This window comes from Hippopotamus amphibius, chromosome 5, assembly GCF_030028045.1.
Source record: "Hippopotamus amphibius kiboko isolate mHipAmp2 chromosome 5, mHipAmp2.hap2, whole genome shotgun sequence".
NCBI classification, from domain to species: Eukaryota; Metazoa; Chordata; class Mammalia; order Artiodactyla; family Hippopotamidae; genus Hippopotamus; species Hippopotamus amphibius.
Genome location: NC_080190.1, coordinates 38853051 through 38918117, shown reverse-complemented (window position 1 = coordinate 38918117; position 65067 = coordinate 38853051). Strand labels below are relative to the sequence as shown.

At 42.2% G+C, this 65067-nt stretch overlaps 3 protein-coding genes across 5 annotated transcripts; all 3 read left to right on the top strand.

The window, feature by feature from the left end:
* Window positions 1-8867: 8867 nt before the first annotated feature.
* IFIT2 (interferon induced protein with tetratricopeptide repeats 2) lies at window positions 8868-17869 on the top strand. Its single transcript, XM_057735616.1, has 2 exons — window positions 8868-9015; window positions 14526-17869. Exons 1-2 carry the CDS (start codon window positions 9011-9013, stop codon window positions 15910-15912), a joined length of 1392 nt encoding a protein of 463 aa, XP_057591599.1. The 5' UTR covers window positions 8868-9010; the 3' UTR covers window positions 15913-17869.
* A 5031-nt stretch (window positions 17870-22900) lies between these two features.
* On the top strand, window positions 22901-37824 carry IFIT3 (interferon induced protein with tetratricopeptide repeats 3). Of its 2 annotated transcripts, XM_057737228.1 has the most exons (3): window positions 22901-23185; window positions 31925-31983; window positions 35846-37824. In XM_057737228.1, the coding sequence occupies exons 1-3, from the start codon at window positions 22901-22903 to the stop codon at window positions 37302-37304; spliced, it is 1803 nt and encodes a 600-aa protein (XP_057593211.1). In that variant the 3' UTR covers window positions 37305-37824. The 2 variants fall into 2 exon arrangements, with proteins under 2 accessions (XP_057593211.1, XP_057593212.1); XM_057737229.1 differs by lacking the exon at window positions 31925-31983 and having other exon boundaries at window positions 23052-23185.
* Window positions 23103-64586, top strand: LOC130854431 (interferon-induced protein with tetratricopeptide repeats 1-like). Of its 2 annotated transcripts, none has more exons than XM_057737232.1 (2): window positions 23103-23185; window positions 62879-64586. In XM_057737232.1, the coding sequence occupies exons 1-2, from the start codon at window positions 23181-23183 to the stop codon at window positions 64314-64316; spliced, it is 1443 nt and encodes a 480-aa protein (XP_057593215.1). In that variant the 5' UTR covers window positions 23103-23180; the 3' UTR covers window positions 64317-64586. The 2 variants fall into 2 exon arrangements, with proteins under 2 accessions (XP_057593215.1, XP_057593214.1); XM_057737231.1 differs by lacking the exon at window positions 23103-23185 and adding an exon at window positions 57451-57612.
* Window positions 64587-65067: the final 481 nt, after the last annotated feature.

Sequence of the window (65067 nt, the reverse complement as noted above, 5' to 3'; positions counted from 1 at the left end):
TAACTGTGGGCTTCAGGAGAGGAAAGTTTTGCAGGGTAGAAGACCCAGAAGTAAATACTCGAGGGTACCACTTCCTCTCTCTGAGCTTTTGTTGTGTCTCTCTTTGGCCAAACCCACTGGGAAGCCAGAGATTGTGGAGCTCCCAGCCTGATGGGGACAAGTCTGGTGGAGAAGGATGCAGAGTGGATCTGAAGCGGCAAGTGGAAACTCTTGAGTCCTGATTCCATGGACTCCTGATACATACATTACTCAGTTTTCAGAAATGCATGCTCAAAAAGCAAAAACTTAGAGGTGGAGGAGAAAGGAACACAGAGACGTAAATAAAGATGAAAAGTATTGCTAACATTTTGGTGTATATCTTCCTTAAGAAGAAAACTTAGAGAATCACCCTTAGGTGTCACTACCGAATCTTCTGCCTGCCTAAATCTATGCCTTCAGCCTGCTTTCCCTCCCATAATTTGGATGAATTATCCCTCGTGTTTAAAAAAATAAAGTCGAGCATCATAATTTTGTTCTAGTTCACATCCCACTTCACCTACTTAAAGACTTCTCTCCAGCAATTATCAGCTCTTTGGTATCACAGTTTTTCCATCCCTACTGTGTCACTCTCATCAGCACATAAACATTCATTAGCATCACTCAGTTTCAAAAATAATCTCCCCTCCGCCATCGCCAGTGATAGCCACCCAAATTTCTGCTTTTACAGTGAAACTTCTCAGAAGAACTGTCTCCTCACTTCTCGTTTTCTCCTCAGCTCACTCCAACGAGCCTTTGCTTCCTCACTCCTGACTCGCATGTTTACACACAGAGTTGCCAGTGATCAACATGCTGCCCAATCCGACAGTCACATTTCTGTCCTCCTCATAGTTCTTTCTCAAGCACTAACTCCACCACTTCCTCTTTGGAACTTTTAAATGTTGTGTTCTGATTCTTAGGGCAGCATCACCGAAGAATCAGCATCACCGGCTACTCCCCAGCCTCTTCTGCAGTTTTTCAGCCTCTATCCAGTCTCTGACTGGTCGCTGTGCTCCAGACTGCTATACAGGCATTTAGAAAGATCAATGGAAAGAACTAACAATCCCATCAAATCTAGGGATGAATCAAATGACTTCTTGCACACAGATTGGTCTGGGCAGGGCTGCTGAGCTCATTTTTAGCCATTGTGGTTTGGGTTGAGTGCTAGCTTCCCAGTTAGTACAACAAGAATTTATCCAGGGCTTTCCTGGTGGTGCAATGGTTAAAAATTCACCTCCCAATGCAGGGGACACGGGTTCAAGCCCTGGGCCGGGAACATCCCACATGCTGCGGAGCAACTAAGCCCGTGTGCCGCAACAACTGAGCCTGCGCTCTAGAGCCTGTGAGCCCACGTGCCACAACTACTGAAGCCCATGTGCCTAGAGCCTGTGCTCTACAACAAGAGAAGCCACCGCAATGAGAAGCCCATGCACCACAAAGAAGAGTAGCCCCCACTCACCGCAACCAGAGAAAGCTGGCACACAGCAACGAAGACCCAATGCAGCCAATAAATAAATATTTTTGTTAAAAAAGAATTTATCCTTCTCTCATGTCTGGTCTATCAGGTGACATCTTTACACTATCTCCTCTGAGACAAGTTGAAACAGCCTGCAATAGAGCCTGCAAGGCTCGTGGCTTAACTTTCTGCTATGTGAAGAGAGCTAAAGGACTGTAAATTGATGTAAACTGATCTTCTGCATATTTAACCTCTTCTCGGAAGTGATCGGATGCCTGTGCCCTAAACTTGCTCCTTTGTACGTCTGCTCATTCACATCCCCAAACGTTCACTGTTCTTCCCTTACAGTGAAATCACCACACATTCCTTGGAAAGTATCTTACCACAAATGCCATTTTACCTGGAATGTATATGGTGAAGAAAGCTCCTTAGGTGATTTAGAAGACAGAGTAAATGATCAGATAGAATTCTAATCACAGAATTCAAGTTCAATCAGATTCACAGATTGAATCACGTACAATCTGTCTGCCTATGTTAAACACCTCAGAAGCCAGAACCAGGTGGCTCTGAAACGTAGAGCAAGCAGGGGAGTGTATCATACACAGGCAAGACCACCAAGGGAAAATCAGATGTCAGTTTACCTGGGGAAACTATGCCTTGGTCTACTATCACCTGGGCAGGCTTCTAGAAGCACAGGCTTACATCCACAAGATGGGAAATCTTTGCAAGTGCACCAGCGCCTGTAGAACTGAATGCCTTGAGGTTGACTGTGAAGAGGGAGAGGTGCTTCTAAAATGGGGAGAAAAGTACTATAAACTGGTGGAGGAGTGTTTTGAGAAGGCTCTGGAAAAGAAATCCACCAACCCAGAGTTCTCCCTGGGCTGCCCATCACATTCTATCATCTGGCTACAAAGCACCGACAGAGAACACCAGTCACCTTCTGAGGCAGGCCACCCAGCTGGGTCCTGATAACCAGTACATTAACATTCCCCTGGCTCTGACTCTTCAAACGATCAAGACAGAAGCAGAAGGAGACAAGCTAGTGGAAAAAAATACTATGTCCAACAGACATACTCTGCAGTGCAGCCGAATATTACCAAAATAAAGACGCTCGGGACATAACTATAGAATTACTTTAAAAGGCTTTAGAATCAATGTCAAACAACATTGGCCAACATGCCCAGAATGGATGCTGCTATCGAGCAAAAATCAGACATACACAGAAATCAAAAAAGTGCTCAACTAATGAGCATGAAGAACGACAGGAAGTGATGAAAAACGCTGTGAATCATTTTAAGAAAGTTGTTGAGTGGAATATTGACTCCCCCGTGCCTGCTCAGACCGTGCCTGCCCCTCCACCATAACAGGTCAGTCCGATAAGGCAGAGTATTACTTCTAGAAAGAATTCAGGAAGGACCTCCCTCCAGCGAGAGACAAGTGCTCACCTGTGCTATGGCAACTCTCAGCAGGACCAGCAGATGAGCAATGACACCGCCATCTGCCGTTACCTGCAAGGCTGGACCATAACGGCATGTTGACTGAGAAGGAAAAACTGATCCTAAACCTAACAAGAATTGCCAAGAAAGGACTCTGAAAACCCAGATGCTGTGGGTTAGTGAGTCTCTAAATTCATTCATGAACTGATTAGAAAAGGGCGCCCAGGAGCTGACGGTTCGGAAAGAAGCCTGGGATGCCTGTTGGACTATCCAGCCTGCAACCCTGGCAGATTCATCCCCTCCTCATCTCTGGCCGAGAAGGGCAATAAGGAAATGGTAGGGGTGCAGGTGGGGCCCACCACCTAGGAAAGCAGAAGGCCCTAGAGAGGCCATCACCAAGCTTCTGGGCTTCAGACAGAGAAGAGGGAGAGCAAGAGGGGCCTGGTTTGGTGGTCACGAAGGGGAAGGAGGTAAACGGGGAGATGGAGAATGTGAAATTCACAGGAGCAAGGCTGAATGAAGGGGATTTTCATTTTGCTCTCTCTCTTTCCAGATTCTGAAAATTCTCTCATCTAAAACTGGAAGTTCAGAATCACTTTTCTGCCATATAGATATTTTGAGCAAAAGCTCCTTTGAGGGAAAGCACTTGCTTTGGGACTACGTGATTCTGGTTTATTCTCAGTTAGCATCATCTGGATTTCCCAACTCTCACCCTCCCAGTGCCTTACACATGGCCTGACACACAACACACACTCAATATTCGCTGAGTGAATGAGTGAACAGAACGCCACTCATGGCTGGTCCTCTTTCCTCATTCTTTAAACGCCAAAATAAATTCCATGTACATCAAAGTTTTAAATGTTTAAGAAACAGAAATCAAAATCACTACAAAAATTCTTGAGATTTTTTAAATCGTGGGCTCTAAAAGTTTTAAGTAGGAAAAAAACACAAAAGGTCATAAAATATTAGTGAATGTAACTACCTTAAAAACATACTTCATAGAAGAGATACCTTCAGAAAGTCAAAAGATAGATGACAAACTTAAGAATACTATTTCAACACATTACTAAGTGAAGGAATTTCAACACATTACTAAGTAACGAATTAATTTCCTTAACACTGAAATAGTTTCTGTTAATAAGGAAAAAGAAACTCACTAGAAAAAATGGACAAAGGTCAGGAACAGACAGGAAATGAAGACGCTTTTTAAACATATGAAATGACTGTCAGTGTCCCTCCTGTCAGCGTCATTCCTGTTAAGGGCAAAGCACACCAACACTACAAGGGAGACTATCTCAAAGAAAACACCTTTCCTAAGTGTGTACTAATAAGCACGTGGGTAAACAGGCTCTATCATGCATCGCCACTGAGATTATAAATTGCGTAGATGGAGGGAATTTGTTGCTGGCTCTTAAGTGTGTGTGGATCTTTCCCCAGCAATTTCACCCACTAATTTACTCTGCATTTGCATATGTGTGCAAAGACATGTACCTGGATAGTCGTGAAGCTTTGTTTACAATAACAAAGGACTGAAAACAACTCAAACATCCATCATTAGGGGCCTCACTTATTCAATATCAACATTTCATACATGGAATAGCATGCCTGTATTGTAAAAAAAAAAAAAAAAGAGTCCTAAATGTAAAAATATAGAACACTATCTCTTAGATATATTAAAAAATTTAAAAATGAAAGTTCAGAAGAGTGTGTACAGAATGCTAACTTTGTTCAAAGGAAGGAAGAAAGGGCAGGAGGGAGAAAGAAAAAAGAAAAAACATATCACAAGTATGCACAGAATATTGGAGAAGGATATATTCTCTCTGGAATAGTTTCTTTTGTTTGATTTTTTTAATTTTTATTGGAGTATAGTCGATTTACAACGTTGTGTTAGTTTCAGGTGTACAACAAAGTGAATCTGTTATACATATACATATATCCACTCTTTTTTAGATTATTTTCCCATATAGGCCATTACAGAGTAGAGGTCCCTCTGTACAATAGGTACCCATATACAGAGTTCCCTGCATACAGTAGGTCCTTATTAATTATCTATTTTATATATAGGAGTATATATGTGTCAATCCCAATCTTCCAATTTATCCCTCCCCATACCCACCTCCGTCACGCCCCTGGAATAGTTTCTAGAGAAGGAAATTTGGGAGTTCAAATAGAAGGGAGACATCTCAAACTGTATATTTTTCTTGAATTTTGAATTTGATACCCAAAGCAAATATTACATAGTCATCTAAAGTAACTAACAAAACATACTCAAAACAAAGCTGATCAGACCAGAATGCTGTGACTATTTCATCGGTGTTCATTCTACAAAGGGTTTCAACTGTGTGCAGGCCACACAAGTCAAAGTGTTTGAAAATCTCTGCACGTAAATGACGAGTTTTCATTTCCAGGTCTTTTCCCAGTTCTTAATCTCTGCTACCACCACTCCCCACTCCCCCAAACACATACAAAATGCCCTGTCTTTTTGCCAACCCATAATTATATCTACCAAAACTCATGTTAAAAAATTTAATCACCTCCTGGGAAGTTTGCTCTAACCACTCTCCTCTCTCTGTCCCACTCTGCTCTTTTTTGCCATCAATATTAGGAAGTTTACTTTTTGTGCAACAAACCTGTCTTGGTACCCAATGGGTAGCAAGTAACATGGTAAATGAAGGGGTACCAAAATGAAAAGCACGCATTTTTAACAGTTCACACTACAATACTATGCTTCTGTTGATAACACACACACCCTTCAGCTGTCTCATTTCCCAATATAAGCTTTGTCTATTCCACATGCTTTTCAGTTTTGAAGGGCTTACGTCTCTGTCATCAGGTGTGTGAAAGTTTAATCTTGAAATCACATTGTAAACTCTGGAAAGGTAGGGACCAGGGTTTTTATTTCATTGTGATACTTACCTTCCCTGACTTTGAGGGGCAATTTTAGCCAGTGTTGCCTGGCCTTGCATGAGTCTGGGGGTCTCTGCCTGCAGCGCTGTAGTTGGTAGAAAAGGAGTTTAAGGCAGATGCAAAGACTGGTTGGAAACTGTGAAGTACCCTAGAAGCTTTGCCAGAGACCTGAGGAGGCAACTGATGAGAGAGCTGAAAATGTTCTTACTGCTAATTTCAAAAATTTTTTTCAGGAATTCATATCCATGCAGAGAACACTTAGTTTGCACATTTCCTCTGACTACTCTTGCTGTCTTTTATACCTTCAGGTGGCTTTTTTCATCTCTCTTTTACTTACCAATGCTTCCATGATAATCTACTTTTCATACTCTTTTTATTCTCAGAACGGAACATTGACAAATATTTGAGGCATTCTTTGAGGGTATTCATGTTTTGAATAAGTGCTCTCCTTAGGGATGCTATCAACAAAGTTTCTATGTGAGTATAGGAGTCCCTGGGACCAACAAGGTGGAAACTGAACCCCTAGCCTGGGCAGAAGAGGTGAAAATAAGAGAGTAAATGTCAAAGAGAACACCCAGAGCTTGGAGTCCGGGATATGGAGAACAATGGCAAAAGAGTTCCCATCAGAGAGCAGAATCAAGGTCTCACTAAGAAACTTCCACCATTGCCAGAACAGAGGATCTTCAAAACGCTTATCTAGCAGAATTTCATCATTGCTACGGACTTGTGACTTCTGAGATGCCTCCATGCTTCCTTTTTTTCAACTGAGAGTGTTTCTTACAGTGATCACGTCCCACCATTGCATGTGGTACCCAGGAGTCATCTAGTCATAACTAGCCTTTTAGTTTTGTAATCACCAGACCACAAGCAGTCACACGCAGATCACTGGGGAGCACAGTGGGTCACCCAGACGTCCCTGACCGTGAGCTGGGTGCAATGACTGCCTTGATTCCCAACAGTTGGCTCTCTTGGGAAGGTCTGAGTATGTTCTGTGTTTGGAAAGAGGGGTACGGTGTGGGTATTTAGGGCCAAAGTAGGGTACTCATGGCCCACCCAAATTAGCGCTCCCACGTCCATAGTATGACATTGTCATTGGCAAGAGGGCTTCCCGGTTTGGCACTACATTTCCCAACCTTCCCTTACAGCTAACTGGTCCACAAATTGCTTGGCCTCGCCCCTAGAATTTCTGATTCACGCGGTCTAGAATGGAGCCTGAGAGTTTGCACTTAAAGCAGGCCCCCAGGTGATGCTGATACTGCTGGTGATGACAGCGTGATAACTAAGGCATGATACCACTTTGTGGCTGATGCAGTCCCTCAAGGGAACGTTCCTCATGCTTGGGAACAGCAAATGAGGACTTTCCCTTAGTCTTGACTGAGACTGGGGCAGCCCTAGACCTATACTTTAGGACACAGACACCTAAATATTGGCAACAAGCTGAGTAATCAGAACTCTGACTGTTTTATTTTTCTCAAAACAGAAACACTGCTAGGAATGAGTTGATTTTCCTTTCCAGTTTCTATTCTGCAATCACACCATGTATTCTCAAACTAACCCAGCGGCCAGATCAGCTGATGCATTCCTACACAGGCATTGGCCACACAGATTTCTGAAGAGTAAATCATTACCTCTATGTACTTCTAAACACAGCGGCCAGGTGCCTTCTCTGTGCTTCTCTCCAGCCGGGACCTGTATTAACAAGATTTAAACATTTCTATCCAATAGTTTTCTTGAAAGAAAATTCCAGAAACCAAAACAAAAGCCACAGTGTTCTAGTTTCCTATTTCAGCATTTCTTGTACATCTAACCCGCATTTCTATAAATACATCATAGAACTTGCAAATAGAACTAGAACTTGTAACTCTTGATTGAGACCTACGAGTAAGGGTTACCAACTAGGATAGGCTCAGCTGTGTATCCTAATAAAAGGGTGGGGAATTTTCAAGAAGCATAGCTTCTGCTTCCACCCTGCCCCAGGCAGAAAAATCCACAATAAATAATGCTTTCCCCAAAACCGAATAACCTGCCTCGGCAACCTCAGTTTTACTGGGAATGTTTCACCTACACTCTGTGCAATTTCCTGACCTCAAAGCACCTGGTGTTACCTTTTCCCTCTTGGGTCTATGTACATTGTAATCCCTTTACGATTAAGGATATGAATAAGGATAAAGCACGTTTCCTCTATCATAACAAACCACTCTGGTTGCAAACTGTGGTGCGCAGATGCTAAATACTAAGATGACTCACAGGTATTCAAAAGGTAGAGCTCAGGGAAGCCAAGAATGTGTGGAGATGTTAGGAATTGATTAGCTTAAGTTAGCAATCATGATGGATTGTGGAATATCAGCTAAACCTCGGGAAAAGGCAAACATCAGAAGTTTCCCTTCTGGTCTCTTTGGTTAATAATTTTAGTTATTAATTATAATAAAAATTGACATTTATTTATTATGTTCCAGGTATTAATCTGGAACATATACATTTCATATATTAAGCCATTTGATCCTTACAACAAACACCTCAGGGTAGTGGTAGTATCCCCATTTCACAGGAGAAGAAGCTAAAGAACTCTAATTTCCAGTGTTACAGCATACAAGTAAAGCCTGGTTTCAAACCCAGGTAGGCTGACATCACAGCTCACAGTTCTAATCACGTATTCACTCATTCAACTACTACTGTTTGAATGCCTGCCATGTGCCAGGTATTACTGCAGGAACTGCCGATTCAGCAGAAAGTGAACCAGAAGAAACCCCCCTGCCCTGGACACCGCTGCTCCTTACAGGGGCCGGCAGGTCACCTTGGTGATAAGGGTGGACAGAGTGAAGATGGGTTAACATTCCAATATGAGGCAGAGTGCTTAGTAAATGTATCCTTCCTGGAGCTGGGCTCCCTTGACAGCAGCTGATATAAGACATCAAAACAATTCACAAAGAAGTTCTGACTCACTGCAGGGGTGGGGGAGGAGGGTACCCCATGGGCTTGGCTCTTACTCAACACTCAAGATTTATTTCCTCTTAGAGCCAATTTCACTTTCCAGTTTCAATTTCTCCTTCTTAAAGTCTATTTTGGCAAAGGAAACCAGCGATTCTTCCATATATAGGTCCCTAACATTCAGTTGAAGCAGAGGAGGAAGATTTCTGAAGAGCACAGCACCCTGAACGGGCAGCCTTTCAGAACAGCTGAGACGTGATCAACACTCATGAGGTAAAGACTCTCTCTGCTCTGTGTTGAAAACATCTACTCAATCTTGCTGTGGAAAGCAAATCTTAAATAGCCATGCCCTTAAAAGGCATGTTTCTGAATTGTTTTGCTTTAGTGTTTATTTATAGCCTTACTACTCATCTATCTCTGTACGTCGTATATTTGTCTTTTGGATGCTGGCTTGTTTACTCCTAAGTTATTTCTGCATCACACGGTTAAGCTTCCTACAGGCATCTCTCACGGGGAAGCTGAGAACTAGGCTTGGAGAAGAGTGAAGCAGGTAGTTAGGGGGCAGAGAGAGAGAGAAGGAGATGAAATTAGGCAGGTGCTTCACTGCAAGATGGATCTGGGGGAATTGCTCCTGTAAACTGTCCTATGTTTCTTATTTGAAAGGAATAAGTGAAGGACTTTAATAAGATTCTTATGTAACAAAAGCTCTCTTTTTAGCAGATACTGTTAAAAATGTACTCAGGGTAGCAATCCCACTTCATGCTAAGGTGGATTTTACTTCTAGGGTGCTCATTCATCTCCGATGTGCATTAGGGCTGTCAAAATAACAGTAATATTTTTCACCTCAAAATTCTACTGATTGGTGAGCACCCCCTACCTGAAACATGCATTTCGGAGGTGGACTGCTTGCAGAAGATAGTCCCCACCTCTACAGTCCTCTCATACCCCAGAAACACCAGCTTTCCCTGGGGAGAAAGTGTTAGCTCATTGAATAGGAAAGGAGCTTTCTATTCTATTTCCTCCAGTTTGTGGCTGGGGTAGTCAACCTGGATGCCTATGCCTCAGTCGTGGGAGCTCCAGAATCCAGGGATACCAGCCCCAGTACCTGCTTCCTAGAGGAAGTATGATAATTCTTCTGCTAGTCTGCACGACTGCCTGACAGGAAAAAAATAATAATTTGAGATATTTCTAGATGTCTGTTTCTATAGTAACTCAGAATCTTTAGAAACCTTATTCCTGTTTCTTAGGATTTTAGCATGGTCTTCTTTTCGTATCAGACCCATCAATCTTTTTTCTCATTTCCTTTGATTCTTAGCTGTAGGGATTGTCATCAGGCGTCACGCCCATGGTCTAAGACAGTGGTTCTCAAGATCCACAGAGAGCCTGTTAAAGACTGAGACCTGAGCTCAAGTTCTCCACCCCAAGCCCCGAGACTCTGATTTGATAGGTCTGGTTTGGGATCCAAGGAATGTGCATTTCTAATAGGCTCCCCCAACTCCAGTAGTGTTGGTACTGCTCTAAGGTGATGTGGTGGCAGCACTGGCTCCAAGCCTGGTAGACAGTGTGATTATGGCTTTTATCCGGATAAGAAGCAAGTGAAGACACTGTGTGCTGTATCATTTGGAATTTCTAGGGACATCAGGAGCACAAATCTCACAAGTCTGAGACCAGGAAGCGAGAATCTGGGACCAGCTTCTGCTTTGCCAATAGAAATCAAAACCACAGGGTGAAATTGGATGCCTTTTGAATGACTACTCAAAAGAATTTTACAGACATGCATATATTAAATGTCTCTATCTTACACATGCAGAATTGACTACATGTTTCTTATGTTAGAGATAATCTCAACTGTATTCACTCTCTCTGTTCCTTGTATACAATGAGAAAGGCACTCGAGAGCTCATGTGCTAAGGGAATCGTCCTGTAACCTCATAGAGAAGGAAAAGAGACCAGATTAGACATGAATTTTTCAAGGGGAGGCTGCTGTCATTACAATGTCAGATGCCAAGTAAGACACTATCCTGGACCACATCTGCCATGTCACATCAAGAGGCTCAGACAACCGGGCTCTTCACTAAGACCTCGTGGGGCTCTGAAAGGACAGAGTTTTTCCCTGAGCAGAAAAACTCCTACCCATTTCCCTCCTATTTTTTGCTTACTCTACTTGGGGTAATTACATCTCCATTTGTTACAAGCAACAGAAGTGAGCAGGAGCTGGCTTAACGTCCCTAGAATGGCTCACAGGATCCACGCACAGGACAATAAGGACACCAGGGGGACTAGAACAGGACACTGGGAGCTTAGGGGGCCCATTCACTGAGTCTTCTCCATGTGCATCCGGGTCACTGTCTCTGCAGCATATGATACAGAATATGGCCATCATCAGACCCCAGCGTGCACAGCATTCTTCTTAACATATGAAGACTCCCTCCCTCCCTCTCAGTCCCATTTCCAGCTTCCACTTGATAGGGGGTAGGAAGAAAATGAGGGGATACAGTCTTCCAGTTAGACAAGTATTTCAAAAGTGATCCTTGCCACATCACAAGACATCCCAGATTTCTATTGGTTGTCTATGTCAGAATCCATAATATATAGAATATCAGCTCCTGATAAGACAGCTGATTAAAACATACCATGAAAAACATTTTAAGTGAGGAAAAAACAACATTTCAGGGACTCTAATACACAGGCAATGTTGGAAAACTGTCTTGGGCAATGAATCATTTTTAACCTACTCATTTCCAAATTTATTCAAGGTAGGGGTTTTATTTGTTTGCTGTTTCTATTGGTTGGATTTTGCTTTTTTGTTTATTTATGTATTTATTTAGTGGACCAACACAAAAGAATGAAAAAGCTCTCCAGAAGAGTTGCAGAGACACCTCAAGGAAAAAGAGCACTTCCCATAAAGAAAATGCTAGCTGCCTTGCGAGCCTCCTTTTCCAGCCAAACTTCTTCCCCCTTTCATGAAAGTGTAGGGGAGGAAAATTTTTTCCTGTACCCTTCTGGGTTCTTCAGTTGGTCCAATAATCAAATTAACATAAAACAGATTAGCAGGAGAAAAACAAATTTAATTACGGATATATGGGGATCCCATAAGAATATGAGACCCACAGGCAGTCAGGCCATTGAGACTTATATGCCATTCTGAGCTAAGGAGAAGGGGGTAAGGCTCTGGAACTGCAAAGGGGAGGAAAACAACTCACAGGAAGGTGGGAAGAGCAAATATCTGGCAAACAGATATCTTCATGCCGTCGAAGATGATGGGACACAGTGAGGAACTTGATCGCCAGGCTCAGCCCAGGTCTCCCCAGCTCAGCACACCTAGCCCATATTCTTCACAGTTATCTCTGGTAACAGTTCTCCTCCTGGACGAGGCCCTCTATCCAAATTATTTGGGGCAATTAAGGGATAAGTCATAGTTTTTCTTGAATCTACTGGGTCTTGATTCCTTCCTGCTCAAAACAGTCCGCTTGCCAAAGTGGCACATTTTGGGAAGACCTGTTCTGAACACTTTCAGAAGCAAACGATAGGAAGGTAAAAGTTAAATTTCAAAGGAAAATTAAAACAAGTATAAAATTATTAATAGATCAACTCAGCGAGACACGTTAAGAACAGAAATTGCCAAAGAAGTAAGACATTGCATTGCTTTTCGTTTCTGTTCTTCCTTCTTACCTAGCATTTATGAGGGTGAGTCAAAAATTATCCACATTCTGGCTGTAGAATTTACAGAAGTTTTAATATAACCAGAGTATGTATAACTCTTGACTCACCCTTATATTTTTCTATTTTGAAATTTCAGCTTTATAATTTTCTAGTCTTTTATTGGTTTGCCATCCTGATTTTAATCTCCTCGTTGTCCTTCTGAACTTCAACTCCATTTTATCTTCTATGTTTTAAATTCCTTAGTTCTCATTTTTTGTATAAATTTGTTTGTTTATTTATTTATTTATTTATTTATTTATTTAATTGGCTATGTTGGGTCTTTTTTGCTGTACCCTGGCTTTCTTTTAGTTGCTGTGAGTAGGGACTACTCTTCATTGTGGTGCGCAGGCTCATTGCCGTGGCTTCTCTTGTTGCGGAGCACGGGATCTAGGCGCGTGGCCATCAGTAGTTGCAGCACATGGGCTCAATAGTTGTGGCTCACAGGCTCTAAAGCACAGGCTCAATAGTTGTGGCTCACGGGCTTAGTTGCTCCGCAGCATGTGGGATCTTCCTGGGGCAGGGATCGAACCGCGTGTCCCCTGCACTGGCAGGCAGATTCTTAACCACTGCACCACCCAGGGAGCCCCATTCTCATATCTTTTTAATCTTTTTTACTTCCTATTTCCTGTCTAATTATTTGAGCTTGTCATAAATCTGTAATTGATTATCTTTGTCTATCCAAACTTTTGGAGCTTTTATCAAATTGGTTTTGTTTGGTCCTTTTGTTATGTTGACACTCTATATTCTCATTTTTTTTCTGAACTTTTTAACCATTATTTCTTTAAAACTACATAAGATGAAACCTCCCCTGAAACCAGTTCCCATGGATTTGGCTACCCGTACAGAGGCTGTCACAAGTAGAAAGCCACGGGCCAGCATCCCTAACAAAACTGCCTTATTCACGGAAACTGAGCCTCCGGCTCAGAGACCTGCCCACTGGCCTCTCCCTAATTCTTCTGCTGCCCACAGTCACTTAACTTCTGCCTCCCCATGTATTTAACACATGGGAAATGGAATATTTCCTACCATATTAGTAAACAAAGGATGTCACAGTCATCAGCAAATGCAGCCCTCCAACATGAGCCGGTGGGCCCTGAGGAAACTCAGGAAAGAAAGAGAACCTGCTATCTAGCAGTCATCAGACTGCACCCAGTACCTAGGGTGAGCCCTGAGGAACCTCAGGATGTGAAAACCAGGATACTGGCCCCAGATAGCTGAGGCGCATGCCAAAGGAGCGATTTCAGTGAGTCCAGACTCTTGCATCTTTCCATACCTAGAAAAGCTTACAACATGCTGGACGGGGACTTTCCTGGTGGCACAATGGTTAAGAATTCACCTGCCAACGCAGGGGACATGGGTTTGATCCCTGGTCCAGGAAGGTACCACATGCTGCAGAGCAACTAAGCCCTTGTGCCAAAACTACTGAGTTTGCTCTCTAGAGCCCACGGGCCACAACTACTGAGCCATGTGCCGCAGCTACTGAAGCCCACACACCTAGAGCCCATGCTCCACAACAAAAGAAGCCACTGCACCACAACGAAGAGCAGCCCCCTGGTCTCCACAACTAGAAAAAGCCCTCGTGCACCAATGAAGACCCAGTGCAGCCAAAGATAATAAATTAATTAATTAATAATTAATTTTAAAAAAAGAAAAAAAGGAAAGTGCTTAAAATCCTTAACTTGGGATATCTGGTTTTCTTTAATTAACAATAATCTTTTGATGTTTCCAATTACCTGCCCTTTGTTGCGAAACTTCTATGTAACCTGGCTCCCCACCTCGCCTCCTTGGAGCAGTTCTCTCAGGGTTACTTGAGATGCTGTCTTCCGGGCTTGAAATCCTAAAAATTCCCGCCAAATAAAACATAACTCTCAACTTTTACGTTTTGAATAATTTTTTAATTCCACACACATATGCCAAAATAGAGAAAGAAAAATACAAAAGGAAAGGATATTCTTTTTTGATTGGGGTTAACACCCTTTAGGAGAAGGAGAATCCTGTTCTACTTGTGACACTCCCCAGTTCTTGTCTGGTGAATCCCTGCTGTGTCTCAGAGTGTTCATCTTTTGGTTTTTTCCCCACAGTGCGACCACAAAGAACTCCTTGGAGAGCAGCTTACGGCAACTAAAATGCCATTTCACCTGGAACTTGGTAGACGGAGAAAATTCCTTCGATGATTTTGAAGACAGAGTGTGTAACCAGATTGAGTTTCAGAACAGCGAATTCAGAGTCACAATGTGCAACCTACTGGCCTACATAAAACACCGCAGAGGCCAGCATGAGGCAGCCCTGCGATGCCTACGGCAAGCTGAGGAGTTCATCCAGCGAGAGCACGCTGACCAGGTGGAGATCAGAAGCCTGGTCACCTGGGGAAACTATGCCTGGGTCTACTACCACCTGGGAAGATTCTCAGAAGCTCAGGTGTATGTAGACAAGGTGAAACAAGTATGCCAGAAGTTTTCCAGCCCCTACAGAATTGAGAGTCCTGAGATGGATTGTGAAGAAGGGTGGACACGGTTAAAGTGTGGAGGAAACCAAAATGAAAGGGCCAAGGTGTGTTTTGAGAAGGCTCTGGAAAAGAACCCCAAGAACCCAGAATTCACCTCTGGACTGGCCATCGCTAGCTACTGTCTAGATAACTGGCCACTGTCTCAGAATCCCGTTGACCCTCTAAGGCAAGCCATCCAGCTGAATCCTGACAACCAGTATGTCAAGGTCCTCCTGGCTCTGAAACTTCAAAAGATGAACGAAGAAGGTGAAGGAGAGAGGTTAGTTGAAGAAGCTTTGGAGAAAGCCCCAGCGGCAACAGACGTGCTTTGCGGGGCAGCAAAGCTGTATCGGAGAAAAGGTGACCTGGACCAAGCTATTGAACTCCTGAGAAAGGCTCTAAAATACATGCCAGACAATACCTACCTACATTACCATATTGGGTGCTACTATAGGGCCAAAGTCCTCGAGGTAGAGAAAATGTGTGGGGAAAGAGAGAAGTTACAGGAGCTAGTAGGACATGCCCTAGATCATTTAAAGAGAGCTGAAGAGAGCAATGGAAATTTCTCCCATATCTGCTCCTATATCGCCTGCCTCCATTCACAAGCCGGTCAGTATGAAAAAGCAGAGTATTACTTTCAAAAAGAATTCAGGAAAGAGCTTCCTCCTTTAACCAAACAAGTGTTCCATCTACGATATGGCAACTTTCAGCTGTATCAAATGAAGTGTGAAGACAAGGCCATCCACCACTTTATAGAGGGTGTGAAAATAAACCAGGAATCAAAGGCGAGAGAAAAAATGAAAAACAAACTGCAAAAATTTGCCAAAATCAAGCTCTCAAAAAATGGAGCAGATCTTAAAGCTTTGCATCTCTTGGCGTTTCTTCAGGAGCTGAATGGAGAAATGCAGCCAGCAGAAGAAAACTCTAAGAGGGGTTTAGACTCTGGAAACCTCATGCCTTTAGCATCTTTAGCTGAGGAATGAGGAATCAGAATGTGGTGCCCATAGGGCTACTGGTGGGAGGGAGCTGAAACCCCTCCACCAAGTTGGTGTTCAAAATATTTAACCAACTAGTACAGCATAGGCATGGACTTAGACCCTTGCCGCAGTACTGGATCAGGGTTAGGAAGTCTGCTGGGCAAGTGTTAACCCTTGAACTGCTCAGGGAGTTCTGGGATGGGGACTAGAGTGGGGGTAGGTCCTGGGGCTCAGTAAAGAGGCTGTTTCCCGATTGACCTCTTGGGAGCAGTTAGCACTGTGACATTCCCTCTGTGGGGTGATATCTTGGATTTGTTTCTATGTTTCTATCAAACAGTCAGATACCTCACACCTGTAACACTGTGGTTCCTTTTAGCAGTGTTTTTCCATCCTTGGAGTCATTTTAGATCCTGTACAGGTTGGCCCTGTGATATAGTTCAGTGCAGGCTGCCCCAAAATATGCCAAAGTGGCATATTGATTATTTTGAATTTGTTACTTGAGAAAACAGCCAATGAGAGTAGAACACTCTGACACTCCTCTGAATGCAGGAAATAAATCTCCCTTGTGAAAGCTACCCTCACTGCACCAAGAGGCAGAGAGACATCCTTGTCACCAGAGATAGGGAATTGAGGGCTGAGAAGGCTATGTAAACCAGATCTACCTAGACGCGCCACTATTTAGTGCCCAAGCCCAAGCTTCTTTTCCTTGTCAGTTCCTCACAAATTTTTTATTTCTTTGTCTAAAAGGTATAAAAGCTACCTGCTTTGGTCACTTCTTAGGCTGTATCTATGAGACCTCTGTAGGTATGAAATTAACTTAGATTTTCTCCTGTTAATTTGTCTTGTGTCAATTTAGTAATTAGATTAGCCAGAAGAACCCCGAATGGTAAGAGGAAATTTCCACTCCTGGACACCCTGCATAGACACGAATGTGCTGTGTCCATCTCAAGGCTGGGGGACCAAAGCCTAGAGAGGGCTAGGTGTCCTCTCTCTCTCTCTCCCTTCTGCCTTCTTCCCCCTCTTCCCCAGACAAGCCTCAGTCTAGGACTGTCTGTACTAACTCTATACAACGAGTTCAATTGTCCCATTAACTGAAGGAGTTTTAAAAAAAAAGAGAACAAGAACAGGTCAAATCTAGAAGGAATATATCTAGAAGAAATGGGGTGATACAACCACAATACAAGAGTTTCAGGAGGCACAAGGGGAGATTTCGCCTCCTATCTGCCCTCCCTGTAATCATAACACAGCATGTGAAGGATAAAAAAAGTAGATTCTGTACAACATGCTAGAAACCAAAATAATACTTTTCTTTAAAATTTATATGCAAAAATGTCTTACCAGTAGGGATAGGGAAAGAGTAGGCAAAAGAGAAGGAGAGAAGAATGCTGGCTTGTCATTGTAGGTTATAATCATATAGAGAAAATTTCATTTTCTTAGCTACTATTGGGAAAATTTCTTTATAACACAAAGACTTGCTTTAATCAAAAATGCTTTGATGAACCCAGGTTCAAGATAATAGGAAAGCGGCCAGACAGAGGAATTATTTGGTGGTTAAGGACCTAGTGAAAAGTCTTGGGAAATGGCATCAGTAATGAGGTCTTTCCCCCATTAGAAATACTGTGTATTAGGTGATATAGAACTTCATTTAGCCCTGAAAATCTTCAGGGAAACCACTAAAGTCATGGTATGCTTGGGCAATTGGGATTTTCTAGGTAAATACTGAATGACCAGGGACAGACATCAATATTGGTGTGAACCAAAATAGTCAGCTGACCCAGCATGAGACCATCAGTCACCCTCTGGGCTGCAAAATGATTGCCTGTGGAATTAATTTACATTTAAATGGTGGTTATCAAGGGCTGGGGTGGGGGGGGATAGGAGAGATGTTTAAGGGTATAAACTTTCAACCGGTAGATAAGTCTTGCAGGTTTAATGCACAGTATAGTGAATATTTTTTGTATTAAAATTAGTGTGGTGCGCACTTGAGATCAACAGCATACATAGGAGGGTGGGGGGGGGGGAGTCAAGGGAAGGAGGGAATACAGGGATATGTTATGTGTATAAAAACAGATGATTGAACTTGGTGTACCCCCAAAAAAATAATAAATAAATAAATAAAATTTAAAAAAAAAACAGCATACATAGTGTGGATGCCTGAAAAAGTCATTGATTTAATTAATAAATAACTTAGACATGATGGAACATAAATGTGTGTTCTGGTTTTTCTGAAATTTTGCTGTACCTTTAATCTTCCAGACTCGACTACTGATAAATTCAATGTCACACTGAGCATGAACTGGTTCTACATAACACAGACTGGTCTAACTTCATGACCACTGAATAGAACAAACATTTTTTTCTACAGCTTTAAGAGTCCAGGGCTTCAGTTTACACCCTGACACCACCACTGGGCAACCTTGTGTACATAAACACCCTGCCCCCACATGGAAACAGGTGGACTGCTGCCCTTCTCTCTGCTAGATCTTGTTAACATCTTGTGCTTCCAGCCACATGCTCTCTTCTCTTCTGAGATCCATTAGGAAAAATGAGGACATGTCTTCAGTTCTGCTTTAGGCCCCACTGGAAGCAATCTAAACACACGTGGGAGAATTTTTCCTAAGTATAGAAAGAGACAGGAAGCCTCCAAGTCTCTCTTGTTTTTCAAGAGGCCTCTGGTGGAAAATACAACACACACCAGCTGCAAAGGTAAACTCATTCCATTGGACTGACTTAGACAAGTGTCCATTTCAGGGGACGGTTTAGCTCACTTGGCCTGAGTAACTTATTGGATCTGGTGCCTGGGGAGAAAAACTGGGAGTGTTCTGAGTGGAAGGTAAGGTGGGCAGGCACGCTGACCTTGAGAGAGGACCACTGGCACCTGTAGAGTGCTAAAGAAGGTACACCAGGTATATGTGACCTTGTCCTTGCAGGTCATGCCACCAAAACCCTTGCTGGAACAGAAGCCCAAAAGGAAAAAAGGTAGAAAGGGTAGGGAAGAGATGTATGTCATATTACACTTAATATTTATTTGAGGACTTAAAGCTAACAGAAACGATAGGGAAACAATAAGACAATTATGTATGTAGCTCATGTTTCCTGAAATCTCACTATCCAGGAATAACAATGCGGAATGACTTGTAATTCCCTGGCTCTTAACCACACCTCTCAGTGCATGTCCCTCCCCTCACATACTCACCAGATGAATAACAAGCCCCCAGTATGTGTCTCCTAAGTGTGGATAAAAAAGTCTGTCAGACCTATCTGATCACACCTGCCTCTCCCATGGCTCAGCACCCACGCCCAACAATGTCCTCTGCCCACCAAACTGCTTCAGTACAGCGCGTCACTCTCTGTCTTTGATTGCCACCTGGAGAGTACTGATATCCCTGCCAAAGACGTTCTCAAGTGTACTGATGCCCATGAAGGAGTGAGGAGAATTTCTCTCATCCCTGTCTGGGTTCTCAGTGATACCAGTTGTGTCTCAGCCTCAGAGTCCTCAGCAAAAATTCATCAGCCTCTGCCCCCAGCCCCTCTTTCCACAGAGCTCTCGTCTTTCTTTCCACTTCACGTCAACTGACTTCTACAGCGTGTGTCCAGTATGACTGGGTGCACAGAAGTGTGAGAATCCTGAAGACAGACACAAATAGGACTGTGTTAGGATCCCCGCCATGCATGCCGTCCACCCTGGATCCCAACATGGAAAATGTGGGCTCCAGCTCGAGACCACATGCTCCCGATTCCTCCCTTCCTCCATCATTTCCCCCACCATTTCCCCCACTGCCTCTTTTGGGGAGGGAAGTAACTTGCTTTGACTAATTACAAAATTTCCGTAGGATATACAGCACAGCTACCTCATTGCTGGTAATCTACACCTTCTTGGGGGGCCATAAAGAAGGAAACGGACTAAAATCTTTACTGTAAAAATGTTGCAGTGCCTTTGGGAAAACAGTGTGGCAGTGCCTCAAATGATTAAACATAGAGTTACCACATGACCCAGCCATTTTAGTCCTAGGTATATATACCCAAGAGAAATGGAAACACACATTCACATAAGCCTGTACCTGAATGTTTATAGCAGTATTTTTCGCAATAGCCAAAGGTGGATCTACCAGCTGATGTACTGATGTAGTAAATAAAGTACGAGAGTGAGTCAAAAATTATCCGCACTCTGGCTGTAGAATTTACAGAATTATATAACCGGAGCGCAGGCATTTTTTGACTCAGCCTCGTATATCCATACCATGGAATATTATTCAGCAATAGAAATAGAATACTTACTGATGCAACATAGATGCAGTTTGAAAATATATGATGCTAAATGAAAGAAGCCAGTCACAAAAGGTCACATATTGTATAATTCTCTGCATATAAAATGTCCAGAGTAGGCAAATCCATAAGAGACAGAAAGTAGATCAGTGGTTGCCTAGGCCTGGGAGGGATGGGAGGACTGGAGGTGACAGCAAAGTGGTGTAGAGCTTCTTCTAGGGTAATGAGAATGTTCTAAAATTGACTGTGGTGATGGTTGCACAGCTATGTGAAATGCTGAAACTATTGAATTGTGTAGTTTAAATGGGTGAATTGTATGGTATGTGAATTATATTTCAATATGGCTGTTTAAAAAAAGAATGAGTAGTCTTGTTATAAACGTATGTAAAGAAAGCAAGCTTTTCTTTCATGGCCAACTATTTTTAACCTCTAAGTTTGTTGGCACTGTGTTGCGCCCTTATTACTAGCACTTTAAGTACCATCATTACTTTTGCCCTAGAGACATGCTGGAGAAATTCTATGAGGGTGAGTCAAAAATTATCCACACTCCAGTCATATTAAAACTTCTATAAATTCTACAGCCAGAGTGTGGATAATTTTTGACTCACCATCGTATATTCTATTTTCCAAGTAAGGTGTGGGTATGAAAATCTGTTCCCACTTGATTTTTTCTTTTTTAAGGAAGTTTTATTGAGATATAATTGACATACAATAAAGTGCATATATTTAAAGTGTACAATTTGATTTTTTTTCTTATTAGTAACGTATATATGGCAATCCTGATCTCCCAATTCATCCCACCCCAAACCCCACCCAGGATTTTATTTTTAAATACCCATTCCCAGGAACCATTCATCAGCAAATTGGCATAAAGGAAGAGTTCAAAAGCAGGAGAAAATCTGACTCAATGTGTAAGCCTAAATGCACATGTGGGGACTTCCCTGGTGGTGCAGTGGTTAAGAATCCTCCTGTCAATGCAGGTGACATGGGTTCGATCCCTTGTTTGGGAAGATCCCACATGCCCATGGGCCACAACTACTGAGCCTGCACCCTAGAGCCCGCGCCAAGAGAAGCCACCACAATGAGAAGCCCACATACTGCAACGAAGAGTAGCCCCCGCTCGTTGCAACTAGAGAAAGCCTGCGTGCAGCAATGAACACCCAATGCAGCCAAAAAATAAATAAATTTAAAAAAAAAAAGAGTTAAAAAATTCTAAAAAAAAATTAAAAATGTACATGTACAAATTTAAGCACGCTGAATTTCTTAACACACAGAATGTTATTCAACCACCATATGCAGCTGTTGCAAATACCATGCTAATTCATCAGCCAGGAATTAGAACAAGGAGCAAGAAATGGGCAGCTGGTACAACTGTACTAGAAAATAACTTCACAATGTATGAATCTATTGCATTTAGGCTGAGAGGAAGGCTTTGGCCAGTTCCGTAAATTTGCCTTTTCTCTGATCTAACCATTTTCGATCATTTCTGCACTTCAAAGTAGTGTCTCTCCCTAAAATCAGCACCCTCATGACACAGAAATTTTCATGACACAATTTCCTTTCTCTTTGAGCAAGGAAAGCAAGAGAGAGACACATTTTCCCTGGGCTGGATATTTAGGATTAAGCCAGGATTAAGCACCAGATTCTCAGTAACAGCGATGCCATGTGTTCTTTTAAAAATTTACATTTTGTGTGCCTGTGGTATGTGGCGCCCTCTAAAGCACAGAGCCAAAGGCAGGGGCCCCTCTTACCTGGGTGACACTATAAAAGATATAAAGGTATGTCACTTTATCACTACCAGGACAACAAATTGTTAGCTAAGACCACCAACAGAACTACAGACTTTGGGTGTGATTTTGCAGGTTACTTTGGCTGGACATAACACAGTCTCTGAACTCAAAATATCTTATGATACTCCCCTTACTGGGAAGAAACAAACAAGTGTCAGTTTTGTCACATAAGAATCTCTGCTTTCTGCAGCTTCAGAATGGCGGACCCTTTCTCCTATGCAACTGACAATTCCCTCATCTTCAAATCAGCCATGAGAACTATACTCCCTATATTTTCATGAATATTTATGTCATAGAAAATTTTATGTTTTAAAAAAATCCCTCAGGGTATTATCATTCCTTCAGAGCTCAAAGCATAAATAGGTAAATTTATCAGCTAGGCAGCTAGCCAACAATATTACATGCATTACTATTTCCCATTTTACACCTGGGAAAACTGAATGATTGCCTTAGACATAAGAGATTTAAAGTGCTCGGGGTTTACTCCAGGGTTAGCTTCTTACATTTAGCATGGGGCAAAAAAAAAAAAAAAAAAAAAAAATCAGGCTCAGTGATTTGACTCTTGCATAATCCCAGAGCTAGTAGTAAATAACACAGAATTAAGTCCAGGTCTCAAGGAGCAAACTGTCCCCCACTAGGAAATTGACTTGATGAAGCTACTTTTTACAACGTATTTCTGGAGCAGTCTTTCACAACATGTGCTCCCAGAAACCCCTACATAAGAATCTCCTACAGACTTTATTAAAAATGCAATTTCCTGGGACTGACGCTAGAGTCAGGGTTAGATTCCTGACTGCGGATTTTTTTTTTTTTTTTTTTTTTTGGCCCCCTGCGGAGGCTTGTTTGGTCTTTGTTCCCCAACCAGGGAAGGAACCAGCGCCTACGCAGTGGAAGCGCGGAGTCTTAACCATTGGACGGCCAGGGAAGTCCCCAGAGTTATGATTTTAAACAATTTACTTCTGCCGAGTCAAGACAGAGAACTTTGTTTCCTTTTCCTCCTCTTGACGTTACATCAGTTTCACTTTCCAGTTTCTATTCCCTTCATGAACGCCATCACTCAAGAGACGGGGCGGAAGCATCACCTGATGCATTCTCCCCACCCCACGTCCCTGCTACATAGCTCTTTTCGTGTTTACTTGAGGCAGACGCGAGAGATTTCTGAAGAGCTAATCAGCTTGGACCCCAGCTTTTCAGAACAGCAGCGAGCAGACCGCCATCATGAGGTCAGTTGATAACTCGCAAACACCCTCGATCTAGAATGCAAATTGTAAGCTGAGCTTCTTGGGTGCAGGCAAGTTCCCGGGTTGAACTGTTGCTTGTGGACTAAACGTGCCTTTACTAAAACGGGCGCTTTTTATTTCTGTGACTTTTTCTGGTGTGTGCGCTCAGACTCCCTAAGTTTCAGGGGGTGGAGCTGGGAGCTGGGAGCTGGGAGCCAGGAGCTGGATGAGAGGGAGGCTTGGCAGGAAAGGTTAGATCCAATCAGGCACAAAGTTTGCCGATTCAAAGTTAGATCTAAGTGAATTACTCTTTGGGGCCTTTTCTGTTGTTTTCTTTAAAAGAACTAAGAGGCTTTCTTCTTGTCATTTTAAAAGGAAGCATTTCTTTTCAGAAGATGTTATTAAAGATGAAATTGGTAGTACAAAGCCAACTTATGTTGGGAGTTTTGCTCTGAAAGTTTGATCACTTCAGGATGGGAAGTGGAAAAAACAATCCTCACAGATGGACATTTTTTCCATTTTTTAAAAGCTCTTTATTGGAGTATAAATGCTTTACACTGTTGTGCCAGTTTCTGCTGTACAACAAAGTGAATCAGCTGTATTTATACATATATCCCCATATCCCCTCCCTCCCACCCTCCCTATCCCATCCCTCTAAGTCATCACCAGTCATCAAGCTGATCTCCCTGTTATGCAGCAGCTTCCCACTAGCTATCTGTTTTACATTTGGTAGTGAATGTATGTCAGTGCTACTCTCTCACTTCGTCGCAGCTTCCCCTTCACTCCCCATCCCTTGTCCTCAAGTCTGTTCTCTACATCTGCATCTTTATTCTTGCCCTATCACTGGGTTCATCAGTACCATTTTTTTAGATTCCATATATAGGAGTTAGCATACAGTATTTTTCTCTTCTGGCTTATTTCACTTTGTATGACAGACTCTAGGTCCATCCACCTCACTACACTTAACTCAATTTCATTCCTTGTTATGGTTGGGTAATATTCCATTGTATATATGTGCCACATCTTCTTTATCCATTCATCTGTTGAGGGGCATTTAGGTTGCTTCCATGTCCTGGCTATTGTAAATAGTGCTGCGATGAACACTGTGGTACATGTTTCTTTTTGGATTATGGTTTTCTCAGGGTATATGAAAACAAACTGGAAGCTTAAGAGTTTATTTTTATTGCTGTAATGAGAGCTTGTGAGCAGCAGAAAATAATTTCTCTTCAAAGCATAATGACCTAATCTCTTTCCCAATACTGATCTAATTTCTAATGAAGGACAGCAGAGCAGTGGTTGCCTGGGGATGGTGGAGGGTGGGATTGGGCTTGACTACGAGGGCACACAGGGGATGATGCAAATAGTCTATAAGGAGATAGTGGTGGTGGTTGCATGGGTATATACATTTGTCAAAATTCATCAAACTACACTTTAAATGGGTAGATTTTATTATATGTAAAGTATAATCTTAGTAAACTTGATTTTAAAAGATGCATATTGACCTGCTAGAGTTCTACCATCAGATAGAGCCTCAGGAAAGACAGCTGAGAGAAAAGGAAAACCTTTCCATCAAATACCTATGGGAAGGGATTGAGAGGTTGATCGACTGGGGAGGAAGCATCCTAGTGACCATTCAGGGAGTGAGGACAGGGCAACCCAAGGGCTCCCAAATGCTCTGCAGGCTTGTATCTGGGCATGCGGTAGATAAGAGGAATTCACTGCTGAATGCTTTAGGTCAACTTTCCTATATGACGGGCTCCTGGTCATGAGTGATGTGAATCACGTCTGCATGAATGAGCTGACCAGAAAAACCTAGCCCTGCCCAGTGCCTTGGTAGCCAGTCTGCCTAAGTTTGGCAGTGATCTGTGCTTGGGTGTGTCCAGAGCCACGGACCTGAGGACGTCTGAGGGAGGCGCTCTGGACTATGCTGGACTGAAGCCCACATCAAGGTGCCCTGTTCCCGGAGGCTGTAGGGCCGGGGCAGGTTAGGCTGCTCCTCCTCAGCGGTGCTAAAAACTGCCAAATGGGGAAGCCCCCTGGGGAAACACCTCATACCTGTTGGCTGCCTGATGAGTGCCTTCCTCTGCTCCATCCACTGAGAAACTCTCTTGGCCCCTTCGCACCTCAGAATTCATTTAAAATTATAACACGGATATGCCAATGATCATCGCACTAACAGTTTCTGTGCTATCAGTAGTTCGAAGTGCACTCTCTGTCCAGGGCTCTACACATGTTATCGGATATCATCCTCCCAATAGCCCTAGGAAGGGAACACTATTCTTTTTTATTAGTTCATTTTTTGGCTGAAAAAAATTGGACTGAGGGCAGATTACTTGGCCAAGAAGTCATACAGAAAGTGTGTCAGAGCAGGGTCATTACTAAGGTGCCAAACTCCAGGGCTGACCATCTTCTGGCTCTGAGTACAAAGGCCCAAAGGGTGAAATGTCTTAATGCCTTTAATTATGCTCACATTAGAGAGGAGCAGCAGGGACTGGGAGGTCTAGGCCCTCTGGCCCCTATTTGGAGAGGGAGGATCAGTCCTTAGAGTGCCCAGAGCCATGCCTTAGATGAAGGTAAAAGTGGATCTCCCTACAGCACAGTTTCCTATCATTTGGATGGAAGAAAAAAGAAATTTATTCCAGGCCATTTTAAAAGTGAGGAAATGAGGCTAAGTGATGTGATTCAAGAAATACCCCAGAGCTGGTCAAAGAGAAGACCAAAATCCAGGCTTTCTGTGCTTATTTTCCTTTCTTCTAAATGTCTGACTCACTGTTTGATACATTACATGATCTCCCACAAGTAAATGGGAAACTGCTTTTCAAAATACCTCCAGGGACTTCCCTGGCAGTCCAGTGGTTAAGACTCTGCGCTTCCACTGCAGGTGGCACGGGTTCGATCCCCTGGTCTCCGGGAACTAAGATCCCGCATGCCACGCTGCCAAAAACAAAACAAACCACCTCCTGGACTATGCGTCTCAAAATGTGACACTAGGGCTCCTGCAACAGAATTTCCAGGGTGCTTGTTAAAATGCAGAGTCCTGAACCCAAGCCCACCCCCAGGTTGCATCTGAAACTCTGGGAGGAGGACCTACAATGTGTGTGGTATCGACAATACCTTCTTTCAAACGCTCAAGCACAGTTGCGTGATCTGTGTAGAATGGCACTCCCAGTGGAAAATTGAGCTCAGCTCTGCACGTTCAGTTTCACTTTCTCCTCAGCAGGAATCCTGTTAGCATTGCCTCAGTTTCGTTTTCCTTTTCTATTTTATAAAAGCACAGACCTAGCAGCTAGCATCCAGAGTGGAAATCTCTGCATTTACTTACGATCCACAGCAGAAAACAAAACAAAATCAGCTTGAACTCCAGCTTTTCAGAATTGCAGGGAAACGGCCATTATGAGGTAAATATTCCCCAGTTCTTTGATAGGAAGTTGAGAATCTCTCCCAAATCTTGTTCTTGAGTGCAGTTTCCTGAATTATGCAGGTTCAGTGTTTGCTTATAGATTAAGTATACATTTCACTAACTCGATCATAAATCTATCTTACCAGTCCATGCACTTTTATTTCTGTGGCTCTTCCTGATTTTCAGAGTCAGATGCTGAGGAATGTGCTCCCAGCAGAGCTGGCAGCTGGGAATGGAGGTTGAGATAGCCTAGGAGGGCGTGCTCAGATCCTTTTAGGCAAAATCTGGTCAATGAGAGCTGGGGCCTGGAGGAAAGTTGCTGGAGGTCCTGGTCCCCCTTCTGTTTCTTATATTTGAAAGGACAAAATCAGAGCTTTGTGTGTTTTGTTGTGCTTGTTGTGGTGTTATTTTTAAAGCATGCTTACTTCTCAGCAAATGTGCTAAGGATTAGTTCAGCACTATAAAACTTCATAACGAGGTCTCTTTTGCCTTGAAATTTGCTCTCTCAGGATTGGGGAATATGTCTACCTGAACCGTCTTTTTACTGACCTGCTAGACCTCCCGTGTGAACTATAAACAGGGAGTAAGTGTCACAGAGTCTCTCAAATGTGTGGCAGATGCCCTGTACTACTACCGGCCTGAGTGCTCTACTAGAACGGAAGTTACTGAGCACTGCATTCTGAAATCCTGATTGAACAGATCAGAAATAAGGCCTAGGAAAAAAAATTAAAGGGGACAGCAGGTACTTCATCCACACACTAAATGCTTCCTGCATTGTACATATATAAATGTGAGTGGAGGAAGCCCAAAGTGGGTAGGGAGTGGGAGGGGCAGGATGTTGACATAAAGCAAGGCTTGCCTCCTTAAGGGATGTTTTAGGAATGAGAAACTGGTGACTGGAAATCACTACCAAAAAGTGAAGGCTTCCTAGAACCTTGCTACTTAGGCTGGCTCAAATCTAGCACGCCCTGGGAGGTTGCTACAAAGGCAGCATTCCAGACCTACTGAATCCAGATCGGCATCCCAGGTGATTTGGTCCTCGTGCACAGTAAAGCGTGAGAAGCACTGCTCTGGAGAGCTCCTTGGCTCATTTTTTGAAGAGATGGGCTCCTTGGGTTGTGCCTGTTCTGAACAACTGACTGGGCATGAGGTCTGCCTGTCCCTTCACGGAGTCATATGCTCCACAGGAGCATAACCAGAATATCCACAGTCAAGCCGCCTCAGAGATGTCCCTGGAATCACCGACTCTTACCCTTTACACAGAGCCTCTTTCTGCAGATTTCAAAATTCTACTCTAGTCATGGCTTCGATGAGGCCCTGGAAGATGCGGCATCTACCATGGGGTCTGTGGGCAGCGCCACCATCCAGGTGGGTCAGCAGGAAGGAGAAGGAGGAAAGACCGTAAAATGGGTTGATTCTGGATATTTCCTAAGGACTAGCAGTGCTGGTTTTATCTGCGTTGGTCAGCAAAACCTCACAGCTGCAGCTTGAGGCCATGAGAAATCTCTTCTTGGGCCCAAAGGACCCTTACCTCCCCAATTCTTTGTATGAGATGCCAAATATCCAGGTAGGAAGGGCATTCAGCTCTCCACATTTCACTTGCACTTAGACATTCTCTTTTTCAAGTTACTTCAGCAGCATCCCACCTGCTTGCTTGCTCCCTTAAATATCTGAATTTAATTATTATTCAGCAATTTATTAAATTTTATATATTATATATATAGAGAGAACATATGTCTGTATATATAGAGAGAGAGACAGAGAGTATTTAAAGCAACTTTCAAAAACACGAGATAAATTAGTAAGTGAGGAAACCTTGGCAAATGGAGTATTGGTTTTTAAAAAGACAATAGCATTTTTTTTTATCAAATCAGAATTATCTTCAAATGTTTTCTTTTGATCTACTCAAATATGTTAACGTTATCATGAACATGTCAATTACATATGACATGTAAACATGTCAATTAACATACAATAAATGTGTAATGAAAATCCAGAAGATGTGGGGGGAAACCAAGTATTTCATGTACCTAAACTATATAGAAGAAAAGGTGACCAGAATTTCTAAGATAATTATTTTTTTAATTTTATAATTGCCATATAAAACTGTGAAATATTGAAAGTATATATATATATACGTATACATTGTGAAAGGATTCCCCCATCTAGTTAAATAACATATCCATCACCTCATATACTTATTTGGGGTGTGGGGGTGAGACCATTTAAGTTCTAATCTCTTAGCAGATTTCAATTATACAACACAGTGTTATCAACTGTAGTTCCTATGTTTTACATTAGCTCCTCAAACCTTATTCATCTTATTCATCTTTTTTTTAAAATTAATTAATTAATTATATTTTTGGCTGTGTTGGGTCTTAGTTGCTGTGCTGGCTTTCTCTAGCTGTGGCAAACAGGAGTTACTCTTTGTTGCGGAACATGGATTCTAGGCACACAGGCTTCAGTAGTTGTGGAGCATGGGCTCAGTAGTTGTGGCTCCTGGGCTCTAGAGCACAGGCTCAGTAGTTGTGGCACATGGGCTTAGTTGCTTCATGGCATGTGGGATCTTCCTGGACCAGGTCTTGAACCCGCTTCCCCTTCCTTGGCAGGCAGATTTTTAACCATTGCGTCACCAGGGAACTCCCATCAAACCTTATTCATCTTATAACTGAAAGTTTGTACTCATTTACCACCCTCCCCCTATTCCCCACTCCTCACCCATGGCAACCACTTTTCTACTCTATGAGTTTGAATTTTTTTTTAGATTCTACATATGAGTGATACTATGCAGTATTTTTCTTTCTCTGTCAGGCTTATTTCACTTAGCATAATGCCTTCAAGTTCCATCCATGTTGTCACAAATGGCAGGATTTCCTTCTTTTTTATGACTGAATGATACTGGTCAGAAAGATGCTTGATATGATTTCAATCTTCTTAAACTGTATTAAGGCTTATTTTGTGGCCTAACATATGATCTGTCCTGGAGAATGTTCCATGTGTGCTTGAGAAGAATGTGTATTCATTCTGCTGCTGTTGGATGGAATGTTCTTTGTGTGTCTGTGTGTGTATCCATATATCTATATATCTATATAAATATACAGATAAACTCAATCTGACCTAATGTGTCATTTAGGTCCAATGTTTCCTTATTGATTTTCTATCTGGATTATCTCTCCATTGTTGACAATGTGGTACTGAAGTTCTCTACTATTATTGTATTACTATCTTTTTCTCCCTTCAGGACTATTAATATTTGCTTTATATATTTAGGTGCTCATATGTAGGGTACATAAATATTTACAAATATTATATTCTCTTGTTGGATTGACCCCTTTATCATTATATTGACCTTCTCTATCTTTTATTATAGTCTTTGGCTCAACATCTATTTTGAACAATATAAGCCTGCCCTCTTTTAGTTTGTATGGAATATCTTTTTCCATCCTTTCACTTTCAGTCTATGTGTGTCCTTAAAGCTGAAGGCAGCATACAGTTGGGTCTTGTTTTTTATCTATTCAGTCATTCTGTGTCTTTTGATTGGAGGATTTAGTCCATTTACGTTTAAAATAATTATTGATAGTTATGGACTTACTATACCATTTTATTAATAACTTTCTGGTTACTTTATAGTTTCTTTTTCCCTTCTTCTCTTGATCTCTTCTGCTGCGATTTGATGATTTTCTGTAATGATATGCTTGGATTCCTTTCTCTTTATCATTTGTGTATTTATCATAAATTTTTGCTTTGCGGTTACTGTGAGACTTATGTAAAATATCTTATATTGGGTTGGCCAAAAAGTTTTTTCAGTTTTTTCTGTAAGATGGCTCCAGTAGCGCTTGCTTGTCTTTAACTTCATCCGAAACAATTTTGTTAGATTGTATTTTGACAGCTGTCATATCAGTGTGCATTAAAAAAAAACTCATTGGAACTGGTGAATTTTTGTGTATCCATTTTAATATTGAAGATGGAAGAAAAAGGCAACATTTTCAGCATATTATGCTTTACTATTTCAAGAAAGGTAAAAACACAATTGAAGCGCAAAAAATAGATTTGTGTAGTGTATGGAGAAGGTGCTGATCAAATGTGTCAAAGGTGATTTGTGAAGTTTCATGCTGGAGATTTCTCACTGGACGATGCTCCATGGTCAGGTAGACCTGTTGAAGTTGATAGTGATCAAATCAAGACATTAATTAAGAACAGTCAACGTTATACCATGTGGGAGATAGCCAATATACTCAAAATATCCAAATCAAGCACTGAAAATCATTTGCACCAGCTTAGTTATGTTCATTGCTTTGATGTTTGGGTTCCACATAAGTTATTCGAAAAAAAACCTTCTTGACCATATTTCTGCATGCAATTCTCTACTGAAACGTAACAAAAACATTCCGTTTTTAAAACAAATTGTGACGGGTGATGAAAAGTGGATACTGTACAATCATGTGGAATGGAAGAGATCACGGGGCAAGCAAAATGAACCACCACCAACCACACCAAAGGTCAATCTTCATCCAAAGAAGGTGATGTGTATGTGGTGGGATTGGAAGGGAGTCCTCTATTATGAGCTCCTTCTGGAAAACCAAAGGATTAATTCCAACAAGTACTGCTCCCAGTTAGACCAACTGAAAGCAGCACTGGACAAAAAGTGTCCGGAATTAGTCAACAGAAAATGCATAATTGTCCATCAGGATAATGCAAGACCACACGTTTCTTTGATGACCAGGCAAAAACTGTTACAGCTTAGCTGGGAAGTACTCATTCATCTGCGGTATTCACCAGACATTGCACCTTCAGATCTCCATTTTATTTAAGTCTTTACAAAATTCTCTTAATGGAAAAAATTTCAATTCCCTGGAAGACTGTAAAAGGCACCTAGAATAGTTCTTTGCTCAAAAAGATAAAAAGTTTTGGGAAGGTGGAATTATGAAGTTGCCTGAAAAATGGTACAAGGTAGTGGAACAAAACCGTGAATACGTTGTTCAATAAAGTTATTGGTGAAAATGAAAAATGTGTCTTTTATTTTTACCTAAAAACCAAAGGCACTTTTTGGCCAACCCAATATTTGTAATAGTCTATTTTAAGCAGATAATTTAAGCTGGAACATATACTAAGGCTCTACCTTTTTAACTCTCTCCTCCTCCCACATTTTATGTTTTTGATGGCACAGTTTGTATATTTTTACCTTGTGTATACAACAAATTACTGTAGTTACAGTTATTTTTAAAACTTTTGTCTTTTAACCATTACACTAGATTCATAAGTGATTTACCCATTAAGGCAATAGTATTTTAATGCAAACCTCCTGGACACTGACTCTGGGTTTCATGTTTCTTCTTATCCAGATCTCAGGACTCCCATTCCAGTATGCTTTGCTCCAAATCCTAATTCAAGGGGAAATCAGGTATCAAATATCTAATCCAATTGGCAACCTAGGGAGGAAGGCTTAGGACAAATCAATAGACCTGAATTCCAATTTAAAAATAGGTCTTATAATCATGAAGCACTTACCTAGTTGGCTATCTTCCTGAATAGACTGGTCAGCATGACTTATACATTTCTTAGCATGGCCAGCACTAGCATTGGTGAACTGGTGGTATGGATGGAACGTCCCCAGGAGTTCCATACTCAGGCCTCTCACAGGTTTAGGAATGTTGAGTGAGCTTTTCTGCTTGCCTTACACTTTCTTGAGCAATCGACATCTTCTGAAGCTTATGACAGGACTGGAATATGTTTCATCTTGGAAGAAGAATCTTTATCAATAAGTGCTTAGAAAGTTTATTTGCGAAGAGCCCTCTTGTTCGTTGATATATCAAAGCTTGTTGCCTACGCGCACTCTTGCCCCAGCTACCAGCCTTAGAAAAAAAAGATAGTGTCATCAAACTGGGAAGGTGATTTCTGGTTTTGTTGAAGTAAAAACATCCAAGGTCGCCTTTCGGCAGACCCACTGAGAAGCTGGATGAATACTCTCTATCAATCCTTAGAGTGGTTAGCTATTATTTTCAGGCACCTAGACACACCTACAAATCTGCAGACACATTCTGTTGATCTGAAACTCATGCTTTTCTTTCTCCCTCTGAAATTCCTAATTGGGCAATCAGCAAAGTTAATGTGTTGAAACACTGAAATGCCTTTATAATACTTTAGTTGCATAACAGTTATAAACAGATTTGTTCAGTAATTATCTTTATAACACTCCTAATATTGATTTTTTTAATTTATTTATTTATTGGATTTATTTTTTTATTGGCTGTGTTGGGTCTTTGTTGCTGCACACAGGCTTTCTCTAGTTGCGCTAGAGAAGGCTACTCTTCATTGTGGTGCGCGGGCTCCTCATTGTGGATACTTCTCTTGTTGCACAGCATGGGCTCTAGGCGCATGGGCTTCAGTAGTTGCGGCACATGGCTCAATAGTTCTGGCTCATGGGCTCTAGAGCGCAGGCTCAATAGTTGTGGCGCACGGGCTTAGTTGCTCCATGGCATGTGGTATCTTCCTGGGGCAGGGATCGAACCCATGTCCCCTGCATTGGCAGGTGGATTCTAAACAACTGCGCCACCTAAGAAGTCCCCTAATATTGATTTTTTAATATTGCTAACTTGATTTTGACCTATTGTCCTTCATACAGAGCAGCTAGAAACCCCAGAAGCCAAACTGAAAAGCCCTAAATGGAGAGGGAAGACTTTAGCACTGTGGTGCTCTAGCCAGGGACCAAGAGAACGAAAAAGACTGCCAAGAAAAGAGGCACACACATAAAGAGATATCTGCGTAGACAACTGTCCTCTCTCCCCTTGTCTTGGGTTGATTCCTTTGCCTCTGCATCTCTCACTATAAAGCACTTCACATGCAAACACTTTGGGTCACAAATGACTTAGGTGAACATTGCCAGAGAGAGACAGGAAGTAGATCAGAGCACTTGCAGCAGTGGTGTGTGGGCCAGTGCTGGTCCAGAGTAAACTGAAATACAGTCAGTGGCTCCTCTTAGAGAAAAACGTATTTTACAATTTGAAGAACTTTCCTTTATTCTGAGATTATATTCTTCTTACTTCTTCAATGATAATAAAAATGCTTCCTTTCTTTTTCTTTTTTAACAAAATGTTGGTAAGAATAGATGGTATCTTTTGAGGTGAATTTTTCTCCCCATGTCACTGTATTGCCAAATAAGCTGGCAGCCCTTTTTGTTTCATAACATTTTTCTGAAATTGTGCTAGTCTGTGAAATCCAAAATTGTGGACAACAGTGGGTTTAATGATTCTGGAGGTTCTTACCAATTTTATGGCACCAAGAATCTACTGATAAAAAAGGAAGAGTACAAAATCTGTACAATATACCCCAAGTCCCAGGCAAATATAGATGTAAGAACACACTTTGAGCACTCGTGTAACTTATTTAACTAAATAAGGCAAGTGAGTTCCCTTGGTATTTTCCAACTACAAAACACAAAATATGTCCATTTTGTTTGTTATCTCTCGAAACAAATTCATTCTCTCTGGGGATCTGCTTCAATCAAACTGAAACCCAGCCTTCATGGGTCTTTGTGTGACTGCAGGGAGGTGTGGAGAAGATGAGGGGAAAAGAACTAATTCACATAACAAAAGCAAAATCCCTGGGCTTTCATCTCTTTCTTTACATGGCTTCCAACCACACTGTGGTCTCCAGGGTTCAGAAAGGGCCAGGATAACCTTTATTTTTCTCAGTATCCCTGAAAACTAACAAAGTGACACAAAAAGGTAGCCTTGTGAAGGGTCATTGGATGGCTAAATAAACCTGACTTCGTAACTGAACCAGACAAGAGTGATCCCAGTTCCTTTCACTGTAGTGCTCTCCTCTTATCCACCTTAACCTCACTTCCTCCATATCTGCTCACACAGTAGAAGGGATGTGCTTTGTGGGTTTCTTGCACAGACCATAGATATAGAAAGGTGAATCCAGGAAGCAAGAGGAAAGTGCTTCTTCCTCTGTCCTGGAAAACTTAGAGGTATTAGTAAGAGTTCTCCAGAGAAATAGAACCAATAGGAGATACACACACACACACACACACACACACACACACACACACACACACGCGCGCGCGCGCGCGCGCGCACATGCGCGCGCACTGCTGGTTGATGTCAGCCCTAACCCATGAAGGATGGGCACAGGCAGAGGCATTTGCTAAAGGCAGTTGTTCCAGGCTCTTCCATGTGTTTGCTGGCCAAGAAGTAAACTATTTTGAGCACTGCAATGGTGGAAATTCATTCAGCCAACTACAGAGCTCAAACTTCACTAAAGGCTTCTTTTTCTTTAGCTTTTATTTAAAGGTTAATGTAGGGTGGACTCCTGGATGGAGAATTCTCCACTGCCCTGCTACCAGCTCTGCCTTGCACTGTGGTCATCAGCTTTCCTCAGAGCAAAAGTAGGAAGGTCCCAGGAGTGGGCTTACACCTGTGACCTTACCTGGTTTTTCTAAGGTATTTTGCATGTTTTTCAGCAGTGAAACCAAAACAAATCTTCAGCTTTATCCCTGTTTCTTGTAAGGGAAGAGCCTTTACATAACTGGACACATTTTGCTTTTTCCTCATTGAGAATTTTAACCCTCTTTTGTATTACTGCTATAATAATTTATAAACATTTATTTTTACCTACTTTTTTTTAACTTCTCAGGCCAAATTTTTTATACGCCACTTATTTGTCAATATAAAGATTCTCACCTAATGCTGGTTTTTAAGAAAAAAATATATATATACACACACACCCATATATTAAGATACAGACAGAATGAGAGAGACAGAGAGAGATATTTATTATGAGGAACTGGTTCACATGATTACGGAGGCTGAGATATCTCATGACATCTCAGCTGTCTGCCAGCTGAGACCCAGGAAAGCCAGTGGCATAACTCCGGTCTGAGTCCAAAGACCTGAAAACTGGAGGGCTGATGGTGTAAGTTCCAGTCTGAGGGGAGAAAAAGACGAGTGTCCCAGCCCAAGCAGCCAAGCGGAGAGAGCAAAGTCAGCCTTCCTGAGCCCTTTTGTTGTACTCAGGCCCTTAGCAGACTGGAGAACGCCACCCACACTGGGCAATCTGCTTCATCCAGTCTACTGATTCAGATGCTGCTCTCTTCTGGGAGCATGACACCCTCACGGATATGACCAGAACTAACGTTTAGCTAGACAGCGGGACATCCTGTGGCTCAGTCAGGTGGACACACAAGATAACCCGTAGCTGCATCACAGGGTACGGCGCTTGGCAGGTGCACACCACAGTGACTGTGTTTATTTTCTCCACAGTGAGGTCAACAAGAATTCTCTGGAGAAAATCCTTCCACAGCTGAAGTGCCATTTCACCTGGAACTTGTTTAAGGAAGAAAGTGTCTCGCATGATCTAGAAGACAGAGTGTGTAACCAGAGTGAATTTTTAAACTCTGAGTTCAAAGCTACAATGTACAACTTGTTGGCCTACATAAAACACTTAGATGGTCAAAACGAGACAGCCCTGCAATGCTTACAGCAAGCTGAAGAGTTCATCCAGCGAGAGCACGCTGACCAGGCAGAGATCAGAAGCCTGGTCACCTGGGGGAACTATGCCTGGGTCTACTACCACCTGGGAAGATTCTCAGAAGCTCAGGTGTATGTAGACAAGGTGAAACAAGTATGCCAGAAGTTCTCAAATCCTTACAGTATTGAGTGTCCTGAGCTTGACTGTGAAGAAGGATGGACACTGCTAAAGTGTGGAGGAAAAAAAAATGAAAGGGCAAAGGTCTATTTTGAGAAGGCTTTGGAAGAGAAGCCCAACAACCCAGAATTCTCCTCCGGACTGGCCATCGCAATGTACTTTCTGGATAGCAAACCAAAGCAGCAGTCCTCTGTGGACATTCTGAAGCAGGCTGTTGAGCTGAGTCCTGACAATCAGTATATCAAAGTTCTCTTGGCCCTGACATTGCAGAAGATGAAGGAAGAAGCTGAAGGGGAGCAGCTGGTTGTAGAGGCCCTGGAAAAAGCTTCTTGCCAAACAGATGTCCTTTGCAGTGCAGCCAAATTTTACCTAAGAAAAGGTGATCTGGACAAAGCTATTGAACTGTTTCTAAGGGCACTGGAATTCATACCAAATAATGCTTACCTCTTGCACCAGATTGCGTGCTGCTATAGGGCAAAAATCAAACAACTTCAGCGTACAGGAGAATCCGAAGCTAGCAGGAATAGAGAGAAGATTGAAGAACTAAGGGAATATGCTACGGACTATGTGAATAAAGCTATTGAGAAGGGACTAAATCCTCTATATGCGTATTCTGATGTCACTGAGCTCCTGGAAATAGGCGCATGTTATCAGACAGCTTTCAGTAAGGAGCTCCCCAGCACCAGGGGACAACTCCATCAGCGCTATTGCAACTCTGAGGAGTATCATGAGAAGTCTGAAGACACTGCTGAACAACTTTCTTTAGAGGGTTTGCGCATAAGTGCAAAATCAACTGAGACGGAAAAGATGAAATTCCAATCACAGAACGTAGCTGAAAATCAGCTTCCACAAAATGCACCAAATTCTTGGTATCTCCAAGGATTAATTCACAAGATGAATGGAGATGTGCAGCAAGCAGCCAAATGTTATGAGAAGGAACTGGGCCGCCTACTAAGGAACAGCCCTACAGGCATAGGCAGCTTTTTCCTGCCAGCATCTGAGTTTGAAGAAGGCAGTGAGGAAATGGGCCAGGGTGCAGACAGCTCTACTCTCAGAGAGCTCCCTGACCCCTGAGCTGAAACAGAGAGGAAGGAAAGAAACAGAGAGGGAGCTGGAATACTAGCGGTGTCGGGGAGAAGGGTGAGAAAGCAGGAGCTCCCCAATCAGAGCTTGCTGAGCAAGATGGTCCTGCTTATCGCTTTAAGGCACATTTCTAGAGTTGTTTTCTCATGACTATCTTCCTGGTCCATACCAGCCACACACAGTTCTCTGGTGCGCAGGTCTGAGAGCAAACCGCTAGCAGAAGCAGCGCTTCAGGCCTGCGTGAGGCACTCTGTTCTCCAGATAGCCACCATGTCCGCCCTTCTTGCCAGGTCATAATTGGTGATTTTCTACCAATGGAATCCCACGTCCTTCACCCCATTACTATTTAGCCTTCTGGGCCTCCTCGAAAACTAGACTAGCTTTTGACCAACCCTGGAATATTCCTTACGTCTTGCTCTTGGCTTCAGCTATGTGTTATTTTTGATAGTGATACTACAATAAATATATATTCTTGATAGTAATGCTACAATAAATTTTAAAATTTCAACTCGGGATAGAATTAATTGTGTGGTTTGCATGTGTGACTAAGAGTGATATTAATTCCCAAAGTTTCTCTTGCTATGGACATCGTATGCTATAGCCATACGATGCTATTCTCAAGGTGCCCATTTTAGCTCCTCCCTTGGCCCTAAAACCCTCAACCTGTAGCCAGCACATCTGTGGGCTGTGGGAACTATGACTCCCATTCCAGCCCAGGAGCCTCAGCTGAGTCCAGTGCCCAGTTAGCACCTGCTGCTGTTGACCAGGGTTGCTGCGTGCCCAGGAGTACCTGGGCAATTGCCTCCCAGTCAGAGTATAAGGGGCACCAGGATTAGGCTGGCCATACAGACAAAGATCTTCACCCTTCAGGGTGAATGAAAATATTCAAGTATTCTCCTCTCAGCTGGGGAAATGCACAAGGGTTGTTTGCTCTGTGCAACCAAGGGATGCACCGAGAGCCCTATCAGCCTCTACTCAACCCATGAAAAGGCTTGCACTCATATGCTTTTATAGTGATATCATCTGATTGTCTATGTGCAAAGGAAAATTGTTACACACCAAATCCCAGAGAAGACAGAAGAACTGGCATTCCCACCTAGTTTGTGAGTAGAAAGCCAGAAAGTTGGCTCTTTCTTATGCAGTAGGGGAATCCTGAAAAGTTGCTTAGCAGGCTACACTGGCTGTGGGAGCAGCAGACTTTGGTGAGGGTGCCCCAACCCTGAGTGATCTGCTGGCCCCAGCAAGGCTGTGGGAGCCATTGGGTGCCCAGCAGTGAACTCTTGACTCCTGGCCAGACTTATCCTGGAACAGCACTGTCCATTGTGACCAGTTCAAGAGTGGACACTGGGCCCCTCTGAGGGATATTACCATGGAAACCAATATTAAAAGCCTGGCCAAGGCAGAAGGGTGGTTTGGGGGGAAGGTGGGGACTGGCCAATTCTTGCCCTCAAAAACAGCTATAGCTCTGGGGTAGGTGAGGAACTGCCTATCTTTATACAAATATACGCGCTCAAGGACACAGAGTTTGAATACTAGGAGACTGGAGGCTTTCTACATGGTTACTCCAACGGGGGTACCTGGTTCCATCCTCAGAAAGTTACACAGCTGACATGTAGAAGGATCATGAACCTGTCCCTCCACACTTAGAGGGAGTCCCATTCATCCTCCAGATGATGTTGGGGCTTCCCAGAAGACGCAGTTGACTGGTCCTGACCTACACACCTAGGTTGTGATTTATTTTTCTGCCTGGACAATTTTATTGAAAAGATGCCTGTATGTCTACAATCTACCCTTGTCGGAGAGCACAGCCCCAGTCTTCATTTCTTGGTATGTGACTCTGGTCTCACACAGGTTTGCCTCTGGAGACTCAGAAGGAGTCACATGAATTGCTGGTTTTCACAGTCATCTACTTCTTACTACCTGGGACCATACCCAGTCTTACCCAATTAGTAACCTGGTGGGGACTCAGACTTCCAAATCAATTCCGTTTTACCTCACCCTGACTGCCACAAATATCTGTAGGGCAGGTCTGACTTGCAGCCACATAGCATGTCCCAGTAGATTCTAAACCTTCCCACAAAAAGACAATTGGAGGAGTGGGGGTAAATCTCCACAAAGGAAACCATGGACTCCTCCCCTTTAGTGCATCAGTCCAAGGAGGCAGGGACTCCATCTCCTTTGCTCACAACTGTGTGCCCATCCCCCAAAATAGTGCCTGGAATGAACTAGGCTCTCAAAAATTTTTGATGAATAAAGGAACACATTGCGTCTACTCCAGGGCTGTGACACTTTAGCTCAAGGATCACCTCCTCCAAGACAACTTCTCTGAATCCTAGGAGAGAGTGCTGGGAAGATAAAATAGTAAGTGTCCAAAGCTATAAAACAATAACAATTAAAAATAGCAGGTTTACGTATTGGCCTCTGACCTGTGTGTTCCATGACCTGCGCTAAGCTCATTACCAGCATCTAAAACCAGTAGGAAAGTTATGAGATTCAGAGTGGTTTAGTAACTTGTCTGAGGCCACACAGGGACAGAACTGGCAAAAAATGATCAAATAAAGGAGGAACGAGGGAGATGGCCTGCAAGTTGCCTTCTTTTCTGTTATTGAAGATGCAATGTAAAAGGCTTGGGGGTTTATATTACTAGTATTTTTTAAAAGATGTATTTTCCTATAAATGTTAGGGAACTGATATCCTCAACATCACCACATAATAGCCATAACATGCTTAACATAAATGCTAACATAAATGTTAACATACATGCTTAACATGCAGACTTCAAGACTCCAGGAACAATAATTCAGGTCTCCACAAATTTGACTTTAGGATGTGTGTGTCTCTGTAGAGACAATAGAGATCACTGGGGTAAAAGAATGGTCTCTGGTGCCAGGCTCCAGCCTGACTGGTGAAGGATGCTATTTGTCTTGATATCTTCTTCCTCTCTTCCCTGGCCTACTGAATGAAATTGCACCAACTCCAAACACCTTCCTCTCTGCAAAAGAGGAAATTCATGACATTTGCTGGAAAAGGAAGAGTTCAGCTGAAGTATATTTCCAGGTTAACAGCAGGTACAGCTGCCTCCCCACCACTCCTTTTTCTGATTAATCATCCCAAATCAAGCATCTAACAAAGTCAAGAAAGGGACTCAAAGGTGGCCATCTGCCAGTGAAGTGACAGGCAGATCCAGTCCCTGACCCCGAGGCTCTTCTGGATCTCTTTACTTGATTCAGTTTCAGAGTTTCTACAGCACCAGTAGCTGGATCCCTAAAATTGTCCCTGGCCCTCAATCATTGGCTAACCTGGTCCTGGCAATTGTCCAAAAGGAAACAGTATGTTAGAAATACAATTCCTGGGTAAAAGCAAGCCAAGTTGCTTTTCTAATGACTCCTGTATTCTGCATACATTCTGGACCCAGCATCCCATCTTCCAGGTGTGGTTAGGAAAGAGATCCAGACCTTGATGTCTGCCGGTGAAGTGAACCGCACGCTGGACTTCCTGATCTTTGTCTAGCTCAGTTTCACATTTTCTGCAGAATCAAGAGCTGACAATCAAAATGGCTCCTAACTCACATTGATTGGTCAGGCTGGAGTATAACAATTTATACTCCAATCACTGACAAGCAGGGGTGGGGAGGGCACTGAAATCAGCTATTGGCTGATTGTCCAGGAGCAGTCAGGAATTCTACCATTGGATGCTGCCTTTGCAATCGTATCATAAGAAAAAGCACTGATGTTCTTTTGCTTCCCTGTGATTGGCATAAGGGCAGGTGAGCAGCAGGAAATATTTTGCCCTGGAAAGTGTTCTAACCTGCAAAACTCAACAGACACAGGAGTAGGAATGGAAGGTGTGAAGTTAGGGACTGTGATCATAAGCTCCAAAAGTACAATGAGGAGGATGAGATCAGTCACCGAGTAGGTAGGGGACTTGCCACTAACTCAGGAGTCAGAATGGAGATCAGAGTCTGACCCCTATTTCTCCCCAGCTGCCCTGTGGTGCAATATTTAGGTGTAGGGCACTGATATGAGGAGCTGCATTAAGAAGGCTTCCTGATCTCAATTTTTATTATGATTTGTGTCTGGTTTGGGCTCTTCCTAACCAAATAAAGGAGCTCATATCAATTTCTAGGTTAATTTAAGCAGGAATTAGTCCAACTATAATTCAACAAATTTCATTAAGATTTTGGAAAGTGCCCTGGTATTGGTTCTAGACCTACTTGAATCTCATCTCCACCACCTAGTAGATCTGTAGTGTTGGAAAAAATCATTTTGACTTCTGTGATTCTAAAATATCCCTATATAAAACCTGGAAATAATAAATTCCACCTCACAGTGTTTTATGAAGATTAAATGGGTTTCTTTACAAGCATTAAGGTAGACCAGATATGCAAAGAATAAAGCCTATATAACAAAATAAAAAGAGATGGGTAGTATGCAAAACATATCTTTATAAATGCAGAGCTGGCATGGGGAAGAGAATAGAGAATTCCAGGAAGTCCAGAAATAACAAGAAAGTAAGAATGCACATTAATAAGCAAGTACTCGTTAGCTTTATTGATGTGTGTCACTTGCTGGTGGTCTAGATCATGAGTTTTAACAGGCAATTGTCAAGGAGATGGAAGACATAGCCTGGGGCCCACACATGGGGGGTTATATCATAGAGCCTACATAAAGCCAGAATCCATGCAGAGGATGACTAGAGAAACCAACACCTCACAGACTTAGATGATGGGGATACACATGCTTCTTCTGGTTTTAACTCTGGGTGGAGCAGAAAAAAGTCTTTCTTCCCTAGGTGGAGGATGTTGACTACATGCTGAAAATAAGCACTAGACCCCAGACTGATGGGAACCAGAAAGCTGATGACTGAGATTCCTGAAACATCACCCTGTTACCTCACCACCAACACCAAGAGCAGTGAGATAGCGGGGAGAGGGGTCAAAAGTCCCATCTTGGACTTCCCTGGTGGTGCAGTGGCTAAGACTCTGTGCTTCCAATGCAGAGGGCTGGGGTTCGATCCCTGGTCAGGGAACTAGATCCAAGATGCATGCTGCAAATAAGAGTTCACATGCCACAACTAAAGAGCCTGCCTGCCGCAACTAAGACCCAGCACAACTAAATAAATAAATAAATAAATTTTTTTTTTTTTAAAAGATTCTCATCTGTCAGGAGTGGAAGGAGGGGTCACAGTCCCTGTGATGTGTCCTCCTCCAACTTTCAGCTTTCAACAGGGATCACAAGTCAGGAATGCAATTAGCCTGTGTATCACAAGGGGTTCATGATACACAGGCTGACACATATGCCACCCCAGCATATGCAAGCTTGGCATAAGGGTTGTTTTGAGCTGAAGGCAATTGAGAAAAAGCAGACATAGAATGAGTTCTCTGCCCTCCTCCATCTGCTTGAAAGCAGCACATAAATTCCACTTGTGAAGGTGTCTCTCCCCCAACTTCCTGTACCAGGAAGGAGATAACAATCTTATTACCAGAGATGAGTGACACCAGAAAGAGTCTACATTAAAAAACCTTACAAACTAGCCCTTATCTCCCATTAGTGTTCCCCATATATTTATCTTCCCACAGTTTGCCACCTCTAGAGGCTCAAAGTCCCTTCCCTTTGTCTCATCACTTCACAACAAATTTATTCTTTTTTTAAGATGCCACATCAGCCCAAGTTCTAACCATCCCTTTGAGTTACTTACCTCTGGGTAACCCATGAGTATTGTGAATGAAAAATGTTGCCTACCATATCAGTAAACAAAGTATGTCATAGCCATCAAATTACAGCTGCCTCGGACAGTAAGCCCTGAAGGAACTCAGGATGCAAACAGGATGCTGTCATCAAGCCACTGTAGCCACCACCCTCAGTGTACCCTGAGGAGACGCAGGATGGAAAACACAACATACTAGCCCTAGATAGCTAAGATGCATATCAAAGGAATGATTTCAATGAGCCCAGACTTTTCCATCTTCTCATACACAGAAAAGTGCTAAATTCATTAACTTGAGATGTCTGGTTTTAATTAACAGTAATCTTTTCTACATCAGGGAACTCTACTCAATGCTTTGTAATGGCCTATATGGGAAAAGAAAAAAAGAGTAGATATACGTATATGTGTGTGTGTGTGTATAATTCATTTTGCTGTACACCTGAAACTAACACATCATTGTAAATCAACTATACTCCAATAAAAATGAAAGAATAAAATTAAAAACAATAAATAGTATTTGAACTTTTAAGTTAAAAAAAACCAAAACAGTAATCTTTTGATGTTCCGACTACCTGGTCTTTGTTGCAAAAACTTCTATGTACCCTGGCTCCTCCCTTACCTCTTCAGAGCAGCCCCTTAGGGCTATCTGAGAGGCTTTCTTCCAGGCTTGAAGTCCTCAGAATGTCTGCCAAATAAAACATAATACTCAACTTGTAGGCTGTGCATTTTTTTCAGTTGACAGTTTGCATGATGCACATGTTAATGAACTTCTGTTTGTCTTTCTCTTGTTAATCTGTTTTTTTTTTTCAGTCTAACATGTAAGGCCCTAGCCAATGAACCTAAGATGGGTAGAAGAAAAAGATTTTTTTCTTCCTCTACAATAAAATATATAGAGCCAATCTGTAGCTGAGTTTTGGATGGTCCAGAGAAAAACCCTTTCCTATGGGCATTTGTATGTGAAAGTCCAGCCAGCATCCATGGTATTTTTATAATTTAGAACCCCATATTGGTGGGTCCTAATTGTGCAAAGGTCCCTATGCCTGACTTTCTTGAGCCTATGCCTGTTGCCGAGTCCAAACTGGCTCTGCTTGCTGCATGACAGGCCAATAAATTGGAGACAAGGTGTTAAGGCAAGGAATATGACTCCAGTTAGAAAGCCAGCAGACCGAGAAGATGGCAGACTAGTGTTTCAAAATAACCTCCTTATGGGGTCTGAATGCCAGTTTCTTTTATAGAATCAGAGAGGGAAGTAAAGTAAAAAAGCAGAACAGAGAGGGAGAGGCAGGGAGGAAGAAAAGTAAAAAGGGCCATCAGTCTTGCAAAACATCTCCTGGAATGGCCAGCCTCAGGAAGGGAATGTGTCAATTTCTTCTTTCTTGCAGCCATTCACAGGTGGGTAGGGTTCCCTGAGGCAGGCCATTATATAGGATTATAATAACAAAAGCAACGAAAAGCAACGGCTAAAGTCAAAGAAACAGATCCAACATGGAGTCAAAACTGGCTCTTCCTTGTTACATGCCCACTTTCAGTTCAAGCTAAGGTTGAACCAGCCAAACAGCAGACAGACAGCCCCAGGGTTCAGTTTAGAGTCAGGTCCAGGCAATTAGGATCCATGAATTACAGGTTCCAAAAGAATTAGCTGCTTTTCTTCTGGCAGCAGCAAAACTGACACAGTGCAGGGCCAGACACAGGTCCAAGTAACCAAGGCTTTCCTAAACCCTCTAGTCTTGTCAATTTTAATTGACCCTCACAAAAATATGCACTTCGCACTGGAAAATCATGAGTCTCTCAGTGTCAGACATCTGAATTCACAAGGGCTCAATAGCAACTAAAAACTGCTTTTTCAAACTCCAAAAGTGTGTCTCCGAGTGGAGAACATCCCTCTTTTTATGCTGTCTCCCTTTTTCCAAAGGCTTCAAAAGGTAACATTATCACAAAAAATCATTAGTTCTGGAAACTTGTTCTGTTTCCAGTACTCAAAATATTGGAATTCCTGCCCCTTAACAAGTGGCAAAAAGCAAGAAACTTGTATCGCACCGTTGCAGGAAAGAGTGTAGGCAGCAACAGGATGGTAACATCCCAGGTCTCAGCCTTGTCCCTAGGATGGCCACCAAGTGTGGGTTCTTGGCTTCACACGGGAAAGAATTCAAGAGCAAGCCACAGTAAAGAGAAAGAAGGCTTATTCAGGAAGAAACAACTCCATAGATAGGCACCAGGGTAAGAGGTTGTCAGTTTTTATAGGGGTGGGTAATTTCATAGGCTAATCAGTGGAAGGAGTATTCTAGCTATTTGGGGGAAGGGGTAGGGATTTCCAGGAATTGGGCCACTGCCCTTTTTTTGACCCTTGTGATCGGCCTTGGAACCATCATGGTGTTACCAAGTCCAAGCTCCCACTTTGCTCACCGCATGACAGGCCAATGAATTGGAGACGAGGTGTTGAGACAAGGAATACGACTTTATTCAGAAAGCTGGTAGACTGAGAAGATGGCAGACTAGTGTCTCCAAAAAAACATCTTATTGGGGTTTGCATGCCAGTTTTTTTTTTTTTTTATACAGAGAGGGAGAGGCAGGGAAGTAAAGTAAAAAAGGTTATCAGTCTTGTAAAACATCTCCTGGAATGACTAGCCTCAGGAAAGGGATGTGTTAATTTCACAGGTGGGTAGGGTTCCCTGAGGCAGGCCATTGTGTATGATTAACACAATGAAAAGCAAAGGTTAAAGTCAAAGAAATAGATCCAACATGGTGTCTAATTTAGCTCTTCCCTGTTACATAAAGAGTTTTTCTTGTGTCTGCTTCTTTTCAACTGATTTCAGCTCCAAATAAGCTTTATGCCAGAGTGGCATATTTTGGGGTGGGATACTCTGAACCTCTTCAACAGCAAAAGGATACAAAGCAAAATCAGCAAGAGAAAGGCACATGGAGAAAACTCCAAAGAAAACCAAGTACAAGTTCTCAAGAATCTTGTCCCAGTGGAGTCACACAGGATGTATTTAATTCCTCCAGCATCAAATTATGACAACACATGTAAAGTCTTTTCTACCAGAAAAGCTCACTGGAGACTAAGCACCCAAGGTTTTTCATGGGGGTTGGTCACATAGGCACCCTCTACCTAGCAAGTACCCAAATTCCAGACTCTGAGGAGGACAGCAGGAGGTCAGCATAAACCCAAATGTTTGTACAATTTAGGCACACTGAAGCTGTAGTGAGAGTTTATTTCACTGAAGAAAATAGTGAGAGTTTCCAGAAGCCAGCCAAGGGCTAAGCTTTCACAGGCTTCTCTAAAGACAGTCTCAAGCCTGTTAACTCTTTTCTGCACAGAGGTGTATCTCCAAGGAGAATCTACTTGATTTGAAGTGATTAGATCTTAATTTCAAATTCCCCAGGGAAGAGACACTCAGATGGTCATCAATGGTCAGAGCACAAAATCTCATTTATTACAAAGACTTACTCAGAGCTTACTAGAAATCCACCTGAATTTGTAGAGAGGCAGCTGGACAGACAACCACCAATCTAAGAAGCCATCACTAAAGTGAGCCTAGTTCCCAGCTCAGGCCCCAATATGAATGAGTCTCTCTCCTTCTCATTACGTACATTATAACTTTTGTGATAGAATGGGATTTGGGAATTTGGGAAACTCTCCTGTCATATTTCTCAAAAAAGTCAAGGTATTCAGTATCTGCAGATTATATACACACTGTTTGAATGCAGAGAGAGTGTTACAGGCAGGGGGACCCCTTCCAGGGCCCAAGTGTAGGCTCTTGTCTAACACCCAGAAATGAATTGTCCAAGGAGAAACACACATGCTGACAAAGCAAGAGACTTTATTGGGAAGGGGCACTGGGCGGAGAGCAGCAGGGTAAGGGAACCCAGGAGGACTGCTCTGACACATGGCTCACGGTCTCAGGTTTCATAGTGATGGGATTAGTTTCTGGGTTGTCTCTGGCCAATCATTCTGACTCAGGGTCCTTCCTGGTGGCCCACACACCGCTCAGCCAAGATGGATCCCAGCAAGACGGATTCTGGGAGGTTGGAAGGACATATGGAGTGGCGTCTCCTCTCTCCTGCTGACATTTCCTGAACTCTTCTGGTTGGTGATAGCTTGTTAATTCCACGTTCCTTACCAGGACCTCCTGGTGTAAGGTAACTCATGTAAGTGTAACCGAGCAGGACCTTTGGGGCCTTCCTAGGACAGGCCTTCCCCCATATCCTCTGCTTTAGCTCCCCTCTGAAGTACATAGATAATAGTATTTGATGGACATTTCCTGAGTTGTTCTGTAGATGTGAAACCCCCCCCCCCACATGGAAGATGTTAACAACTTGATAACCTGAGCACACAGCCCCAGGCCTCCTGGAGCCTAAGGACTGATAATGTGAACCCCTGTGACACCACCCTGTTCCCTCACCATCAGCCATCCGAGAACTGTGCACAAGCTGATCGCATACGACACCTCCCCCCCCCAAAAAAAAACCCTGGCTTTTAAAAGCAATTATATTCTAATAAAGAGCTTTTAAATGGGGGGGGGAGGGGAGGGGGAGTACTTTGCCAAAACCCTTCAGAGAGCTCAGGGCTTTTTAGGGCATGAGCCACCTCGTCTCCTTGCATGGCCTTGCAATAAACCTTTCTCTGCTCCAAACTCCAATGTTTCAGTTTGTTTGGCCTCACTGTGCGTTGGACATACAAACTTGCACGAACACAAGTGGCTACTATTTTACCTGGCCAGGGCGGGACAAGTGGCTACTATCTTGCCTGGCCAGGGCGGGCGGTTTCAGTGTTTCCCCTAATAAAAGCACATTTGATTAAAAATGAAAATGTTGATTTGATAAAAATGGCATTTTTTTTTTGTTCAAAACATAGAATAGGTGCTTTATGTTTACAGTTTCTGAAGAGGTTTAGAGTTGTATGTGTGATTTTTAACATAAGAGTAAAAGACAAGGTTCATGCGTCTGGTGGGACTTACGCCAGCAGGTTAAGGGGCTAAGGCTGAGCCAGTGTTCTCAAGCAGAGAGGAGAATCAGTGTCTAATCAGGTCCATTAGACAAGGGAGACTTTTCTGATGAATGAGGACAATTTAGCTCTTCTTGACTAGGAAACACTAGAAAATAAGAAAAAAAAGTGCATGAAGGCAGGTTCACATTTTAAAGACTGCACTCTTCTGTGCTTCAGGAAGAGGGTGGCGGTATCACCCGTTCTCTTGATGGGGGAAAAAGCCAAGCAAAATGAAGTTACCAAAGCAATGTCTCTCAGAGTCGGGGCCACAGACACAGTTCCACATTTCAGGTTATATTTTCATGAAATTGTAAACTCTAAAGGATCATGAGATTTTCCCTAGTAACCTATTTCTTTTGTTACAGTGATAAGAAACTGAGGCCCAGAGGGTTGAGAGCAAGTGGCTCACCACACAGCCTATCTGCACAGGGCACCTGCCTCTGGGCCCAGTCCTCGCTCCACAGTGCTGCATATTCTAAGGTTCTAAGTTCTAGTGCTGCTCCCATAGGCCACCATGACCCCATGGAGAGGCAGCATGAATAAGATGCCACTCACAACTTCCCTCTCCCAAAGATTTTTTTTTTTTGATATCAGAACAAAGACTTCCCTCAAAATTTTTTTCCTTCAAACTGGCATCTCCTTGCCACATTTGTTTCCATTTCTGGTTTTGTTATAGGTTTTGTTTTCCCTCAGACCAACTAAATGTGACACCAACTCTAATTCTCACCAACTCACAATTCTCAGATTCTTGGAATACCAACTGGTTTTCCAAAATTCAATTCTGTTCTGACACGAACTACCTGGTGTTACCATCAGTCGCCACAGGTCTAAGGGCGCGGTCCCACAAGAGTACCCTCTCTTTAGTTACCACTTACAAGTACTAGGTCCCTAGGTTTCTCGCACTTGTCTGACTTAGCTACAAATTCAGGAGTTCCCACGAACCCTTCGTCAGTTTTGATAATTCACTAGAACAACTCAAAGAACCGAGGAAAGTGCTTTACTTATTATTGCCAGTTTGTTATAAAGGATGCAGCGCAGGAATAGCCAAATGGAAGAGACGCACAGGACGTGTCAGGGGAGGGGGGAATGGAGATTCCATGCCCGTCTCCTGGTACATCACCCTCCCAGCACCTTGACATGTTCCCCAATCTGAAAGTTCTCAGAACCCCATTATTTAGAGGTTTTCATGAAGGTTTACACTAGGTAGGCGTGATTGATTATATGGTATCACTTATATGTGGAATCTAAAAAAACAGTAGAAATGAACTTATTAAAAAAACAGAAACAGACTCACAAACATAGAAAACAAACTTATGGTTACCAAAGCAACAGTGGGGAGGGATAAATTGGGAGTATGGGATTAACAGATGCACACTACCATATGTAAAATAGATACACAACAATTTACTGCGCAGCACAGGGAACTATATTCAGTATCTTGTAACAAACTATAATAGAAAAGAATTTTTAAAAAAGAATATATACGCACATAGATATATGTATAACCAAATCACTTTGTTGTACACCTGAAACTAACACAATATTATAAATCAACTATACTTCAATTAAAAAAAAAAGGAATGTGCACAGAGGGACATATCTTAACTGTCCTATTACAGAGCTTGCTTAGAAAGAGCAGCAGTGCTCTTAAGAGAATGAATGAAAAAGCTATCTTAACCCCAAAGGAGATGTCATTTGTGTAGCACTTTCTAATGCAGTGACAACATCCCCGGGAGTACTTATAGACTGTTCACCAGAGTACAGAGCAGAGGCCTAGGTCAGAAGGGAGACTGGCATCAGGCTAGTCTTAGGTCCTTTCAGGCTATGTTAATTACATCCAAATGGGAAGCAGCAGCAGCAGCTATTTTCAAAGATGCCTATTTTTCTATTACTGATTCAAAGCCTTGGGATTACTTTGTCACTGTGAAATTGTGATGACTATGAAATTTGCTTTTCACTAAATCAACTGTTCTCAGTGTGGTCCCCTGGCCAGGAGCATCAGCATCACCAGGGAACCTGTTTGAACTGCAGATTCTCAGGCCTTACCCTAGACCGCTGACTCAAACTCTGAGGTGGGGCCCATCAATCTGTATTGCAGGTCTTCCAGGTGATCATGAGAAACCACTCTACTAGCTGTTAGAAAATAAGAAATCTTATCAGAGTTGTGATGTCATAGATATATGTTCCTTTCTTTCTTGGTTTGGTTAGAACTGGAAAACTGTGGAAAATATTTTCTGCTCAAAAGTGTTCCCATCTACTGGAGTCCTCCCATCTGACACTGCAGTCAGTGGGAGAGGCAGGGCCTACAGTAACAGGAGCCCGGGCATCAGGATTCCTTTTCCAGTGCACATCTATACCTGTCTCATGAAGAGACTGCAAGGGAGGGATTGCAATGGAATTCAGCACAAGCATCTCCAGGTCTCTCTTTTTAATATAATGGATTGCTGGTCATGAAATGGTGTTAGTGATGTCTGCATCTGCAGGGCTGACAGAAAGCAAGCCCTCCCTCTCCCCCAGCCCCTAGCAAGGCTCCCCAAGAGACTTCACAGTGGGCCATAGTTATGTCTGTAGACCCTCCTGACCTAAGGCAGACTAAAGGGGCTCTGGACCATCCTCGAATGAATATAACCCACATTAAAATACCCCTGATCCCAGTGGGGCAGGGATGGAGAAGCAGATTCAGCTCCTCCTTACACTCATGCTCACTGATCAAAATAGCTTAAGGGAAAAGGATCCAAGGAAATGCCTGACAACTAACATGTATCTGCCACGTAGACAGGGGGTTAGGTCACCACACACATGTACACACATAACTTCATAAAAATACTCATACGACTGTTAGTACACTGCATGTGCTCACTAGGTAGCAGAAGGACTTTGGGTTCTCAGCACTGCTATTTCAGAGAGTGAGGATAACTCTCTGAAGACATTCTATTCCATAGTCTTCCCAGAGCCCGAGCCGAGAACAAGGTGAAAGATGACATGTTGATGAACCACTAAGTATAAGAAACAAGAATTCTCCTCTGGCAGGGCAGCCCTGTAAGGTTGTTAGTTGTACACTTGAAGTTCTGCAGTGCCACTGCGGGCTGAAATCCAGTACACCTTCCATCCGTGGATGCATGGCACCCTGGCCCTGATCATGCAGAGGAAAGAAGGCCTCTTTCTACTTCTCACAAGTGCTCTGGCTGGGCACAGGTACAGAGATTGCGGTACATGTTTTTAAAACCTGGAATGGCTTATCCCCCAATATTCTTGCAGCTCCCTAAGGTCGCGTCACTTTGTGTGGTTGATCTTCCTTGGGAATGACTGTCCTCATCATACCAGGAACTGCACTGGGCAGAGGGGGGGCATTTGGGCCAAAACCTCTTCCTGATTCCATCTCCTGTGGGGGTAGTAACTGTTTCCAGTGAGCATTCTTAGGAACAATATTGATTTTACTCATGCCTGGTCTCATCCCTCCCCCACAACACACACACAGGTTTCACTGGGTCGTATTTCTGGGCCACAGTTGGGTGGTGACAAGGAAGGTCACAGAACTCCTTACCTCAGCAGTCAACCACACAGTCATGCTCTGAAGCATGAACAGATTCAGGTCAGACTAATTCTTCACATAGACACAGCTGACTTCATGCAACATTCATCAACCTCCTACCTCTGATCCCATAGAGTAAGTCCATCATTGTGAGGTGGTTCCACCCATTGTTCAGTCTCTCTAGGAACCAGCTGAATAAGTTCATATAGGCATAGGAGGTAGAACGCTCTACCACATTCTCCATCCCAGCTTAAGCATTCAAAACACCCATCATTTGGAACCATATTTGGCTCTCATATTTCTCTCAGAACCCTTCCTGGGAAGTGAGAAAACCAAAATGTGTTTGTGTGTTGGGGATATGGAAAAGATGAGTAAGGAATCTATCCTTTTGTGAACCCTCTCTCCACATTTCTTCTGACGGCATCAGTGGTGTACTACAATGTTGAGAGGGGGAGAAGGAAAGAAGGGTTTTGCAGTGTTGAGGGTGATGCTGAAATTATTTTAACATTAGCAGAATTAATTCCTTTCTAGCTGCCTTTTCAACTTCACATAGCCAACCTGTTGGCACCATGAAGTAATTAGCATTTCCTCAGGGTTTTTATACCCACGTGCTCTTTGTCCTAATGACATGACCATAGAATCCTGGGAGGCAACAGATAAGGAAGGCAGGGACATTGGGGGCTAATATTTGACTATTCAAAGTGCTGGCTTCATTTAAATTAGACTGAACACTCCTAAAACACGAATACAGTGATGAATCAAATGGGAATCTCATGGAACATAGCCTGGGTCGACTGAGATACCACTTTACAGGGAGCTGCTAATTGAAGACACTTAAATATCTGATTTAGAAAACAGAGTCTGGATGAGATTGAGATTTGAGATGAGGTCTGGATGAGATTCTGAGATTTGCTGGTTAGTAAGCCAAGCCTATAACCTCAAAAAAATTTCAAACTTTTAAATATACATTTATCCAGCTACTGGCAATCATGAGAGACCTATGTGTTCCAAACATACAGCTAGACATTTATTCACACCTAAGAAAAGTTAAAATGTACTGCGGAAGGACAAAGTAAGGGAAAAACCTGTTTAGGATGTGCAAGCTAAAAATGATACAAATACCTTAATGCAGCCTTTAAGTGTTTACTTTCTGGTATGTGATATAATCTCCTTTCTCTCCCTAAAATATTTTCTCCAAAAATATTCAGTAAAGTTAACAACTTGATAAGCTAACAAAGTATCCGCATGTATTTTACTGGTGAAATTTTTAAAAGATTCTATGTTTTTTGTATATTCTATGTTTGAGTGAAAGCAGAAAAACAGAGGCAACTTATATAGCAGTAGGAGGCCTGAGGCAAGGAAGCCAAGGGACTATAAACCCTACCAAGAATTTTTTCAAATACTGGGGAAGGGGGTGGTTCTGTAAGCCACAGAATGAAAAGGTTGGCGTATGCTACCTTGATTCCTGGGAGCTGGAACTGACCAATGGCAGAGGCTAAGGGAGTCTGAGTGGGTCATTCAGATGACACCTGGGGAACACACAAGTAACACCCATTTCAACTTTGTTGATACTAAGCTAAGAACAGATTTATTAGATTTAACCAGAAGAAAACTGCTAGAGCAGGAATATTGTCTTTTCCTTGCAAACAAGATCTGACTAAAGTTACAACAATATGCATGCTGAAATGTTTTTTCGATTAATTGTACTGATTACCTTCTTACACAACAACAAAAACATAAGATAAATTGATGGGTGGATAGCGAAATTGATGGCTGAATAGATATGTAATAAAGCAAATATAGTAAAATGTTAACTGTATAATCTAGGTGGTGAGTATATTAATGTTTGTTGGAAAATTCTCTGAACTCTATGTGTAACAATATTCCTAATAAAATGCTAGGATAAAAAAGTAAGAAAAGAAGCATTCAAAAAGTAAATCAAAATGAGGCAAATGAACCAAAATATATATGGGATAAAGGATAAAACCACCGAGAAGAAGTATTCCAAGTGACTTTTTTAAAACACTATAATTAAGACTCTACATCTTTAGAAGGATATATCTTAAGGACAAAAGAACAGCAAAAAAAAATCTTAAACTCTACTCAGCAATTATTTTGAAGGTGTTCTGATTTTGTTATTCTGAGACTGTTATTAGTGTATTGTGGAACAGATCACATGTATGCTGGTATCACTTAGAAAAGAGATACTCGGTTCAGGAGAAAAAAATACACAGATGTAGGATCAGTTAGGTTAAGTAAAAATCTTATAAACGAACTTGTAAGATGAAATCATAATATATTTCATCTTTAAAATACACACACAGTACCAATGTCATTTTCCTGATTTTGGTATTGTACTACAGTTACACAAGATGTTGCTATTGGCAGGGCAGGGGTTGGCTGCACAAGTCTCTTGCTACACTCTTGCTTCACTTCCTGTGAATCTATATTGTTCCGAAATAACCCTGAAATGTAAAGGAGGAAATGATAAAAACTCAGTTAGTACTTGACTGTGTCGCAATAAGCCAAACTGCGGGTCAAGGTGGGCTCAGCAGACCCTTGAAAACCCATGAGAAAATGTGAAAGTCATTCACAACAAAGGACTTCTCGTGTCTCTGAGTTCTTCTCCATAGATGTGATCAGAAGTATTTAGAAATAATCTCAAAAGACAGGAAAATACATTTCTTTTTGTTGGTTTATAACATTATATAAGTTTTATGTGTACAATATTATATTTCAACTTCTGTACACACTACAGTGTACTCACCACCAAATGTTTAGTTTCCATCTGTCACCACAGAGTTGCCCCCTTTACCCATTTTGCGCTCCCCCCATACCCCTTCCCCTCTGGTAGTGGTCAAAACACTCAGAATTCCATTCTTTTTCCATGCCATCCTGTGGATCAGGAAGAGACTGAGGAGTTCATTGCCTACTGTGCAGGTAGGGAAACAAGGCACAGAGTAATGAAGAGACTGAATCTGGGCCTCACAGAAAGCGAAGTAGGTCCAGGGATTGAGTCCCAGACCACTCAGAGAATTTCTGTCATATAAAAGACACCAGGGGTCATCAAGGTCCTGGTTCTAGCCCAGGATGCACATCAAAATCACCTGAGCATTTCTTTTTAACACCGAGACAGGGGGCCCATTCCTAGGGATGTATTCGAGTGGTCTGGGATGCGGCCTGATTAGCATTATTCTTAAAGCCTCCATAGATGAGTGTGCAGTGAGGGTAAAGATTCGGTAATCTATGCCAAGTCACTTATGTATCAGTTGAGGAAACTGAGGCTCACAGAGGTGACGTAGCTCATCACAGTTGGCCAGTCACTCAGGGAGCTAACTAGTCCTAGACTCCCGGGAATGAACTTAGAGCATAGTGCTGAAATTTCATTTTCTATAAGTTCTTGTTTTCTTTTTGTAACTGTAAGCGCATGTGTGGGCATGCGTGCACGCGCACACACACACCCCACACACACTTTTTTGGCTGTTTCCCGCTCTACTGCTCTGTCTTACATTGCTCATAGGTCTGTTTATTCCACAGAGACCCTGGGCAAGATTCTGAACACCTAATCAGCCAAGCCAGAATCCCATAGAACCAGGACCGCTGCCAAATTCGTGGCAATGACAAGATAAATGTTTTGTCCGCTTCTCTACATTCTATCTAGCACATTGCAAAATTACAAACCCAACTGCTTTTCTCCACAAGAATTCCAAAGACACCTTGCTCCCCTAAAAGAGAGCTTTTCTAATCATTTATTTTGGCGTTTGCTTCTAGCCTGAACATTTATCAGAATACATGGATAAACCTATATTATTTATTCAGAAATTTTTATTTGTGTAGAACTTTCTAACTAGTTCAGGATGCCTCAGTGGAAGCTTATAGCATTGGTGAGGGCTGACATGGGAGATGAGCTGGGCAGGAGCGGTTGAGCAGAAACGTTTTAGATCTGGCAGTGTCTTTGATGAAGTGTTTCTAAGAGGAAAACATTCTTGCAACTGCTCCTCTTCTCTTTCTTATTTTAAAGGAAAAAGTATAGGTAGATTTTTTTTTTTTAAGAAAGCACTATTTAAACTTGATGACTGAAAATACTGCTGCTGCTGCTACTACTGCTACTGCTACTACCACCAATAGTCACCTTTTATTTGCACGCTTCTATGTGCCAGGTAGTTGCTAAGTATTTAAACTCAAGTTCCATGAACTACGGTTGAGTTGGAATTTGACTCAGATGTCGGTTCTGGAGCAACAGAGGGCTCTCTCTGCCAGACCACAGCATCTTGCTTTCACCTCCTGCCCAAGCAATCAGAGATTGGGAGGCTTTCTTCGTGTCTGGAATATTTCCTTCATTCCTGAACTAGGTGGATTGTTTATTTCTGTCAATCTAAAACCAAAAGTAATAACCAGAATCCTGGCCACTTAATTAGGAGTAGGTTTTTTTATTTCATAGCCTTATATATGGGAGACTAAAAATGAGGCTACCTCCCTCAATTCTCCCTTTTCCGTGCAGTCATCCAGAACCCAGCCACCAACCTTCACGATAGGCTACAATCGGCTGAAGCTCTCCTTTAGGGTAAGAGGCAGATCTGGTTCCAAACCCTTGCCGGTACCTGGATTTTTGCAGCACTAGGAACACCCCTCAATATGGTCCCAGGCCCACAGTCATTGGTAATCTGGGTTCATACAACTCTGTACTCATCCTGAAATCCCATAAGACACTCTTTGCCCCTTGACTCTTCATGGTGAAGCTATGGACAGAAGGCACCATCAGAACTTTCCTTCTCGTATCTCAAATTCTCTATTTCTCTCATCTCAACCACTTGATAGTCTTCTCTGTGAATAAGCTTCCTCTGTTTTTATTATTGTCAGGTGCCACGGAAAAACCTAGCTAACAATGGTAGCCAAATATATATGTGTCAAGCTCAGCAGATTCAGCTTTCCAGGGAAGCAAGTCTAATTGTCTCCTCTCAATAAGAGGCCTTCCAGTGATTAAATTAACTGTGATTGGGGAGAAGTTTGCTTTGCAAAAATCTGCTGGAATGACCACTTTCCTAAACATATCAGGAGAATAGGGCAATTTCCAATGCAAATTAGGGAAAACAAGAACTTGGCAGACACCAGTAACAGGAGCCTAATCTGTACCCTGGACCTTAGTCTCAGCACATTCTTCTCAACCTCTTCCCACAAGCACCACAACTACAGAGGATTACATGGGCCAGGTTAGGTAGGCCAAACCTGATGCCACAGGAACCAAGAAGAAAATGCTCTTGCACAGGTATGATAATCACGTCTGGTGAATAAGAATACTTTAGATGACTGCAACAGAGAGCATTAAAAATAAGAAAATATTTTCATTAAGGCCCAACATGTGTTGTTTGAAGTCTCACTTATGTTTTCTTTGTTCCTATGAATAAACAAGAGGTTATAGGACTCTTTTTATCACTGATCATTCTCCTCAAACAAGGGTATACAAAGGCACAAAATAATTACTAAGACACAACCTCTCAGAGAATAGGAACAAATTTGAATTAAGGCTCCAGTTTAGTGATCTGCAAAATGTTATACCATAAAAAGAACAATTTCTGTTTCCAGATGAGCAAACAAAGGCACAGATTGGGGGCATAACCTTGGCAAGTTCACAGAGTCAATTTTCACAGGTCTCCCTGGCTATAGGTCCGGTGGACTTCACATTACTGGTATCTCTTGGTTCCTGGGTTTCTACAAGGCCTTATAGAGTCTGAGAGAGGAATCAGCACATCAAAAAAACTGCTTTCCACCAGTCTTTTCTCAATCTGTTTTCAAAACAGAACCAAAGGAAGCAATAACTGTTTAAGTTTCGTTTTCCACGACTCTGCCTACTTTAATTTCACTTTCTAGTTTCAGTTTTTATCTTGGTTTCCAACTTATCTTTGCAGCAACACACCCTTAGCTTACATCATTAGCTGCTGTTCATCTTCCTTATATAGCCCTGTCCTGGGGCTTAAGTTTATCTGAAAATCCACAAGACTGGACAGATCTCAGAGGAGCCCAACCAGCTAAACAAAACAGTGCAGAACTGCTGCCTAATTCACAGCAACCATGAGGTAAGGATTTCTCTGCTTCTCTGCCTTTCTGTGTATCACACTATCTCAACAGACTTGGTTTCAGTGATGTAATTCCCTTATTCTTCTGTTTGATCATCTGCTTTGGACTGAGTGTGTGTGTGTATGTGCATGCACGTAAACTGTTTTATTAGTTCAGGCATTTTTATTTTTGTTAGTATCTCCCTGAGGAAGATGTTAAAGCCCAAAGAAGGGGAGGGAAATGGGAAGGGAAGAAAGGAGAAAATGATCCCAATCTCTGAAACAATTTTCCAAACCAGCCTTACTTCTATCTGACCGAGGGAGGAATGGACAGTTTGTCTGGAGAGAGACATTGCTTTCTGGCTCCTCAACAGCAGGAAAAAGTAGGACCCACACAACTGTGTGAGCCACAGTCATGGGGTCTCTCAGATGTTTTAAGGGAAATATTGTGGGGGGAGAGTAGGAGAAATTCACTACTTAGAGAATAAGACCCTTCTCTCTTGGCTTCTGGTCTATCTGCACTGCTGGGTTCCTATGATGGGCCTTCTCAACCTGACTGGATTTAAGATTAGCAGATTACCTGTCCTCTGGGGAAGCCAGGTGGTCTGCAGATGCTGGACAGCCTCCTGTCCACAGGGCTTGGCTGGAGTTCTGTGCTTGGGAACTCCCACATCTTCCTTCCTTAGGTGAAGGGCCTAATGTGAACATATCTATATTACCCAAACTGAATCTTGATTCAAATAACCCTTGATATCAGCAGATCAAAAAAACTTTAATTAGTATTGACCTGCAAATTCTCCCTCAATGCTCCAGTGGGCAAAATTTTGAAGGGGCAACAGTTTCAGAAAATGCATAGTTATGGGCCTACTATCAACCCTTCTCCCCTCCTTTGGTCCACAGACAGGTAAGAGTGGATTATCACTGATAATTAAGAAAACAATAATAATAATAACAACATAAAAGTAGATATCACTTTGTGAATGCTTATCAAGTGCCAGCCTGGCTTCCAAAGTATTATGTAAATTACTACATTTAAAAAGAAACCAATGAAGTAGGTACTTCTACTACACTTATATTGCAACAATGAATTTTAAATTAAACACATATATACAATGGAATATTACTCAGCCATAAAAAAGAATGAAATTGAACTATATGTCATGAAGTGGATAGACCTAGAGTCTGTCATAAAGAGTGAAGTAAGCCAGAAAGAGAAGAACAAATACTGTATGCTAACACATATATATGGAATCTGAAGAAATGGTGCTGATGAAACCAGTGACAGGCAAGAGTGGAGATACAGAAGTAGAGAATGGACTTGAGGACACGGGGCTGGGGTGAGGGGCAAAGGGGAAGTTGGGACGAGGTGAGAGAGTAGCATAGACATATTTACACTACCAGCTGTAAAATAGATAGCTAGTGGGAAGTTGCTGTATAGCAAAAGGAGATAAACTTCATGGGAGATGCCTTGGAGGGCCAGGACGGGGAGGGTGGAAGGGAGTCACGGGAGGGAGGGGATATGGGGATATGTGTGTAGATGCAGCTGATTCACTTTGGTGTACCTCAGAGACGGGTACAAGAGTGTAAAGCAAATATATTCCAATAAAGAGTTAAAAAAAAAAAAAGAAATGTTAAGGCTACACAGATAAGTGATAGAGCTGAGACATGAACCAGAGTCTCTACTCAATGATACCTTATTTAACCTTTAAGCCAATGTTTCTTAAAGGGTACCAGTGGAGGTTCATGAGCTCATTTCAGATGGCATAGTAATTAGCTTTTATGTTTTAACGCTTTTGTGTTTATTTCAACATGTACTAGAAATACACACACACACACACACACTATAAATTTGTAGAATTCCTATTTAGGTTAGTAATATGATTTTTTATTATGATAAAATACACATAAGATAAAATTTACCTTTTTAACTATTTTTAAGTATACAATTTTGGGGTATTTAGTACAACCACAGTGTTTTGCAACCATCACCACTATCTACTTCAAGAATATTTTCGTCACTCTGAGCGGTCATTCCCCACTCATCCTTCACCCTAGGCCCTGGCAACCATTAATCTGCTTTCTGTCTCTATGGATTTGCCTATCATTGATATTTCATATAAATGGAAGCATACAACACATGGCCTTTTGTGACTGGCTTATTTCACTTATAATGTCTTCAGAGTTCACCCATGTTGAAGCATGTGTCAGAATGTTCTTCCATTTTAAGGCTGAATAATACATCACTGTCTGTACAGATCACATTTTGTTAATCCATTCATCCACTGATGGACAGCTGGGTTGCTTCCACCTTGTGGCTACTGTGAATAATGCTGCTATGAATATAAGTACACAAATATCTACTCAAGTCTCTGCTTTTATTTATTTGGGGTATATACCCAGAAGTGAAATTGCTGAATTATATGGTAATTCTATGTTTAATATTTTGAGGAATCACCACCATTTTCCACAGCAGCTGCCCTATTTTACATTCTCACTAGAAATGCACAAGGGTTCTAATTTCTCCACATCCTCAACAACACTTGTTATTTTCTGTGTTTTTGATAATAGCCATGCTAATGGGTGTGAAGAGAGATATTATGGTTTTGATTTGCATTTCACTAATGATTGGTGATGCTAAACATCTTTTCATGTGCTTACTGGCCATTTGTATATTTTCTTTAGGAAAATACCTATTCATGTCCTCTGCCCACTTTTTTAATCAGTTGTTTGTTTTTTTGCTGTTGAGTTGCAGGAGTTGCTTACATAGTCTAGATATTAATCCCTTATCAGGTATATTATTTGCAAATATTTTCTCCCATTCTGTAGGTTGTCTTTTCATTCCATTAACAGTGCCCTTTGAGGCACAGAAGTTTTTAATTTTGGGGGGGTGGGGCTGCGTTGGGTCTTCATTGCTATGTGTGGGTTTTCTCTAGTTGTGGTGAACAGGAGCTACTCCTCATTGCAGTGTGCAGGTTTCTCACTGCGGTTGCTTCTCTTGTTGCAGGACATGGGCTGTAGGCACGTGGGCTTCAGTAGTTGCAGCACGTGGGCTCAACAGTTGTGGCTCATGGGCTCCAGAGCACAGACTTAGTAGCTGTGACACATGGGCTTAGTTGCTCCGAGGCAAGTGGGATCTTCCCAGACCAGGGATAGAGCCCAGGTCCTCTGCATTGGCAGGCTGATTCTTAACCACTGCACCACGAGGGAAGTCCAAGTTTTTAATTTTAATGAAATTCAACTTATTTATTTTTACTTTTGTTACCTGTGCTCTTGGTGTCATATCCAAGAAATTGTTGCCAAATCCAATGTCATGAAGTTTTTTTCCGTTTTCTTTCAAGGTTTTTATAGTTTTAGGTCTTACACTTACATCTTTGATACATTTTGATTTCATTTTTTGTATACAGTATAAGGTAGGGGTCCAACTTCACTCCTTTGCATATGGATATTCCTCTTTTCTGCATATATCCCAGACGGAGTGCTGGAGAAGCGAGCAAACTAGAAATGCCAGCAGGCATAGACAGAAAAATCCCATGAAAAGCCTGCTATCTCTAGCCAAAGGATCAAGAAGGGGACAGCCCAGCAAGACAAAATATTTATAAACAACCATTCTGCTCCAGCCAAATACTACAGGGAAAAAAAATCAAACAAAACTAAAGCCCCATTCCAAACTTTGCCAGCAAAGGCTGAGTGGGCAGCCTAGACTTCTACCCTCACCAGACTATAGCTAGGCATCCCAACTCTCCTCCCTAACCCCCAAGGATGATGCCAGAGAGGGGCAAGTGGAATGCAAAGACTTTCATCCCCACTAGGGTGGTAACAAGGGTTCCTCTCTCTGCAGTGGGGGAGTGAAGACCACAAAGGGAGTGTAGACATCAGCCCCCACCTGGTGGTAATGAGGTGCCCTTCCACTCACCACTGAGGTGGTATCAGAGAGGCCTAGTGGGGTTCAGGATTTTCACCACCATCCAGAGGTAATAAGGCCATTCTTCCCCACTTACCTCCCTTTCCAGCATCAGTAAAGGCCACATGGAAAAGAGCAACAAGGCACACCCACCCCTTCAAGCCAGTGTGGTATCAGCAGAGGCCTGGGGGATTCTGAACTCCCACCCCCATCCAGCAGTAATAAGGAGCCCAGGCTCCCCACAAAGTGTTTATAAAAGGCAAGTGAGTAAACAGGATTCCACCTTGATCTGGCAGTGTGGAACGAGGTGTCCTTTCCCTTTCCGTAGAACAACAGTATTAGAGGAGGCCTGCTAAAACAGATCAGAAAGAAAAAAATAAAACTGTCCCTATTTATATACGCCATGATGGTCAACATAGAAAATCCCAAGGTATCTATAAAACAATGCCTAGAACTAACAAGCGGGTTCATCAAGGTTGCAGAATACAAGATTTACATATAAAAGTCAGCTGTATTTCTATATACTAGCAATAAACATGTGGAAATTAAGTTAAAAATATAATTTTAAATTGCTCAAAAACAAACACATAAGTGTACTTAAGTATAAATCTAACATAACCTGTACAGGACTTGAATGCCTAAAACTATAAAATGCTAATGAAAGAAATGAAAGAATATCTAAATAAACAGATATAGCATTTTCATGGATTAGAAGACTCAACATAGTAAAAATGTCAATTCTCCCCTAATTGATATAAAATTCTTATCAAAACTCCAGCAAGATTTTTTATAGATATAGAAAATATTAATCTAAAATTTATATGGAAAGGCAAAGGAACTAGAATAACAATTATGAAAAAGAACAGAGAGGAATCACCCTATCCAATTTTAAGACTAATTAGGGCTTCCCTGGTGGCGCAGTAGTTAGAATCCGCCTTGCCAATGCAGGGGACACGGGTTCAAGCCCTGGTCTGGGAAGATCCCACATGCCGTGGAGCAACTAAGCCCATGTGCCGCAACTATAGAGCCCACAAGCCATAACTACTGAGCCCACTCACCACAACTACTGAAGCCCGCAAGCCTAGAGCCCATGCTCCACAGCAAGAGAAGCTACTGCAAAAAGAAGCCTGTGCACTGAAATGAAGAGTAGCCCCTGCTCTGCGCAACTAAAGAAAGCTGGCACGTGCAGCAATGAAGACCCAATGCAGCCAATAAAAAAAAAAAAAAGAAAGAAAGAAAGCCACATGGATCTTATAAATATAGGAACCTGAAGGAAGATCAAAGCAGGAGTGCCCTTTTCAGGCTAAGCTCTAAATATGGGTGTTTTATCTGGCTTATTTCTATTGGCTGCCTGTCACTTAACAAAATCTGCCTTTGTTTTTACAGTAATGATGCTGATGAGGATCATATCAGGGATAAGCTGGAACAGTTGAGATGTCACTTTACATGGGAGTTGGTCATTAAAGACACTGAAATACCTGATTTAGAAAACAGGGTCTTGGAGGACATTAAGTTCCTAGACATCAAATACAAAGCAGGAATATACAACTTACTGGCCTATGTGAAACACTTGAAAGGCCAGAATGAGGAAGCTCTGAAGAGTTTGAAAGAAGCTGAGGACTTAGCCCAGCAAGAACATGCCAACCAATCAGATGTGAGAAGTCTGGTTACCTGGGGCAACTATGCCTGGCTGCATTACCATATGGGCCAACAGGCAGAAGCCCAGATTTACCTGAATGAAGTGAAGAACACTTGCAGGAAGCTTGGAAATTCCTCCAGCTACAGAATAGAGTGTCCTCAGATAGACTGTGAGGAAGGATGGGCCTTGCTGAAATGTGGAGGAAAGAATTATGAACGGGCCAAGGTCTGCTTTGAAAAGGCTCTGGAAGTGTACCCTGAAGACCCTGAATTCAGCACTGGGTATGCAATCGCCGTCTATCGCCTGGAGGGCTTTAGCAAAGCAACACAGAGTTCTGAGGCATTTTGTCTGAACACCCTGAAAAAGGCTGTCAGGCTAAATCCAGAAGATGCATATATTAAGGCCCTCCTTGCCCTGAAGCTTCAAGATTTAGAACAAGAAGCTAAAGGAGAAAAGTACCTTCAAGAAGCACTGAGCAACGGGTCCTCAAAGACCTACGTCTTTCGATATGCTGCCAAGTTTTACCGAAGAAAAGGCTCTCTGGATGAAGCTCTTCGGTTCTTAAAATTGGCCTTGAAGGCAACACCCTTCTCTGCCTTCCTGCATCACCAGATGGGGCTTTGCTACAAGTCACAAATGATCCAAATGAAGATAGCTACAAACTGGCAGCCTAAAGGACAGGATAAAGAAAACATCAACAGAATATTACAATTAGTCATACATTGCTTTGAATTTGCTGTGCAACAAAAGCCCACATTTGAGTTTGCTTATATAGACCTGGCAGAAATGTACACAGAAGCAGGTGACCACAGAAAAGCTGAAGATGCTTATCACAAACTCTTATGCATGGAATCAGTAGACAAAGATATTCTGCAACAGGCCCATTTCCACTACGGCCGATTTCTGGAATTCCAAAAAAAATCTGAAGTTGATGCAATTAGCCATTATTTAAAAGCAATAAAAATTGAAAGTGAATCAATAGGAAGGGATAAAAGTATCAGTTCTTTGGAGAAACTGGTTTCAAAGAAACTTCGGAGAAATGAATCAGATATAGAAAGCCTGAGCATCCTTGGGTTCATCTACAAATTAAAAGGAGAAATAAATGAAGCCCTGGAGTATTACGAGCGGGCCCTGAGGCTGGCTCCTGACTTGGAGAACTCTGTGCCTGTGACCCCTAGGCAGTGAAATATGGACCACTCTCTCATATCATTTGATTTTAGGTCAACGTACACTAATCATCTATTCTGCTTGCTGCTTTCAGAAACATATTATGCAATTCATTGCAATGATGTAATCTTTGAACAACTACTCAAACCTGATAAAACATTAGTTGTATTCAGAAAACAGTGAAACAGAAAATGCATGTCTCTGCGTGTGAGAGAGAGAGGAAGAGAGAGAAGAACCATTTCTCTATGAATGCTATACAGTAGAAAATAAAGTTTGTTGAGTAGATTTATAGCAAATAAAATGCTGGACTTACATAAAATAAAATGTTCAATTCGTTCATTTTATCAACAAATAGTTTTCAGTACTAGATACTAAAAATACTATGGTGATCTAGGGGAGGGAAAATTCTTTTTCCTCTACCCATCTTAGGTTCATTGGCTAGGGCCTTAAATTAAAGTGACAAAAGACAGATTAACAAGAGAAAAACGAACAAGTTTATTAACACATGTCTTGGGCATACACATGGGAGTACCCAGTGATGAGTAACTCAAAGCGGTGGTTAGAATGTGGGCTTATATAGCATCCTAACAAACAAACAATACATTTTTAGAGAAGTGATAAGGCAAAAGCAAAGAACTTGAGTTTCTAAGTGGCAAACTGTAGGAAGGCAAATATATGGGGGAAACTAATGGAAGATAAGAGTTTGCTTATACAGTCTGTTATGTACATTTTTCTGTTTGTGTCTCTGGACTGATTAGGGACTAGGGCT

Coding starts and splice junctions, on each gene's coding strand:
- IFIT3 (XM_057737228.1), top strand. CDS start 22,901: ATGATTTTAAACAATTTACTTCTGCCGAGTCAAGACAGAGAACTTTGT. Junction 23,186..31,924: donor GAGCAGACCGCCATCATGAG/GTCAGTTGATAA, acceptor CTTCTTATCCAG/ATCTCAGGACTCCCATTCCA. Junction 31,984..35,845: donor CTAATTCAAGGGGAAATCAG/GTATCAAATATC, acceptor TTTTCTCCACAG/TGAGGTCAACAAGAATTCTC.